We start from the raw sequence: 68092 nt of genomic DNA, 5'->3' as shown, positions 1-68092 counted from the left end.
ATATGAGGGCACTGTACCTTATACCAGTCCCATTGATATTTGCTTAACCCTGTCTTCTACCCTAAGCCATCCCAAACTAGCAAAGTGTGTTGAATTTAGGTGGGTCAAGGGGTTTAGGCCGAGTAGTCGTCGAATCAGTCTGCTTAGATAATCAAAATGGCATTGAATGAGGGTACTAGCTAGAGTCTTTAGTGCACTCTTGTTGACAAAAGAGGAGATCCTGCCCAAAAACATATTGTTCTTTGGTTGACTTTCTTGATCACTTTTGATGCCATTTTTTCACCTGTCAGCTTCAAGAACCACTGACCCACAGTACCCACATGGAGAATCGACCTGCATGGTACTGTAGATTCTCCCTACATTCTCTTTAAATTCACAAACTTCATTCAACAGCCTGCAATGTTATGTTCCCCCTCAGTTTGATCATGCATGTTGAGATCATGTTCATGTTTGTAGCAACATCCTACAACAGGTTTTGCTGTAGGCTCTGTAATAGGATAACTTAGTATATTGTTATACTGTTTCAACTCGGAACGGTTTTGAATTGGGGCAGTTAAGATGTTAAACCACCTGTGATGTCATTAACCAGGTTTCTTGATTGGGGGGTGGGATGGAGGTCATTAAATGCAGCAGAATTGCCCGCCCAGAAGATTCCCCTTTGGGTGAGCAATAGATGTTTGACTTCCCATGGGGAGAAGACCCAGGTTCAAATCCAGGTGGTTTACATTATGCTTAACCTGACTTCTCTTAAAAATTACATGAATGCTTCCTCCCACCATCCCAAAACAAACAAACACACACACACACACACACACACACACACACACACACACACACACACACACACACACACACACACACACACACACACACACACACACACACACACACACACACACACACACACACACACACACACTCACACATTCTTACCCCCTTCCGCCTGTGTTCTGTCTGTGTGACAGTCTGGAAAGATGCCTACATTGTGACCTGGCTTTCATGTTGTAATTGGACACATGGGATTAGAGCGTCCCTCTCCTCCAGAGACCATCTGTGTGTGTGTGTGTGTGTGTGTGTGTGTGTGTGTGTGTGTGTGTGTGTGTGTGTGTGTGTGTGTGTGTGTGTGTGTGTGTGTGTGTGTGTGTGTGTGTGTGTGTGTGTGTGTGTGTGTGTGTGTGTGTGTTTACCAGAGCAGGCAGATTGCCGTCTCTCTTCTCAGGCTCGGGTCCATTCCCAGGTGTGAGCAACCAGCTGCTCTTTGAAGAGGAGAGGGGAGCCACCTCTGGAGTTATGGGGCGAGTCGTGGGACAAAAGGCAGCGGCGACATTCAATATGATTCCAGCACACTGGCACACTGTCCATCTGTATGCTAATGAGGAGTCCAGTGCAGAGGGGGGAGGGAAACTGGAGATGGCTAGTAAACATCCCGCAGTGGCTTTGTGAGGGACTACTAAAGTGAGAGTGTGCGTTCCACTCTGTGCGTTTGCCCGCTGCCGCCATGGTTCACTCCATTTCACAAGTCTCGCACGCACGCACGCACGCACGCACGCACACACACACACACACACACACACACACACACACACACACACACACACACACACACACACACACACATACACACACACACACACACACACACAGATGGTCAACACAGAAAGTATGTGCATTACTATCATCACTGTATTCAGAGTATCTTTGCATGTTTGCAGCAGCACCCTGCTCATGTACTGTACCACCATGGTGTTCTGCTACTGGCCACAGAGGTTAGGCGTTTTGTTCGGGGGCACCTTGAAGTTGGTTTGCTGAGGGAGGAGAAAAAGCTCCTCATTTATTTTCCCTGCCCAAATGTTCCCAGCTGGGCAGGCTAACCAGTGATCTTCTGGTAAGGGAGCAATGGAATTCAGTGCTCCATCACATCATGACCCCCAATAGTCAATTCAAGTTCACATTCCTTTAATCACCACACAGATAGGCTGGTGGAATTAGTTTCCAGTACAGACGTAAAGGACCTTATTATAGATATTCATTGAGACAGGAATGACTGATTGCAGGCAAGTCGGAGGGCTAACGCTACCATTTAAGCAAACCTCCATTCTTTTTTCTTTTTTTTTCAAAGATACTTTTTGGCATTTTATGCTTTAGGGAGAGACATGCGAGACGTGAGAGTAGGATTTTAACTCCGTTCTTCACAACTCACAAGGAGCATCTGGTCTGTGTACTAGCTGGCTGAGCAACAAGACACCCCAAAAGCAGCTTTTACAAGCCGCAAATACATTTGTGAGTCAACAATGGAAAGGCACAGTTGGGCTTTTCTCGATCTAGTAGGAGTGTAGACATTATGCAAAGACGTGGATAAACCTTTCTTATATTCTCCAAGGATAACAAATGTTCACTTTAATGATGCTGATGTGCGACAGCCCTATTCCGCAATGACACTTAATGAAATAAACTTGTGGACCTGGATCTGGGTTTAATGGCGACAAACCGGGACTTACCCAGGACTATAGTGGAATGTGTCCAACGGGTCGAACCTGTGGTTAATATCTGGTGTTAATCCTAGGTTTTCTGTGTGAGCCTATGTGAGGTACAAGCCTACCCTTGGTCCATGGCAGAAGGAAATATTACAACCTTTCTCATGTTATCCTGTAATGCCCCGTTTAGTAGCCTATGATTTTGACATGCAGCAAAAGAGCCTTGTGTCGGATTCAAACTATAGGGCTGGCTGTGGGAAGTATTATAGCCTTATGGTATACCAGCCACTGGCGAAGTCTCACACCCACAACGCGTTAGTGGACTATGTAAGGAATTGTAGAGTGACTTTCAGCACAGGCAAAATCAAAATTCCTGGAAAGATTAGTCAATTAAATTGTATCTCTTCATCAGATAAGCTAATCCTTTCTTGCTTTACTCAGCCACTCATTCTACTAACCTGCGCTTGAAATTATACCTGAAGATTGACTTTTCTTTTCTGCCCCCACCTCCCGAGCGATGACATGTCATTGGGCCAAAGTCTAAGCAAAGTTCCACTGATTTGGTCGTACCCTAGTATCACCTGGGTCAACTCTCTTTAAGGCTTTAAGAAGAGCAGAAGGGTAAACTGATCCGATTGGTCTGAACTGATAAAGTGCGCATGGCCCCAGATAGAAACCAGATGAAACCTAAGACTTTGTTTTCCCTCATATAGCCCAATATCAAGCTAATCACTCCGCTTTCACTCCACTTGATTTAGCGTTGGTCAACACTGTGTGACCTTATGCTCAAGTGTCTACTGGGTCTTATCAGTTGACCTTTAAGTATATTTACGAGGCTCTGCGGAAAGGGATGGCTTGAGGGATAAATAAACTATCTCTCTCTCTACATTTTGCTTTTGTTCTGTCTACCACTCTGCTATCTGGTTTGTTACAACTGGCAGGAAATAAATGTGAACATACAGTAGATGCACCTCATTATAACATCATTGATCTGCGACCCACAGACTGTGCATGTTGAAAAGAATGTCAATCATGGATGGAGAGATGTTCATTTTGTTAGTACTGTTAGGATGTGCTTAGTTGTTTGTTTATTTGTTTTGTTTGTTTGATTGATGAATATTTATTTGTTTCAGACAAAAATGCATATATATGAACATAATATTGTACATACTTGTCAAAAGGATAAAATACTAAAAAGCTTCGGTGCTTATTTCCATTGCCCTTCGAGTGTACTATATGTGCGTAAACTGAGTAACACGTATAAAGTGAGTGCCATCTTTACTCTGTATGTATACTGTGTTTTATATGACCAACATTGTAAGAAGTTATCAACACATGCATATTAAGCCTGAGTCAGATTGTTGTTCAAATGTGTCTTCTGCCACCACAAACGTCATTGACTACATTGACCATGATGACAATGTTTTGTTAAAAAGCTTCACTTGAAAAATATATTTCAAGGTGTATGTAGCTTCTTCTAGTACCTCCCTGTCCCAGCAGTTATGTGTCATGTGGATCGGCATGAATGGAATCTGAAATGTTTGCAAAAGAAGAAACATTACCTGCAGCAGAGCGGAGCATGAGGGTATGAGACATCTGATGGCTCAGACTGGACTAGACAAACCCTCACGTCTCTCCTTGTCAGCAGCGGAACTACTCTTTCGGGCCACTCAATAGCTCAGTCAACCATGAAACAAATGGAAACAACCCGTTAAAGTATTTTTTTATGCCATTATTTCAAACATTTATAGATGATGAAATGTAAAATAAATGGGCTTTTAGCTGTTCAGTAAATACTCAGGAATTTAACAGTTAGGATTTTACTGTGTGTAACGGCAGAGAAAGCTTCAACTCTTAATAGTCTCCAAGCATTATAAGCAGAGGACAATGCGCATGTGATCCTAGATATACATGTATCACACAGCATTATTTATATATTCATTTTCACAATTTACAACTTTGGCATTGGATTTGGTCAGAGGCCTCAAATTTCATTTCAACAAAAACAAACAAACAAAAAGAATAGTGATGAGGTTTATGAGTCCTAATAAACTAATTGTATTTAACTGTAAATAGCTAAATTAACGCCCCATGTTTTACTGTGTTGGCAGGTAGTGTGCTCGAAGAATTTGATCCCTCTGCCAGCCTTTGCATTTTCCCATTCTTACCTCCAACGTTCAAACTACTGTATGGGTGGCGGCGGGGTGTTTTTATTGGTTTGTTCACACACTAAAAAGTGCAGCTACAGGGCATTTCTCCCGCATGCTGTTGAACAGTGAGGAGAGTGTGAGGCATGTACACCTGCTTCCTGTAGGGAGAACAGAACATACTCATGCTCTACGTTACCTGCAGTGACGGTACCTCAAAACTGTGTGTTGGACTGTGCAAATGAGCCCTATACTCTGATCTACACGCTCACAACAGGTTGCATCACGATGCGTTTACAAATGTTATTACAAATTTAGATTACATATCTTACAATACATAGAAGAATCCTACTCAAGAAACCTTTCTGTATGATCAATCATACAATTCAGCCTCTACCTGTCAGATCAGAGAAAATGACATATGATGTATTCATTGATGTTTAACAGAGCAACCTTTTCTGGACTGACTCTTAATCAAGTATTTAAGAGGAAGCACTTAGGTCACATTGGGTCAAAGTGAGATTAGGGTCACTGTTTCCCAATTCTCCTTCTGCATCCTACATTAGAGGTTGATCTGTCGGTTTCTATGGAAAATGGCCATTTAGCCAACATTTGATGTGATGTTCAGCTTAAAAAGGCTCATTTGTGTGTTTGGATTAAATTAATGCAATATAGGAATACACTGTCTGTCTTGGATGAGTTGTTTAATAACTTTAGGGATATTTTACTTTCAAATACAATAAACATAAAAAAAGATAGAGAGAAATAAATAAATAAATTAAAAACATAATGGAAAATGTACGCCCCCCTAATGCATTACAAGGACATTCTAATGTTTTTCCATTACTTTTTTCAGTTATTGTATTTATTTATTTTTTATGTTTATTTTATTTGAAAGTGAAATATCCCTTTAATCCCTTTGTAACAATGTAACATGTTAACGTCATTATGTTGAACCCCTGGAAACAATTTAATATCCTGTTTCTAGTGGGTCATCCATTCATGTGTACCTCTGAAGGTAGATAGCTAACTGATGATGATTAATAATTCTTGAACATGTCATCCAGTAAGCGCAGCATTAAACCCCTATTCAAAAATCTTGAATAATAGCCAATCTAAATATGTCAAAGATCTTTGTAAAATGTTAGCCTTTATCGACATGCCCAAAATAGGGACACCAGAGTGAACGTGGTTAACATCATGTATGTGCAGTGAAACTGATGTACTGTACATTTCGATGATCAAAAGTGATCATCCATTTAATACCAGGTGTTGCTAGAGACATGGTGAAAAACAACAGTAATGTCTCAGGCCCTGACACACACACACACGCACACACACACACACACACACACACACGCACACGCACACGTGCACACACACACACACACACACACACACACACACACACACACGCGCGCACACGCACACGCACACACACACACACACACACACACACACACACACACACACAGTCCCCAAAAGATCAGTAAAAGATAAAAGGGAATCTAGCGCGCGCCGCACACACACACACACACACACACGCACGCACACGCACACACACACACACACACACACACACACACACACACACACACACACACACACACACACACACACACACACACACACACACACACACACACACACAGAAGGAGATCTGAAAGGAGAAAAGCCATGAAAAATGGATGAGAAGAAGAAATGTTCTTCACCCCCTCCCTCCCGGAGGCTGCAAGCCCCCCACAGAGCCCCAGCTCTACACCCTCTCCTAATCCTCCCCTTCTCCTCCCTCCTCTCCTCACCCAACCTCCTGCACACACTCCAGTCTCTCTGTGTGCACACGCACACGCACATGCAGCTTATACTATATATATAGAAAGACAGAGAGACAGAGTATAGACTAACACACACACACACACACACACACACACACACACACACACACACACACACACACACACACACACACACACACACACACACACACACACACACACACACACACACACACACACACACCCACAATACTATATATACTGTAACGCACACAAGACACACGCACAGCCCCTTCAGCACCTCGGGCCCTTTAGTAGGTGTGATGGAACTTAAGGCACACACACAGCCACTTGTGACAGCGTGCGAAACGTTCCAGCCAGAGTGAGCGTGGCGGCTCGGGCTATCACACTCCTTTCAGGCCTATCTGATGACATGGCAGTCGGCTGATGAGACAGACACAGGGAGATAGGGGGGAGGGGGGAGGGGGGGCTTAGGGATGGGGGGGGACTGTCCAACACAGTGGTTCTTTAAGTGGGGTCCAGGGACCCCCAGGGGATCTTGGGGAGGTTTCAGGGGGTCCCCAGCTAAAGGAGTTAATATAGCATCAAAATCATTTTAACCACTTTAAACCTATATACACTGGCTATTTGGAAATAACCGATCTGCAATTTAAAAAATAATAATCTTGAAAACAAAATGACAATTTTTGCATATGTTTGAAACAGTTTAACAACACAAATCTTGCATGTGGGGCCTTTGGCACAAAATATTTTCAGATGGGGGTCCGCAGCCAAATAGGCAACATAATTTGGGGATCCTTGACATGAAAACGTTTGAAAACCACTGGTTCATAAAGACACTGGTCAACTTTTCTTCTCTTTGTGAGAGCACTAGGAGCAGCTTCATACAGGCAGGGGACAGCATGCTGATTGTGGCTGTCCTGCAACAATCTGGGCACATATCTTTTTATGCATGGCCCTACACTGGGATTATTTTATCATCTCTCTCCCAATGCTTAAAGGGTAAGACCACTTTGGTAGAGGTTTGGGTTGTGTAGTTACCTTGCCATGATGTAACTCCAAAGGTGGGCAAGAAATCAAAAATAATTGCTCCATTGATTAGAAATTGATAATTGAAAATATGCTCCTCATTGACTTACATTGTACGGTAAAACAGCTCTCAAAGTCACTCTTTTAGCACATAAATGAACCCAAACACAGCTGATTCAGACAATATAGAGCATCACCAAACCCAGTACTGTTTCTTTTTTTTAATAAAAATGTAAACTTCCTGTTGATTTTGCTATTTTTATTAAGAAGAAAACCCGGACTGGATTCGCGGATCCGGATCCGGATCTTCAAATAGTAAAATAAGTAGGAAGTTAACATTTTTATTACAAAAACAAACAGTACTGGGCTCGGTGATGCTCTATATTGTCTGAATCAGCTTTATTTGTGTTCATTTACGTGCTAAAAGAGTGACTTTGAGAGCTGTTTTACTGTACAATGTAAGTCAATGAAGAGCATATTTTGAATTATCAATTTCTAATCACTGGAGCAATTATTTTTGATTTCTTGTCCACCTTTGGAGTTACATCATGGCAAGGTAACTACACAACCCAAACCTCTACCAAAGTGGTCTTGCCCTTTAACCAATCAATAATACAACAGTTACAATTCTTATTTTTGTTTGAGGGGCTTAATGTTTTCAGTTAATCATTTTTACTTTTATTTGGATATTCTTAATTGTACTCACATATGCCTACAGTAGGTTACTGCTATGGAGGACACACCAAGATACGTCTTAGTTTCATTCAAGAGCGAATGTGGGTTGAGAAAGTGAACGGAAAGAAATACACAGTTATAGATGTGACTGAAATTATCACTTGTTTTTTTATGTTGGAAATAATATTATGCAGGACATTATAGGCTACGTTTCACCACTACTGTCTGGGACAGAGAATCAAATAAACATATTATTGCATTGTTGGTTGTGCGTCCACAGAAGAGGGCGCTATGAACTACTGCAATAGAGGCAATTGAATGGTGTGCGGCTGGCATCTGATTCCAGACCTGTATAGAGACTGCTCACAAAAAACTGTCCCAAGTCATGGGAATTACGTACAAGTCTTACCTTGAAATGAAATGTGTAAAATAGTATAAATTATTTAAAATATATATTATTAATAGGTGGGGAGAGGGAGACGAAAAACGGAGTAACGGATTGGTGTAGTAGGTAATGATGAGACTGTAGGCACAGACAGTCGATTTAATTGACTGCTGTAATTAAGTGAAGTAATTTGAACGTGGTAATGATGATCTGCAGTGATCGTCTAAATTAAATTAATTGAAATTCTATCGAGTTAATACCATGCTGTGCCTGTGTGATGCGGGCTTGTCAACATCAAGCCCCGCATTAATAATAATAATACATATAAAAAAAAACTATGCAATTCAAGGAATACCAAAACACTCGCCCCAAAACACATTCACCCCGGGGCAAATCCGGCGGTATTCACCTGGTATTCCTAAACGTAACCTTAGTAAACTATGCCTAAACGGTTAACCTAATCTTATTCCTAAACGTAGCCTCAGTAAAACGGTGCCAAACCCTAACCTTATTCCCAAACTTAACCTCAGTAAGACTATACCTAACCATAAATCTAACCTTATCCTCAGTAAAATAAATACAAGAACCACTGGTCCGCGAAGAAAATGGGGGTGAGCGTGTTTTGGGGCGAGTTTTCCGGTTACCAATTCAAGTTTTGGGAGCTATCGTCCGCCCCCCTATAATCCGGTTGGCTCAAAGACCGGCCGCAGGCGGATCTGTAAGTGGTTTGTAGAGCTGCCAATCAGCGCAGACATCCTCTCCTCAGGCGTGCTGTGGCTGTGAGACAGTTGCTGTGTGTGTGGAGAGATTTGACGGAGGGAGACTCAACAACGCTTGCAATCGGGCTGATCGCTCGGCTCGCACACAACACGCATGTAATGTTTCGGTGAAATCTGGACGTACATGTTGGGAGAAAATAACGCGTATGATTTTTTTTTGCATGTCAGGAGTGGAGGAACTAGTCGCCGGTAAACGGCCTTCTTCTGTCGTTTTTGATCGCTTGTTTTCCCCCTAATGTCACTCTAATTAATCGGAGGCATGTGGGATCGTACCAGGATTAGGAATTGCCTCCCAAGAGTATGCCTGCTGTTGACGTTATGGACGGAGGTAAGAAGAGCTGGGCGACTGTTTTGCACAATTATGTTGTCAAATAATTAGGGATGCACCTTAAAAACGGGCAATGTCAAAAGTTGGTGGGCGTGGACGTCCAATATTGCGTATATTCGCATCATATTAATCGATAATTGGCCGTCAGTTTACATGTGATCATGTTACCATGACAAGATTGAAGTCTTGCGGAATTAATGTAGGGCTACTCTCCATTTTGTCAAGCTGTGTGCCTTACATGTTTTAGAATTATAGGCCTACACACACACGCACAAGTTCTAAGTTGCATTGCATCAATTGCCTGCTGCAACGATTAATTTCCACCACCTCTATCTCAAGCGTTTTAATTGTCTTAAATTTGTTGACTAGGCTACCGCTATATGGGTTTAAAATAAATGCTCAAGATCTAACCCAATATTTTGGAATTAATGATCATATCCGTGTATATCTAATCTAATTTACTGGTGTAGAATGAATCATGCATCAACCTTATAGCCTACTTAACCGATTTTACACACCTAATATTATTTCTATGCTTGTGCAGTCTTAATTTTCTTCCACTTTTCTAAATGCATGGATTAAAGCAAAAATAAAATCTCACGACTGAACATTTTCAATCCTAATGTGCGATTTGTGAAACAGCATGAAAGGAATCCCCCCACACTATCCTATTTTCTAAACAATTAACACAATATGTACAATTATGTTTTAGTAATATTGTCCTGATGTTCTACATACTGCCAACCAGGTGAAGAAATCAAGAGATTCAGGCTTTAACCTGTTTTTTAATGGAATATCCGAGACCATTAGGTTATGGAAGATGCTTCTGAACATATTGCAAGTTTGACCACTTCAAATGCGATAATCTTAATATAATAACCGAAAATAGTAGATCTACAAGCTCTCATTGAGAGCTTGTAGAATAGGCTATTTTCGGTGCGCAACATGCTTCCATAGAAGACATGCTGGATTGAATACTAAAACGCTCGCCCCAAAACAGTTGCCCCAGGGCAAATCCGGCGACCTAGGAACGGTCGCCACCTGGTATTCCTAAACGTAACCTCAGTTAAACTATGCCTAAATTTAACCTTATTCCCAAACGTAACCTCAGTAAAAACAATGCCAAAACCTAACCGTATTCCTAAACTTGACCCTAGTAAAACTATGCCTAATCCTAAACTTATTTGTTTCTAACCTTATCCTCAGTTAAACAAATACAATACAAGAATACAAGAACCCCTGGGGAACCGCTGAGGCGAGCGTGTTTTGGGGCGAGTCTTGCGTTTACCAGATTATTTCTATGCTTGTGTGCACTGTGCAGTCTTAATTTTTCTCTCCACCTTTCTAAATGTTTTTTTACTAGATGTCCCACTCAACCGGCTATTTCGAGCTCCAGCTTATCACGGTAGAGAACGTGAACGGCGAGCTGGCCGACGGGGAATGCTGCGACGCGACCAGGAACTCCCAGCAGGACCTGCGCTGCGGCCGCGACGAATGCGACACTTACTTCAAGATCTGCCTAAAGGAATACCAGACGGAGGTCACCGCCACGGGACACTGCACGTACGGGGACGGATCTACGGACGTTCTCGGTGGAAATATGTTTTCTTTTAAGAACACCAACACAAAAAATCCCAATAAAATCGACGACGCCGGCAAGGTTTTGATTCCGTTCCAGTTCGCGTGGCCGGTGAGTGTGTGTGTTGCCCTGTTGTTCCAATTAAGCCATTAAGAAGAGTGATTGCATGTTCCATACGGATCCAGTTGCAAAGCCACACAGCGCTTCCGAATGTTATCTGGCTCCTATTTTAAAGTTGCCTTGATGCATGAGGTTGGCTTTGTTCCAGTCCACAAACCTGCACCTGCCAAGGCCACGATAGGCTAATTAGATTGGTGGTGTGTGGGTGAGGGGTGTTTGAGTGGGATACAGGATAGGTGGGCAGTCTGGGCACTAGGGACATCTGGGCACCTCGATGTAAAATTAGCTATTTTGTCCAAAATATTGAAAGATTAAATATTTGAAAAATGGTCTTAAGTATATGTAAAGTATACATGATGTCTACATGCACGGTACATCATTATCAGACTTAAGTTTATCCTTCAACTTATTGTTTATGCCCCAAAATGACTGTATACAGGTTTGTGGCAATTTCAGAAATATTAGACCTTAATTGTCGAATGTTAAAGCATGTTTTAATCATGTATACTTTACTTTACTTAAACATTTTCCAAATATTTTATTTTTTTACATTTTGGGGAAAAAATGCCAATTTAACACTGAGGTGCCCACTCTTCCTTGGTGCCCACCTTTCCTGTTTCCTATGGGTGGGGGTGTTTGAGTTGAAAGGGACGTCTCTGTTATGGATTGTGTTGTGTGTGTACAAGGAGTATTTTTGGCCTGTTATTTATCCTCTGTAACAACAATAAATGAGTCTCGTTTTCTTGTGAGCCTTCGAAGCAGTCTGAAAGACGCGGTGTTAATAAGACAGAATGATTGGTGCCTCCAGGCAGTGTGTTTTATCGTATAGTTGGTTGGCTCTTGGCTGGTTTTGACACCTCACTTCTTCTCACACAGCAGCACAGCCTCTGTCAGGGTGCCAGGTGGCCCCTACGGCACAATTAAGCATCTCACCGCGGATGAGTGATGGATGGCTGTTGTACTGTTAAGAAGTCTATGTGCAAGATGGATAGACCGCCATGTTGGCCTACGAGTTGACTATTTTTATGTTTTCAGATGTCCTATGACACTAGAACGTTAGAATTTTCTATGACGGGTGGTGGGGTAGGCTAAAGAAATTAGGTGAAGTGCATGCTGCAAGTCCTGCAGAACAGAAAGTAGGCTGGGCTACTGCTAGTCCCTTTTCTGAAAGCAAAAGTGAAATTTATTTTTGTCAGATAGTAGGCTATTTAATGTCCTAGGCTATTAAAAGTGCAAGATGGTGCTCTTAACCCAGTTTTTGCACTGAACATTTCTGTGATCTTGTAAGGCTGTCACTAATGGTGTCTATTTCTAAAACTGGATGTCAGTTAATGTATTATTATAATGATGATTATTTGGCAGTTACTAGAGTACTGAGGATGACCAGATCTGTCTGCTTTTTTTAATCGAATACAACTCGGAGCAATTTTTTAAAAGTAATTTCACTTATTCTTATTGATGCTTTGATGGCCGACAATAATGATAACACTTGAATGAAAAGCTTTATCATCTCCACTGCAGTGCAATTCATAATGAAAATTACACTTTTGGCTGTGCGTCACTATACGGATTGTGAACTTGAAACAAGCAGTCCAGTGTAGGTCTGTTGGTCTTAGCGGTACGCTCATACCTATGTGTCTGAAATCATACCCTAAAAGCAATCATAAACACCTTTTAGCTTTTATCGTGTTTTTTTTGTACTACACGGTAGGGGTTGTCTCTTGTGTTTGGTGCTCATCCACACAAGCCATATTTGTGTCACGTTTTATCACATCCAATGACCAACTTGTCATGATATGAACTCGGGATAAACTCCTTGTCCTTAATTTTATTTTGACATATTGACTATAGCACCTCCAGACAGAGGTGGAGAGACCTATTCTGGTCTGCTGTCATCCTGCTAAGTGGCTCGTGGCTGATAACAGTGCACTATGCTCCAGTGCCAGATGTCACAACAAGCCTACAGGGCTACTGGCTGTGGCATTGTTGCTCCTCACTGAAGAAACAAAGATGCAGTGTAGTTGACTGTCTTCTGCTGGCCAGCTGCCCGGTTCGAGCCCTGTGGAAGCCAGCATGGACTGGACTCTGCTGTCTGTCACGACTCTATATTGTAGTCATAGGAATGCTGTCTTTGCTCGTGCAGATTCTCTTTTCTGTCATTTTGCTATTTTCTCACTTGGCTAGGCCACTTCCATACCCAGAGGGAGCGGGGACATGGTAGCCCCCCTCTCATTCCGGTCATTGGCACACTGGCGCGATGCAATCGCAAATGGCTTATTGTATGTGTATGTATTGCTGCCAGGCATACGATACTCGTGCTGTGTGATGCTTATCTGTGCTTAAGAAACGCTTCCTTAATAATGCTCCTAGAGGCATTTCCAGCTCTGGCTTGTTTTGTCAGCCAGATGAACCACAGTTGGCTTGCTGTTGCCCTGTACACCCTGCAATTGGTTTTATGGTTTTGAATTTATGGGAGACACCCTCTAAAGTGCTTTTTATGTAGTATGTACCATAGAGGCCGTCATAAGATTATATCTATTGTATTAGTTGCTTTATGGGTGTTTGGCAGGTATAGAATTGTGTTTAGCCAAATTCTTTTTTGATTGTAATTGAAAATGAGTAAATTCAAGTCACTGACATACTGTGTGTGTATACCTCATGATAGCTAAGAATAAAATAATGGCTACATTTATATGAGGTGTGCTCTTCCATGATAATGAATCTGATCCTGTTTCATTGATTTAACATACCGTAGTAGAAATGGGGGCGGGGGTATCTTAGAAGCAAACCTAGACTTGACTGGAGAAGCTCGAGTTTGCTCTAGGCTAGAAGTAGAACCCTATTATTGAGTGTATTTCCTCTATAGTTATCTAGATGCAGGTACAAGGGACAGTGTAAAGCAATATCAGATTACATGAGCAGTAGCTCATGTTGTGTCCCTTTTCATTCTTAAGCCTAATGTATAGATATTTGTGCTCCAAAAATAGCAGATCTACAAGCTAACAACTCGTCGCATCATTCATAACGCGCTGTGAGCTTGTAGATCGGCGTTTATTGGTGTGCAATACCCAACCTGCAATTAAGTATAAATCAGACTTTATGGATGGCTTGATTGTGTTTCCATCTTGTTTGCCCATACCGTGTCTGCAGTTCCGGAGAGCGACAGTCTTCCTTCCTTTCGGTGGCTAATGAAATTGCTGGTGGAATCTCTCTGTCACTCTCACGCTCTCTTGCTCTCAGTCTCTCTCTGTCCCAGCTGGATCAACTGGACATCCAATTGAAGTGAGACGTGTATGTAAATCTATCTGCTTTGTATTGGGACAGAGTGGGCTGGCAAAGGGATGCTTGTATGCCAGACATGCTCACAGAGCGTATGGCGATGCGTAATAGTAGGCTGCATATTTGACCCAAAACAAATTTGGTACAGTAAATCTGAAAGTAATTTTTGATCTGTTTGTACTGTTTAGAGTAACTGATGATAGGTTCTTGGTTTACCTATGATCCTAGATTACTAGTTCTATGAATTTGGTGTATTACCTCGTGTTTTCCTTGTTTACTGTAATTGCTCTGGATTAAGAGCGTGCTACAGTAAATGCCTAAATTGCGATCTGTGCTTGTCAACTCCTTTATAACTGCAGCAGTTCTCTTCTGAACTCGACCATCATCTGTTGAAGTGAAGTCTCGAGTATTTTTGCACAGGATGCCAGCAGAACTGCTCTGGCAAAGTGGATGTTTTGAAGAAATGGCGGTATCGTTGAGATTCTCATTCATTTGAGAATGATGTGGCATTCTGTGCATACTCGCTGTAGTATGGAACATGGCCAAAATAATTTGAATATTGTTGGCTTGATCGCGGTAGCTGTGTGTACATGAATTGGCAGGCAGTGGTTACTATTTCTTCTCGCTGTGCATTGTGCCACTGCTTCACACTGCTGTGTATGAGCCTAACTCTGCTATCCTGTACTAGTGATTCTGTTATTTCTATCATTTTTAACTCCCTTTTTTTTCTTCTGTGGCAAGGGGTTAAAAAGCAATGTTTTACACACACACACACACACACACACACACACACACACACACACACACACACACACACACACACACACACACACACACACACACACACACACACACACACACACACACACTCACACAACCCAAGGCTAACCAGAACTGCCACGGTTAGACACACCTGATTGGGGAGCTTGCCGGGGCAGTTGCTAGGAGACAGTTTGATAGGCCTCTAGTAAACAATTATGTTCCGTTGTCGTGGTTCCTCCCCCCTCCTTCCTCCCTCACTTTGTGCCCTGGGGGTTTCTGTGCCGAGCCACTCGCGGGGCACAGAGTACGTTTATTTGCCTTTTTATTATTAGTTTATCATAGTCTACATAAGCTCTTGTTTAGTTACTATTCTTTTAAACATACAGATGGCTTTGAAATGCGCTTGTATGGCAAGTGTACAAATGTTTCCATGAACACAGTGGCATTCATCATTTGATTTCTTATTCGATTTTATTATCAGGTACAATTAAAATGTACATGTTTGGTGGAAATCTCCTGTACACCTGATAATGTATGAAGCAATGGTAGCAAGGGTTCTCAAAGTGGGGTCTGGGGACCCCATGGGGTCCTTAAGGGAGTGCTAGGGTGTCCCTAGAAAAGGGTAAACGGTTACATTTCACTATTATTTCACTGGCTAGATGAGAGAATGTATAAGACTGACAATTCAGATCATAGGTTACACTCTCTCCACTGTTATCTCCCACATACAAATCAAACCCAACGACAACAACAAGCTTCACTTGAGGTGGTTTTAGGGGTCCTTGACATGAATGTGTATGAGTGTGAGAAACACTCATATATAGTATACACATGACTGGGTTTTAGGCCTAGACCTGAAATCAGTAGCCTATGAATGTCACCCTTGCAATCATGTTTTCTGTGATCATCTTGTTCTGTCATGTGTCCTTAGACCTTCAGCTCCGTTGCAGAAAGCCAGTCCAGTGTGTCATCGTCTAGGTCAATTAAACCAAGATCACCATTCGGTGGCCGGTGTTTGGGGCAGCTGGTCATCACATGTTTCACAGTCTGTAGTGGATCCCCGCATTCACATTGGGCACTGTCTGTGAGATCCCTCTTTTGCATTGCTGCACCGAAACGTTCCGCTGCCTTCCACTGGTCCCTCCATCTTGCCTTCACCCAGGAAGCCATGGAGGTGTCAACTGGTGTTGTGCGGAGCAGTTCTTGGGCCTGTGTGACAAACGGGTGGAGGGACTTGAGGCGCGTGCGCTGTGGTGTTTCCGTGATGACCTTGTGGAGGAGATGGGGTTCACTCATCTGTGCCTTCTGAGCGAGGGCCAGTGTGTCTGCTTCTCGTCTGACCCCTGCTGGAGTGATTCCAGCGAGAAGCAGTTGGTTAGTTGGAGTGTCTCGTACACATCCAGAGACAGTCCGTAAGTGCAGTATTGAGGCAGTATCCAGCTTCTTGACATGTGGGCTATGGCTCCAGACTGTGGCACAGTACTTGGCGGGGGAACACCAGGGCCTCGTGGAGATGTGCAGTGTCTTTGTGGTGGCTCCCCATGTAGTACCGGACAGACAGTGTATCTTACTCTTTGCCTTGACACATTGTCCAGGTGTTGTTTAAAGGACCTGTTCTATCGAGCTTCACACGAGATATGTCAGGGAAGGCTGGGAGCCTGGGACTGTAGCCGGGCATTGTCAACCATTATGTTAATTTTGCTGGTTGCTTCCTTGTTGTAGAGGTGGAACGTTGTTGCTATGGTCTTCTCAACACTGAGCTTGATGCGCCAGTTCTTCAGGTATAAATATGTTCATGTCCTCAGAGAGGCCCTCTTCTACTGCTTCCCAGGATGACTTGCTGAGTAAAAGCCTGGTTGTCTGCGTAGTCTCCGCGGTGGTGGGCAGGTACTTTACCACCACTTAATATTTTGTGAATGAGGCCCATCAAAAGACGCCTGTAAGGAATATTTAAGGCAAAATGTACTCAAGCTTCACATACTACTCAGCTGTCCTCACTATTGATTTTGCAATTAGTTGATCTAGGCAAATCAACAGCCAGAACTCCCCAAGGTAATGAGTCATAACAAGCTTGCACTTTCTAATGTGCTGCGTCTCTGGCTGTGTGTTAATTGGTGCTTGATGTTTGAGCTCTCAGGTGGAGGTGGGATGTTAACATGTCTTAAGCCTAGTTCATACAAAGATTTGCAAGCAGAAACCATTTAAGCCCAATTATACTTTGTCACAGGACAGTGTTGCACATTGAAATGAATGTTCTCTACAGTGACTGGTAATTGTGCTTTATAGTATTGTCATGCAGTTACAGGGTGGCCTGCAGTTGGCTGTAGCTATAAGATAAAGCTCCTTCCACACGATGAGGAAATGGTTGAGGTTTTCATCCTCAGCTTGCTGTGGTTATTTCCGAACCAAAGTGCAATGCTAACTAGGTTTCCATCGACTGTCTCAGAATGATCAGGCATGTATACGAGTTGCATCTACTTAAAGTGCCATGATAGAAGCAAGTCTCACGTCACATGAAAAAAAGAATGAATCTTGATTGTCATGTCGCATAAAAAAAAGAATGAATCTTGATTGTCACGTCGCATAAAAAAATGAATTAATCTTGATTGTCACGTCGCATAAAAAAAAGAATGAATCTTGATTGCCCTATATTGCCACATAACTGTTTAAATTATAGAACAAAGGGTTAACTCTGTGACAGTATATCCACTATTTGTTTTTAGGTCTCTAAAAGCCTTCCCTGCAGGTGGACAATCCTGAAGGAATTATTAAGACATTGGCTTTAGAGCAATATAAAATATCAGTTTATAAATAGTAAGGACCCTATTTAGATGATCTATGGCACAAGGTGACGCGTGGTCTGAAACAAGGGGCAAATGAGTATCCATCCACCTCCAATTTTGTTAGTTAAACTGCATGTTTTCTCAGCGCAAATCTCGACACGAGGTGCAAAGAGGTTGTATTTAGTCTGAATTAAGTCATGGGTGTGTTTTGGGCATAACATAAATTAGACCAATCATTGTCTTCTCCCATTCCCTTGTGCAGGTGTGCATCAGCCATGGCTCAAATATATGTAAATGATAAATTCGGTTGGAGGAGACATGTATTGTAGACAGACACGCATGGAATTAATAATTACATGCTAATTCTCAGTAATGTTCTTTATTTACACACCACCTAAAGCATGACAGATGCCTCTTCCCATGCATCTGTGCATTGGAGCTCCAAAATTGATATTGATGACTGTTAAAGCTGTCCGTTGAACAGAGAGGGTTAAAGCAAGCCAATAATGGGTTCACAACATTCTTGCATGCCGAGAGGTATATTAAACATATTTTAGAGGTGTGGAAATGTTTTCACAGCAGACAACCTGGGCAGTTTTCTGAGTCAAATCATATCTTATGTTAACGCCGAAGTCCAACCAATCTACACGCATACAAGATGCCGCAATGAGAGCTTTTAGCTGAAGGTCTGCTATGGAAAGCCAAAAGTGTCATATTTCACCTCATGTCCCATACCCGAGGAAGCTCATGGGTGCATTTGGTTACATTTGTAGACTCTCTGAGTAAAATTGACACTGAGGTTTTTACTGTGTACTCAGTACTTGCACAGCTATGTGAAAATCTCATTTTTGTATATTATAGGCAGCACAGTTGTAATGTGCTGTAATGCAGTTAGGGGTTAAGTGTCTCAATGCTCAGGGACACTTTGACACAGACTGGTGCCAGGAGGCAAACTGGGGACCACCTGATTACCATACTAAGCTACAGCCGCCTTGGCAATCTATCAATCCTCACGGCTTGTCTCCGTGCAAAGACAGCAGTTAGTTTGTTTTCTTCTTATTCATGGGAATAATGAAAATCAAGTTCTTAAAAAATGGTTTATCTGGTGGTTATCGTTTCATTCTGAGCACACAAACAATTTACATTTTCAGCTCTGCAAATTGTCTGGTGTCAATGGGCACTCGCCCAATGCATGTAGATAATCTGGCACAGATGCACATGTTGTGAACCTGCCTACAGGTACAGTACGTAGGCGACTACTAGGCGTGCAGCACTCTCTAAATGGGAAGGAAATAACTGTGTCACTGTGCTGGACTTTAGAACAGCTCAGGGCAGACATGAAATAGCTTTTGGAGGTACGCTCTATAGAGGCCCCTCATGCGATTCCAATTTGGAAGCGATTTGATGTTTTGTTCATGATATATAGTTGTGTGTGTGTGGAATATGTTCCATTCGGTTCAAGGGGGAAAGTTATTTCACCAATGGGATCTTGTTTTTTTTTTAATGATGTGTTTGTTAAACCCGCATGTGTTTTGTGGCCCATGGCATTCTGTTAATTAATTAATTAATTGTGCGCACTGTGCAGGTGCTGTTACATGACCAGTCAAATTGTCACTAGTACTCTTGAATTTGTTTGTAATACTAATGTAATAATGGGACTTTACTGGAAGTCCAATTATTCATATAGTGATAAATATTCTGTGACCACTTGAAAAGGTAAGAAAATAGCAAAATCTCTGGCAGTGGGTGAGTTTTTTAATGTAAACACTCTGGCAGTTAAAGAGTTAACAGCCAGGTTACCTGCTGCTTTACATCAGGAGTAAGGCTAATCCATTCATGTTGAAGGACAATTGCTGCACTAGCTAAACCACTTCCCCACTTGCATGTAAAGCCAGTGATCTACTGGTATTTCTAATTTAGTCAACAAAATTCTTCATAAAAATGTTAGTTTAAGAGATTTGCTGGAAAAACATTTTACTGGTGAGAGATTGTGTGACAGCTAGGTTGTGTGTGTGCATACGGAGTCGGAGCCTAAAGCATAATTTATCTGCTCCATCATGCAGAGGTGTTACTTGCCAAAAAGAACAGAAAGTAGAAAGTGCTAGTCAGGACGGAAGGTGACAAGCTATCGATAGAGCTACAAGCTTACACCGCATTGTGTGGTGTAATATTACAGAGAATAAATAAACCAACCAAACCATGCATCTCGTTCAACTAAACGAGATGCATGAACAGTTGATTATGTACTTACGTAGGCTAGCAGCCTACATAATCACCTTGCGGAGCCATGCCCTAAAAGTAACATGTCTAAAGCACATAAGACTAGGCGTTTGGGGATGATAAAATAAGTATTCAGGGTGAAAATAAACGATTAATGGCTTGCAGAGCAGGTAAGTTAATTCTCTGCTCAGGTCACAGCTCTCTCTCTGTTGCCCACCCCCTATGCACGCAATGTACTGAGGAGTTACACTACTTGTATAACTCTGATCGTAGTTGGATGCAAAAATAATAATATTGCTCTTATTTTTTGTTCTTTTTTTTTTTTTAAACCTGCAGTTCCATTTGAATATTCTCAGATTATGATGGACACGTGATCCAAATATTTTAACTTGTTTTATGTTGTTATATTTAATCCTTAAGAAATATCTAGTATAAATGCTCTATTTGAATCCATATTAATATTTTTTACTGTGGTCTGCTCCCATTATTATCATTGTAGTTGTTTGGTAGGTTTAAGGTTAGCATATACATATGACTCACTATCTCCTGTCTTCTATTAAAAGACTCCTGTTGGTTCATGATTTGGTTGTGATGGGCATAATGAGTCACTTGCAATGGCATTTATGTCGTTTGTTTGTTTGTGCGTGTGCATGGTAAGGTGTTTGTTTTGCATATCAGATTGCAAACTCGGCTCATGCTGGTTAATTGGCTCCTGGAGGGGAGGAGTTTGTTGTATTGCAAATGCATGCTTAATGACCCTGTTGGCATAGCAGCAGCATGCTCAATGGGCCATGTGTGTGTACACACAGTTGGAGTGCATACCAGCCAAGTGCCTTGCGTTCAGCGCGACATCTCTTTGGCACAGGGCCCCCAGTAAGCTACTGTGTCCAGAGCCACACCTCCACAACACAGCACAGTCAAGTTATTGCACTGTCCTCTTGTCTCCAACTGCTCTCAGAACCCATTTCCTCTCACCATGCCAGGAGGTGAATTAATTTTCTCTTGTAATGTTTTATGGGCCCTAAGTGTATGCGAAGATGCTTTCCACCAGGTGGAAATGTGTCTGTCTTGTGTCTTATTGTCTCACTGCAGCACAGCATTAAACCAGCTACTGTATAGTGGCTGTTGAAAATCGAGCCCCAACAAGAGCAGCTTGTTAACAAGAGGGGTCACTAGCATGGTGGTTGGAGGTGGGGATAAGTCTCAGGAGAGTGTCCGATAACGGCACACCGCTGTCCGGTGACATCTGACACAGGCCATGGCGGTTCTATTGCTGGAGTAATTCCTTGTGTGTGTGTGTGTGTGTGTGGAGGTTGGACCTAACTCAAGGTAGAAGAGTGGCCATGTGATATCTAGACACGGTATCTTGTTGTCAAGTAATACCATTCTGACAAATGACAGAATGACTTATTGTTATTATTTTGTTGGGATTATATTAAGTACACATGTATTTACACTAGCTATGTATTACGGCTGTTCAGGTAACTGTTAAGAAATAGTAACCGCTAATACTAACAGTTACACGGTTAATGCAATTTATATTTATTTCGTTTTTTTGGTGCAATGGTCCCCCCCCCCAACAGTGATTCGTAGTAGAGGCAACCGCCACGTAAGCTGCAAATTCTTCATGATTGCTGTCCATGGTGCTGCTTTAAGGGCCATTCACGCTGAGTACTGTAACTATCACTATAAAAATACAGTTTTAAAAATTGTTCTAATTCAAGTGGATGGCAGAGTTCACACCAACTATAAAAAAAAAAATACAATGGTGAATGATATAGTTATAGTTATAGTGCTCAGTGTGAATGCCCCTTTATACAAGTTAAACACAGGGAAATAAAGTACCTTGCAAACTTCCAGTTGAGAAGCTAAAACAGCCCTGACAACTGTGGGGTTTTCATGTAAAAAACAAATATTTTCATTGAATAACATCGTATTTTCCAATAGAATTATGATCTGGATCAATATTATAACCTTGCTTTGCGTCGATCAAGAATTGTGCAGTTTGATGACTGAGGCAAATCAGCATAGCTCATATAGTAGCAGTATGCACAATGACACACAGCACGGCAGATCTACAGTAGTAGTTTAGGAAATACATTTTTCCTATCGGCCAGAGTGTGGATGGTCTCCATACTTTACTCACTAAAGATTACATTTACCTGCATTTGATTGTACTGGGTTCCTTTTGCAGTTTCACGGCTGCAAATGCAGTCAAAGTGGCTATGGATGTGACCGAGTAGGGTTTTTACGGTTTACGCTGCATATTTCGCACTTCACTGTTCTTTTATCTAGCTTGTTAAAATTATCCCACATCACATACTCACATGATGCCAGCAGCAGCAACTTGAGGAAAACGAAACTCCTGTAAGTGCGCATACGACCAGAAGGCGTGCACTCACACAGAAGTACAGAACTCTCATGTTTGGAAAACGGGAGCCACTGTATTTTATTTATTTATTTTTGAACATTTGAATTGGCTATTTTGGAAAACAGTAAAGAGCTTTGATTAGGCTATTAAAAGTATAATAGTATTCTATTTTTGGGGCGGTGTAGCCGTATAAGTGAGTTTTGGACACCGACCAAAAGATTTGTATACCCCCTAGCCCTTCCATTGTTAAAGCAAATCGATACTTTTGCAAAGTCAGCCAATCACATTACAGCTAGTGTCATCACCACTAACTGTAATGTGATTGGCTGACTTTCAAATTCAGGACTGTGATTGGCTAGCGAAACACATGACACATGTGCAGCCCTATGAATAGCAGTATGGACTTTAAAAAAAGTAATTTATCCTTTTTTTAAAGTGAGTCATGTTGTGATGACCACACACCGCCCACTTCACACTGGGTATGATTTTTAAATTCAATTAGAGCACTAAGCAAAAATGTAATTGAAAATCTATTTACTGTCACATGATCTCTACTAGCGGCTGTTAATTTGGGACCCTGATTGAGTCACAGACATTCATCCATTCTAAATAGTCAAAAAGAGTACAGTGTAAACTAAAATGCACCTCGCAGGTCCATGCATCACCTCTCTACTGCTGTAGTGACTCTTTTTGGCTATGGATGTTGTTTAAATCACTGTATCCAACCTTGAAACTCTGGGGACAGTTTGATCCAAATTAGATATACATATTTGCAGGAATATTTCAGTCAAGGTGACCAACAACTGTTGAAGTTTAAAAGTGCTGCAGAAAATCCTGGTTAAATAGAGGAGCTCAGACTGCACTGATTTAAGGGAGCCCTGACCTGCAGTCTGCTGCTGCTGCTGCAGTGTGGGGTGGTAGACATCCGTATCTAACATCAAAAGACGTTTGTTCACCAAGTGAAGAGGAGACCTTCTCTTGGGTCTACTATTTCGTTCACCATGTGAAGAGAGCCCTCTGCAATATAATACCAATGGCACTCAATTGATGGTTAACTCACTGGTTCTCAAAGTGGGGTCCAGGGGTTCTAGAGGGAGTTCAAGGGGGTCCCCGGCAAAATGTGAAATAGTTGAAAGTTTTTTTTTTTGTGTATAAGAAAATGTTCACAAAACCTCTCTTATGGGGGTCCCTGGCACAAAATCTTTTCAAATGTGACCATGGTCAAATGCATATCAATTTGGGGGTCCTTGATATGGAAATGCTTGATGTAACCACTGGCCTAACTGATGCAGCAGACCACTGGGTCATTCTTCCTAAAGAGTGCACAGGGTGAAGCCATTCTCCCATTAGCCATTAGACAGAAGACCATAGATCTATCCCTGAGGGGGCCTAGCTTCAGATGAGATGAGTGGGGCGTTCTGCTCTAATGTGGTGCAGCAACCTTTGAATCAGACAATCTGTCATTGTTACTTAGCATGCTAGGTGACAAATGCCACAGCAAGGGGCTAACATTGTTTTCCAACCTAATGTTTGTAGTGTATGGTTCTGCAAAGCTTGATGAACCAAGCATTGCATGCGCTTGCTTCTCTTGATTTACATTACTCAGTAACTCTATGCTTCAGTAGTACTTCATGACACAGACCCCCACATTGACTCTATTGGACCACGATCAGGTTGGTTTATATTTATTCAAAATACTCACTCAATGTCTAGCTATGGGAGAGTGCCCCCTGGCGTGATCACGGGCGCTCTCCCATAGCGAGACATTGAGTGAGTATTTTTCAAATAACCAGGGTTACGTTCGTAACCTACCTATAGTTATCGTGGGCCAGCAATGTTAGGAATTATAGAGGAGATCTGTAGAAGTTGAGGGATTAATGTTGATTAAGTTATTGCACAGACACAATATGTTGATTGGTGGGATGTGCATGCAAAGTTTCACGGCAATCAGACATGATTCTAGGCATTTTGTGCAAAACGAGCCACTCCTGCAAACTTTAGATGCCAATCTTAGCCAAAAAGGCCGATTTGGGTGATGTTTAAACAAAATCTGTAGGAGTAATATCAAAAATGTGTTTTGCAAAAATCACCTTCGGCCTGGCGTAGACAAAAAATAATAATACAATTTTGTAAATGTCATAATGGTATGCAGTGTGAGATTGTAGATCTGCTATTTTTGAAAAGGTTTGACAGATTTGAAGGCACTTTGTACTTTTACTGTATATTTTGATGCAAATACCTTGTACTCCAGTAAAGGTTTTGAAAACGGGCCTTTCACTTTAGTATTTCTATTTTGTCTTATTGCTAAGTAAAAGTAAAAAAGAGTAGGCTACTTCTTCCATCTATCTTAAGTGGTAAAAAGAAGAAAGAAATATTGCTGCCAATTTGATTGGTAAACGCAGCTGAAGCTAATAACAATTTTGAGTGTTTCATGTGTTGCAGCATGGACAGCTCGAGCCCATAATTACAGTTGCATTATTATCTTCAGCTGTGTTCACCTGTGACAATGTATGCTGTGCAAACAACAGCTTGCTAGTGAGCTAACATTAGCTATGAAACAAGGTTAAAGACTGATATTTGCTTTCAGCGAGCCCACACAGTTTCTCCAAGAACTGCTTTTTTACAGTTCACAAAAAGGGTCCATTCGGTTACATTTAGTAACGGCAAAATAGCTGATCTACAAGCTCACAGTGCATCACATGTGAGCAAATTTTGGCAGCTTGGCAATTGTTTTTATCATTCATTTGGCTGGTTGGTTAATAACACAGTATACTGTGGTGGGACGAACTGTGTATGGGGGCTTTCAGCTAGGAATTGCTTGGTATATGGAAGATGGGAGGTTGGTATGGGGGCATGTGTGTGTGTGGGGGCCGGGCGAGATGTACCAGACGTCAGGCGATAGCCCTTGTACTATGTAAGTGAGACTTTATCACTAGTCACAGTAGGGCCTGGAGACTGGGTCATGATGGAGATTTCGGCAGTTCTGTTGGCTCTGTATCGTTGATGATGTTTAGCTCTACTCCTCGGGAAGGGTGCAAGTTGGGAATGCATTCCCCCACCCAATTATGCAATACCCGTTGTACCCATTGTCATAGTACCCGTCTGTCTGTATCCCTTTTATCCCATATATGGAGATTTCTGTATCCGTCTGTCTCTTGTATGCCCCTACTGTATGTAGATCTCTGTATCTGTCTGTCCTCGTCCCTTATGCCAGGATGTCATCAGTATGCCCATATGGATGGATTTGCACACTGTGCTTCTCCTACTCTAAATGCTATGATATCTCTGCGTATGTGTGTACAATGCATGATATCTCTGCGTATGTGAGTGTATGCGAGTGCATCTATCTGTCCTTTACTTATCTCAGTAGGGAACTGTCTGACCGATCAACTTCAAACTTTGTGCACATATCGCAGAGAACTCGAGTCAAGTCTGTCGGATACTCTGTTGTCCAGAACTGCCGATCCGACCGATATGCCCATATATGAGCATACATGGAGATGAAAATCTCTGCAAGCGTCAATGCTACATTTTCTACATTAAAGAAAGATATCCAATGCAGCATGACGTGACGCTGATTACATGTGCTGGTGGCACTGTGCAGTGACCGTGTGTGTAATGGGAGATGTAGTAGTTTCTAAGCTTGAGAATTGTAGTTGATTTGTAGGCAGCCTTTTATTTTCTTACTTTGGATACATTTGTACTTGATAAGTTGATTCTTCATAAGCACATGAGTAAAATGACCAGACTAATTTTTCCCCCATTTTTTCCCTCAACACAGTTGTTATATTACATGATTATAAAAAGAAAAGTCATGGGATGTTGAATGGGAAAAGAATCTTCATCAACCTGGAGGCGTGTTTTTTGACGTCAGATTTCGGTACTCTATAGATCTAACCCCAGTAAAACCAAAAGCTGGGATTGACATCCCAGATTAATGAAGATTACATGCAGCGATTACTGGCCATGGGATGAATCGAGACGACCTTATGTCCTGCAGAGGGCAATAAATCAGGAGCTGTCACTGGAACTCCCCATGGAGCTGAGTGTGGTAAGGGGTGGAGGATAGAGGACATTCAGTGCGTTTCCCATTGACAAGGGGGAAAGAGTTGGCTAGTGGTATCATTGTGTGAAAGACATCTTAACCACATATATGCCCTATATACTGTTGTACGATGAACAGAGAAAAGAGCCAAACTACAGTACATGCTCACAATGTGTGATGTGGCGTGTTGTGAGCTTGTAGATCTGCTATTTTCACAGTGAAAGTTTTTGAAAGTCAATGTTTTTGCCTAATACAACATTCCCAATGTAGGGATGCCAAGTTGAAAGTGATTCAAGGAACATGCTGGTGTTTTAGCCCAATGACTGCAAATAACACATAAGCGTACCACCGCTATTGATTATTATTTTTGTTTTCACAGATGGCAACTGTCATAGACATACAAGGGGGGGGGTTCCTTGAGTTCCATAGTTCATCAACACCATCATAAAAAAAAGAACACAGCCAGTCACCTAAGACACAAGTCACCACACTCCATATAGCTCATAATCACACAGATGCGTTGGCACCAAAAAGCAACCACATGAAAAGTCCCAAAGAATTTAAATGAGCAAAAATGTATTAAGAATGGATATAGAGAATGGAAAGATCTAAGCCAAGCCTGTTTGACCATCAAAATACTCACACACAGAGACTGTTTCCATACAGTACAGACGGCCATACATCTGAGGGTAGAGGGACAATTGAATCAATTAACAGAGAACAAGTTGAATAATGCATCATTTGTTGAAAGGACAATTCGTATTGAAGGTCCAATTAGAATACCATGGCGTTAAGATCTCAAATCAATCATTTAAGGTGAAGAAACATGAGATTATTATTTATCTTAATGAATGTTGTTAGTGTCCCTCAAACTATGTAGCCTACGTCTATTGTTGAACTAGTGCCCACCCTGTATTGTCAAGGCCCACCCTAATACATTTCTGGCCTCGTTATTGCTTTACAACACCCCAAGTGGTAAACCTAGAGGAAACACTGTAAATCTTTATTATATATCACACCCCCCCACAGCGCCCCCTGGACATCTTATCGTGTATCACCCATCTGCCTAGTACAGACCATAGAAAATATCCCTCCTTTGGGAAGCTGCCCTTTTGCCTAAATTGCAATGTAGGAAGTAAACTATCCACACGTAACCTAAAACTCATACATTTTGAGCTGCATAAAACTCAGTGTCGTTGAGTTGCATGCACAGCCAGATTAACAAAGTCCACGAGAAGGAACTCTGGGTCACCACAAGATGACAGAGTGGCTCATAGCTTGAAGGAACGAAATGTATTCAGCCTAGTAATAGAATACGAATAGTTGTTTTATTTTTTGTCTGCAACCTGGCAGGACATTGCTTGGTGACTCAGTTGGTGTCTCCTCTGTGCTCCGCCTTTTTTGTCTCTAGTTTTCTGAGGGCTTCTTCAGCCCCTCAGGGGCTGTCAAAACCAAATGGAAAGGTGTGCCTGGCAGACAAGTTGCTACTCTGGATAACCGACTCGCCTCCATCTTCCGGAAGGTTGTTGGGGGTTCAATGTCCTGAGCTCGGTCCACCTCGTGTTGGGTGACTGGTGTGCCCGGAGGTGCTGTTGCCCAGGACAACATTTATAAATGGGTGTATCATGTACATAATTTGCTTTCAGTTGTTCAGTAATTCAGTAGTAATTCCCCATGTCCTTTAACTGGCACATGGCCAAAACAAAAAGATTTATTGTGATGTTTCCAAGCGTAATGACTGAGGAAGTCTTGTACAGTCATTTTCTATGTTTCTGTGACTCCGAATATAAGTATTGAAATTGTATTAAATATCACCATAATGAATGGCAACAAAATAATGGTGTATTGTAGTCTCCTAATAAGCTGGATTGATGGGGCTTATCAATGACTTATGAGGCATTTTAAAAGTCAAGTATGACAGCTTTATGCTGACTCACTTAAATGTAGGCTTGGAACGCATATCTGCCTTATTTCTTAGAAAGTAAATGCACACACACACACGCACACACAAGCACATTCGAAACCTCTGAAAAGAAGTGTAGATTAGTAGCCCTACTGACCCCAGGCCACCCCAGCTTCCACTTCCCATTGCAACCTCACTCAGTTCCCAGTCCTTTAATTTAAATGGCTACCTTCCAATCCCCCTCTCTACAACCAGTAGCCCCCACCCCTCTCCCCACCACCGCCCCTTCATCTGGCGTGGGAACCTGCACCTGTGGCTCTCCCCAGACGCCCAGCCCACTGTCCACTCCCCACCATCCCACCAGCCTCCTTCACCAGTACAGTCCTGAGTGACAAATCTCTGTTCCAATCAAACCAGTCTTTTCTTTTCTTTTTACCCAAGACAACATTCTTGTCCTTGTGTTCTGGGCTGGTGTAAATTCTGATGGCCACATGGTGCATGATTGCATCATAAAACAGACACACATACGCAATTACACAAAGTCACATGTGATATGTAAACATAGGCTATAGCCAGTCCCCTCGTCGCAGCTTGACAGGGATTTCTTTGAGTAAATCCTGTAATCCATTAGGGGAAGGGCTTGCCAGAGTTTGGGAGATTTGACTCTGACAGCGTACATCCCCAAGGACCCTGGGTCACAGTTTTGATTGGTGCATTCCATCAAGGGATGCGTGGGTGTTGGATTGATTTGCTTGTATTTAACTTTCATTACAATATCTTTAACTGCAGTCTGCTGAATGTCTGAATTATAAATTAATCAGTATAGCATATAGACATGAACTGGCTTTTTAGCTGGTCTAGCCTGCAACGGTGATTGTGCGCATGTATGCCTGCTTGCTCAAACTAACTCAACCCTGCACTGCTTATTGAATGAAGGGGGGGGGGGGTGTATGTTATGGTGTGGGAGACAAGGGTCTTTGTTTGGTAGCCTCTTCTCTTCCCTCCCCCCATTTATCCATCTATCTAGCTCCAGTCATTTGGGCAGCTGTCACTTAATCCAGCTAATCACAGACTGTGCTGGTCGGTGGGAAACCAGACTGGCCTGTGGCCTCAGTCAAACCCATCAGACACTAGAGCCTGATCGATGCCATATTTTTGGGTCCGATTTTAGAGTCCTAGACCACCGAATACCGTTGTTTTTACTGATATTTTGTACAATTAAAACATTTAATTCCTATTTGTTTTGAAAAAGTTTGCCTTTAATGACATGCCCAAAATTGGGGCATCAGTTTGAAAGTGGTTAAAAAATCGGGACACACCAGCTGCATAATTGCCGATGACGTCAAACAATGGCTAATATTGGCCAAACCCATATATCGGTCGGGCTCTATCAGACACACACAGATTTAGGTGCAGAAGATTCTGCATTGCACTCATACATAACATGCTGTCACAGGAATTAAAAAGCTGGCTGACAACAGGATGGCAAATAATAGTTTCATGGCAAGACACCCACCGCCTGTGCGCGCACGCACACCACTGGCTTCTCTTTCACGTGTGACCACACAGAAACATACACACCCACCCACTCACACGATCAGACGGGGGTGCCCGCCCTACAACAGGAGGGGAGGGAGGGTAAGGGGGGGGGGGGTGGAAAGGTCAGAAGCCGCAATGCATGTCGTTGGATGATCCGCGTTCATGTCAAATAATCCATCTTTGGTGATGCTGCATCTGTTGTGCGTCTGATGGGACGGGTGGGCGGAATGCAGTTTTCACACTGTCAGCAGCAAGAAATGGCCACACAACCTTGTGTCGTGAAGCCAAAAGGCTGTTTGTCTGTTGTTTCCTATGCACATCTAGCCCTGTCCCTCTGTTTCCTTCCTCACTTCTTCTCCTCTTTTCTTCCCAGTCTTAACCATCACTTCTCTCCAGCGCGGGCAATGGCCAGTCTCTTCTTGGCTTCCCTGAAATGGTTCGTCTAACACGGTGCCTACCGTTCTCTCCTGTTCTCTTCTCTAACCTGGTCTTCCACAACAACACCCCATCCCGCCTGCCCGCCCTCCCTCCCTCCCTCCCACCACCACCCACTGCCAGACAAGCCCACTTAATCCCACAGCCCAGCAGTGGCCGGCCACCCAACCAACCAACTAGCTCGCCCAGATCAACAACACACCGATGTATTACAGTCCCCCGTGCTGCAATCAGAGATTCTCCCTCCCTTTCTGTCAAAGCTATCCATATCCCAAACACTCGTCTTAAGCTTTTTCTACAACCGGTCCTGTGTCAATGTCATATCAATGACACTACATTAGAGGTCATATGCAGTCACAGCGTGGCTGCCACTGAAACACTGGTGACGTAATGAGTGCTATTTAGGTCAGCTGGTTGCCCAGCAGCAGGCCAGCTAGATTACCCCTGCGCCTCTGGTTAGCTTGGTCGTCAAGCCTCAGCTGTGTGTGGTCAAACTGGTGTCAGATGTGCGCTGCACACTACTTACTAAATTTTGTTGCATCATCGCAAACATGGACAAAAGAAGGGGATCCCCACCTGAAAGGCTTTGAATTCTCTTTTGATTACTGATCCTTCAATGAATCGGCACAAGTGGTGATGTGAGACAACAAATGCTGAATTACTGGACAAAAATCACGTTTTGCCATTCAATTCTCATAATAATTTTTAATAGGATTAAAAAATCGGCGAAGTTGCTCTTTAACAATATGGGATTAGAATACTTACCTCATGGTTGTGATTTCCTCCCAGAATAGATGGTTGGTTTTAAAAAATGGGTGTCGCAAACCCAAACCACCAGTGTACGTGACGACCATAAAACTTTGACCCTGTACATCTAAAGTATGCATGCAGCTATAGGTTTGGTTCCACAATAACTACAATTTATCAATACCTGGAAATAAAACCAAGGATTAGGGCTGCAACTAACGTCGTAATTGATTGAATCTGTTCATTTTTTCCCATCATTCGATTCATCTATGCGATTACTTGTCTTAGACCATAAATTGTCAGTACTGTAAATAATAAAATAAATGATACATTTTTTTTTAGCAGTCGATCAATAAGGAGAATATTCAATTAGGCTAATCGTTTCATCCTATACACTTTTATTATTATTAAGGTGTTGAATTAACTAATCCAGATAACTATATTTTATTTATAACTTATAAAGCTGTTTTTCAATGGCCACCAGTGACTCGAGAGCAGAGACATAACACAGTTGCTTGAGGAAACGATCAAAGGCCAACTTTGTCTCCTCTAAACCTTCTGTCCTTCCTTCCTTTGACCATCTCTCACTTCCTTCCTCTTCATCCTTTCCTGTCCATTTCTTATTTGTGTTCCACAAATATCCCAAGGAGTGTAAGCAGAAGTTGAAGGGCTGAATGGCGGTCAGACCAACATGAATGAATCCTCCAGTGAAGTGTAAAAGCGAGGTGATCCCTCTCTTCCATCTGACGTACCTCAGTGATTGCTGATATTAGTTGTGTGAGGTGGCTGTGTGCTTAGGGGTGAAGCGACCATCTTTAAAGGGCATTATGTCATAGCACCTGAGGTGCCTTTTTCCTAAAGGAAATTGGGGAAGTCCACTGCTTGCCGTTTGACTTAAGAGTGACGGTAGCTACTGTAGGTAAGAGGGGAAAAAAATGTCCTGTTAGGATTTCATCCTAGAAAAGAAAGATGCAGGGTGAACAACCCTGTTCTTGCAAGGTGCTTGCCATAGCAGAAAGTGAAATCCTGGAGCACAGGAGTACAGATTTTCACATTTTGTTTTTTCTAAGCCATTTCACTATAAAAACAGCCAGAGGCGATGGCTATTTGGGAAAACAATAAAGTCTGCAACACTGATATATTTCCATTATTGCATTATTATTATATTGTTTTCTGTTGAATCGCTGTTTGTCCAGCGCCTGGGTGAGATTAGATGTGCATTGCACTATTGCGATTGTTTATTTGGGGGTCTTTGCCATGGAATAGTATGGGAACCCCTGGCCTAGGTACATGCAGTGGTGACCATAGGATAAATTCTGCATTCGTTTTGTGTCTTTGTTAGTAAATGTATTATCGTGCGTGTGTGCGCTGTGTACACCTGACTTATTCTTCCCTTTTCTTTTTCTCTCTCTCTAGAGGGCATACACACTGATCGTAGAGGCCTGGGATTGGGACAACACCACACGCAACAGTGAGTACAAGCACACTTTAGTTCAGCTACCATCAGTGCTATTAAAAGTTTCACATACTGTAGACACAACATTATTTTTGTGTCAATATTGGTCGTAATAGTGTGTCAAGTAAATGAGGCATTAGTCACTGTATCCATTTTGTAAAACTCAGATGGTTGTGTTATTGTTTATCATTACTGTTAGTTTATTTTTTCAAAACAATCTTTCAGAGATTGGGATTACGCCACGTCGCCACCACACCCATAGAATGTTCGGGAAAACATTGCAAATTTGAAATGCAAATTAAACCGTTGCACGAGCGGGATTCCAAGGCATGATTTGGTAGATGTTATAACCCACTGACTGGACCAAGACTCCTTATATGATGATAGACTTAATTCTGAGCCGGTGTCGTCTCCGACCGTCAACGCTCCCCAGCTGTATCCTGTTTTCCTTTAGCTATGTCCCTTGGGCGGACTCCTGTAGAACCCTTTCTTCCCGTTAGAGCAATCACCTAGTCTGTGAGGAAGAGAGGCCTGGTGTGGAATGTAGGATAATGGTGTCTCAATGTGTGCATTTTACTTTGATCTGTGGATATTGGGGCACGGTTGATGTGTGTGTGTGTGTGTGTGTGTGTGTGTGTGTGTCTGTGTCTGTGTCTGTGTGTGTGCAAACTCAACTCATGTCAAGTGTCCTTCATAATGCAAACTCACTGCTTGTTTGAGCTCATCATGTCCTGTTTTGTCCATAACATCAAAAGCACTTCCACTAATATGGACAATGGAAGTGAGCTAGACATGACATCACAGGGGTTTTTGAATGAACTCTGTAGCCCAAATCTACCCAAGTCTGCATTGAACCGTTCCATCAATTGTCTTTTGGAATTATTGATATTGTTTGCCAGCTTAGCTTTGGTTGTAATTCCCTTCTTGACGTGAGTATTCAGCAGGTACCTTTTCACCATAGCAGCTGGATAACATTTTTGGTTATGAGTGAGAATAGGGAAAAGTTAAATATATGTTTTACCAGATTGCACAAGAAAGTTGGAAATACTTTGAAGCTCAGGCAGGTTACTTTCAGTATTGCACCTCGTTCAAAGACTAGAGAAGACTAGCATTATGTCACAACCATCAGCTGACTTCAGCCTTGATGTCATGGGTTCAAGGGACATAATCTTGTGAAACAAAGACTCCTTTCAACTCCTGTGGAGGATGACAAGGGAACATGTTTGACTTTGTGAGTGTCCTGTCAGGTCGTAGTTTAAGCTGACGACCCTACGACTGACAAGTGGGGAATTCATGGCACTCTGGGGTAGAATCCCATACGTCCTCAGAGCCATCAAGTGTGTTGCAAGTTTCATACCTTGACTTTGGGCGCAAGGTTTTTACACCGTGGCTCTGCAGGATGCTTGCCGTCTATAAGAGGGTCGGTCTCTGTGTCTCTGTGTTTATTTTCAAGATAATCTCACAAACTGAATGAGGTTCGAAGTCATGGAGTAAGTCATACAGTAGGTGCGTCAAAGACAATTAAAGTCACAGGCTAGCCACTGGAAGTCTGAGAGCCACAATGGAGCCACACCATTCCCACGTCTATCTGAAGATCCACATGATTCGATTTTTATTTTAAGATCTGAGAAATACTTTATTCTTCTTTATGCAAATTATTCTCACTAAAACAGACGGTCTCCAAGTGTTTCTCTCAGGTTCCGTCTTGTCTTCTTTATGGAGATTTGGAGGCATGCTATGTTTATCTTGCATAAATGTTTTATTTACCACACCGTAGCATCCCTGCTCTGAGCATGTTGTAATAGGCCAGAGAATTCAGTGATTATGAGTTTGTAGTAAAGGAAGGGACCAAGTAATGAATGGTTTAAATGGTTTGAAACGCCAAGGAAGGCCGACGTGCCAAAACCTGTCCGTTTCTCTAGGTAGACTGCTGCTGCTGTGCAAATCTCCAATAAAAAGAACATAAACTAAAGGGAGAGAGAGAGAGCGTGCGGATAATCCTTTCACTGTGTATCGTCAAGAATTTGCACCCAGTTAAATTGTAAGAGACTACACCTCAAGACTCCCCTTGAGTTGCGCGCCTTCTCCTGATGAACTTGATCCCGTGGGAGAGTTGCCTTGGGTTTAAATGGTTAACACAAAAGGTCATAGTGGTCATAGGTCAGAAGAACTGGCATCAAAGTCATAACGTGTTTGTGTGAGATGTTGGCTATCAACAGTTTTGTTTAATGAACATACCAAGTGATAAGTCAATGAATGGAGTAATACATATTTTTGATGTGGAAATAGACCTACAGACAACCTCTTGCTAGAAGCATGGCTGAGATCATTTCCACACAAGAAGAGCTCTTCAGTCGATGTTTACATCTGGTGTGATCCACATAATCGGACAAATTCAGCTGAAAGAATAATTATGAATCAGACTAATCTATGCTTCAGGAAACGCATGAACGCTTTAGTATCAAATCTATAATCCGTTTATGTTCTGTCATTGTCTTAAAAGACATGGTGATATGTTATTTGTCATTTCTCATCAATAAAAAAATGTATCAAATCTGATCATACGCATGTCTTGTGAATTAGGCACTATATTTTTTATATTCCAGTGTGGCTCATGGCAAAATACTGGCCAATCCTTGATCTGCTTATACTTGTACATTATATAATGTCTGAGTTGTAATGTACGTCTGTCCTGTCATCTACAACAGTGTAGTGTCATGGAACAAAATGTGTAGTAATGTGGTACACAAAATACTACAATTTCCCTCACTTCAAATACTTGACTTTATTTCTGAATGCGGTACAAGAAAGTACAAAGAAATCAAAATGGTATTTAATATAGTGACTTATTTTGACTAATGCCCCCAAAATGTAAAATTCCATGACATCGCCTTTATCCAAAGCGTGCATTCATTTCACCCATTCACACACATTCACGCACCAAAGGCAGAGGAAACCATGCCAAGGCACCAACCTGCTCAGGAGCAGTTAGGGTGTTTTGCTCAAGGACACTTTCACACTAACGCAGGGTTAGCCGGGGATTGAACCAGGAACCTTCTGATCCCCAAGCTGCCTCTCTACCTCCTGAGCCACTGTCACCCCAGTTAAAACGTGTTAATTTACCGCTTGCTTGCTTTTGGGTGGCAACATGGAAGAATAAAATGATCTTCCCATGAGCACTTCCTTTTACAGTATGTGCCATATCATAATATTATGTTATCAATGTTAATTGTGGTATTTTACTACTATTATTACTACTACTACTACTACTACTAATACATACATTTGCTGTGTAGTGCACTGTGTACATTTTTGTTTATAGAAAAGTGCTATGCAAATCTATGCAAATAAATGTGTTGTCCCTGTCTCAACACGTTACCAGTAGGACGTCTGTCATTAATTTGCAAATCTGCTCAAAGAGCTACATCATTAAGTGACAACAACTGTGACTATTATGTTAACATGGGATGGACCAGCTATTCAAACAATTCAAGTCTGAAACAGTTGTCAGTGTTGTTGGCAGACAGTGAAACAAGGCTTGACACAGGGCTGGAGGTTAACCCCCTCGCTCATCACTACACAGTAAAATCCTGTTTAGTGAGTGTTCATTTAACTCAGAGTGTACAAACAGTCCATTTGTACACTCTCAGAGTTAAATTAACACCCTGGATTTTACTGTTTAGAGCCATGTGCTCTGTGGGCTCTACGCAGTATTTAGGACATGACTTAAAAGGTTTTATCTCCAAGGCAGGCCTGTATTTAATTGTTACCTCCAAGGTTTGGATAAACAAGTGAAATTGGCAGAGTTTTAATGAACTGGGTTACTTTTTTAGTTGGCCAAACCGACTATATCGGTTTGGCCAATGTGTCCGGATTCAGAAATAGCAGATCTACATGCTCACAACACATTGCATCGCAACACCCAGTGAGCTTGTAGATCTGCTATTTTTGAAAAAATATTTTATTTTATTATCTCCGTCATTTCAAATCCAATCGTTCACCGCCATTGACGTAGATCTCCGTCTATCCAAAAACACCTGACACTGTCTTCACTTTCTCAATACAGAATTTATGTAATGGCAACGTGTCAAGGACCTTATTCTGCAGGCATGTCTGAAGAAGGTCCTTGACTGAAACATGGTGTCAATTAACTAAAGAAGCTATTTGGCTTGTTCCACAGCTGATGCACCATACAGAAGAACAAAAAGTCATAAGTCCAACTGTCACCTGTGTCTCAGCATTCACAAGCAGTTATTAGTGTTTCAGTGCAATTCCCTCCCTTCCAGCGTCATGTCCTCCAGTATGGCCCCCCCATGTCCTCAGGAAAACCAGCCGGCTGTTTGCCTTGTGTTTATCGAGCAGGAAGTGGGGAGGACTGTACGGCCGGGCTCCGTGTTTAGACACCACGGCAGCAGGGCCCGCCTCGGGCCCGGAGCCCATTGTTCTCTATCTGGAAACTGCCGGGAGTTATTTCTGTTATTGTTGCTTAATTCTGTCTGACATTGTGTCGGTGCTCTGCAGAGGAAGGTGCGTGTGTGCTTGTGTGTGTTGGCGCGCGCACGGCACATTGCAGCCCAAAAGCGGCAGGGTAAAGGAAATCGCGGGCCCCCCATTTCCACAGAGATTGTTTGACGGCTCTGATCCCACTGTGATAAAGATTGCTTTCTTTGTGGAGGCTGGCGTTGACCATTGGCCTCACCGAGGAAAACCTGAATGTCTAATGTGAGTGTTGGTGCACGAGAGGCTAGACGGTAGTTACCTGCGTCCTCCTGCCCCATAGAAACCAAGCAGCGCTGCTGACACAGAGAGGCTTAACCACATGAACCCTATGCGTGCCTATTCCGGGCATGTCATAATTGACAAACATTTGGCAAAAATATCTACAAGCTCAAAGCATTGCAACACGGCATATTGTTGTAGATTGCCTATTTGGGCGAAGAGGTTTGGTGTAGAGAGAAAAAAGTGTGTTTGGAAATGTTTAGAACATTTGCATATGCAGGTGTGTACATGTTCTTTTAGAAACATTAGCATCATATTAAAAAAAAGGTACAATGTTCTTAAGGTGCGGTTGAATAGACCAGTTTGTGCAACAGGAAAGGTAAAAAACGCAGATCTCACATGGTTAAAAACCTCAGGTGAAACCACGCCGAGTAGAATCTTCATGAAAAAGTAATCTACATGAGGGAAGGTAATCCAGCATAGGGAGACTAGACAAACATGAGGGAAGTATTACAGCCTGGCGGCAGGTGGCGTTCATGCCTTGTTCAACAGTGTGATGTTAGCTGCGTAGAATCGGTTAAAAAATCTGGTTTTCAGACACTTGCCCAGCTGTTGTCGAAGTAGTGGCGTGAACAGATTGTGGTGTGGCGGGGTGGTGACCGTGGCTGGAGTGGTAACCATCAACATGAAGGGCCTCGTTTTGCAAATGCTGAATTCTAAATGCATAGTTCACATTACGAGATATCGTTTATCCCAGTCCTCCCAGTACCCATGTGCAGCCTATGCCCTGTGACATGCAGATGCACCATGTTTAACCCAGTCCTTCCAGTACCCACCCATGATATCAGATGCACCTGCTCTCAAAGGCAGAACACCCTGCTATTATTCCCATGGCAGCAATTTACATGTACTGATTTCCTGTGTCAAAATACTGAGATGGAGCTAGATTCCATTTTACCGTCAGATGGCAATGTTTGGATCTAAATTAATTTGTATATATATTTGTAAAATGTTTATTAATCGAAAGAAATGTATGGGTACAGGGTTACCTTACCTTGGACTCCTTATTGTCCAAAATGCTTGGTTATGGGGCCTACTTCTAGCCTCAAAGTATCAGATATCGATAGTTGCACAAGCCTTCAATTATGTGCTTGATGACAGCATGATCAGTGTCTGCCAGGGCTGATAAGAAAACAGCCGCTGTTTAGTGCCCAGTTCCTCTTTCCCAAACTTCTTTAAATTAAAAATAATAATATTGTATTGTAAGATTATGCAACTAAAATATACAGAAATAATTGTCATATACCACATCCCGGTGATGGAAATGAAACCGGAAGCTGCAAGGGAGGATTTTGGTGTGTGTTTTTATTACTCGTTTCATTGTACCTTTTTTAAAGTTGAAGGGCGATTGGGTATTTGGCTTGCAGATGCAGTGCAGCATCCTTTTGTTTGTTAAGTCAGGAGGAGTTGCAAGGAACCAAGGTAAACACATGCTTTATACTATGGGACCTTGGCCTGATCATCCCCCTCGGTTTGTATTCATGGTGGTCTTTTTGTTGGACACCGTCCTCAGTCTTGGGCTGTTTTTAGAGGTTGGTGGGTATTGTTATTCAGTGGTCAGAGATTAAAATGTGGCAAGGGAGGTTTTTAGGCAGACATTTCTGTTAAGATGCAACCCAGCACCAGCTTTTTCCTGAACAGCGTTGAACTAGTTGGGTTCTGTGAATGTTACAAATGACTAAGTACATTGGCAGAAATTACAGTAATAATCTTTTTACTTTTCCCGCCCTTTTTTTCAGCTGATGGGGAGCTGTTGATTGAACGCAGCATCCACACGGGTATGATAAATCCTGGAGACCATTGGCAGACCATCCCACATGATGGGCCGGTCGCGCGGCTCATCTACCGCATTCGCGTGCGATGCAATGAGAACTACTACGGCAACAAGTGCAACAAGCTGTGCGTGCCGCGAGACGACTACTTTGGGCACTATCGCTGCGAGCAGTCGGGCAACCGGGTGTGTCTGGAAGGATGGATGGGCCAAGACTGCACAACAGGTAAGCTAATGGACGATGTTGGGGTTTGTAGCTACGTATAGTGATTGACTATCGCTCAAAATGTTGAGTGTCATTGACTTGCTAAAACATACGTTTAAATTATCTTGTACATATTTGTTAGTCATTTTCTAGAAATTACATTTCTACCTCACTCTACACAGAGTAGGATGCTTATGCGCTCTAAATGACTTCAATTAATAATATTGAATACCTACCATTACATTTTGCCCCCGAGTTCATTATTATTATTTAAGTTATTAACATTTAGCCCTTGAGTTTACTTGATATTACATTACCCAATTTCAAATACCTCCTTGAACACAATGAGTTAAATTGGGGATTTAAAATGGCTTAAATAAAGTGTGTGTTGTGTGTGAGAATGTCTCGGGGACAGCTAGTGAGTGACAATGTCTTGGGGACAGCTAGTGAGTGCATGACTGTGAGTGGGATGGGGGATGGAGGGAGGCCTTTCATAAATCATCCTGGCTGACCTTAGAGGACTGGGGGTGAACAGAGGAGCAGAGTGCAGAGAGGCTGGGTTGTTTTTAGGAGGGGGGGTCATGTAGTACACGCTGGCCATAAAGTTGTCCCACCCCCAGCCCCCCTGTCACAGGGGGGGCCATCAATTCTCACGTCTTGTTACACTTGTTAGAGTTATAGCAAACAAACAAGCTTCTCCTCCTCTTGCACCCCCTACAACCACCACCACCTCGTAACCTCTCCCCTCTCCTGCATTTATCCTCTCCTCTCTCTCTTATGAGGGAAATTTAATCTCTCTCTTTCTTTCTCTCTCTCTCAGCGATATGCAAGCAAGGCTGTAACCTGTTGCACGGAGGATGCTCCGTCCCCGGGGAATGCAAGTAAGATCCCTTTAAAGTAGCAGATTAATCTTCAGCAAGCTTTTGAGATGTTCCAAGAAATACTTTTATATTTGCATTTGTATTCTTTATCACTTTCCCCACTTAATTGTACTAGGTTTTCATGACAATGAGAGCTGGAGCCTTTTAAATACATAGTACTTACAGTAATACTAGTTTGAAATATATGCAAAATGTAATAGGGAGATAGAACCAAGGAAGGAAGTGAGTGAAGTGCTGAATGATTGCGAGTTAACAAGGGACACTGGGTGCTAATGGAGGCACCCTCCGTTGTCAAAGCAAAACGCGTTGTTGTGTCTGCCTTCCGCTTCCTGCGAGGACATCTCCGTGACACTTCAGGAGAAAAAGGCAATGCCTGCTCGTATTTTTACCCACCGAAAAATCCTCCGGAATACCAAGCATCTCATCCCACTTGCTGCGTCTGGGTCAGAGGAAAGGGAGGTGTCGGTGTGTAAATTTCACCACCAAAAACGTGCCGGGAATCGTCACGTCCCTTCCCCATCCCCCCCTCTCACATCTTCCGCATTGCAGTCCCCCCACCTCCCTTTGAATGGCAGCGCATTGGAAAGGAAATGAATATCCCAGTGTGATGTACATTTGCCCTAAAAAGGAAATGACAACAGATGGTTAAAGCGATTGTTGAATGGCCACATATGGGATATGATGCACCTCTTCATCACCGGCAAACACCCCCCCCCCCCTCCCCCAATCAAGGCATGCCTAAGTAATGCCTTAAGTTACACACACAACACATTGTGCTCCTGGGACAGTGGGAAGCAGCTTTAGTCCTTAGGAGTTGTCAGCGTCATCCTCGGAAGCAAAATGGAAAATAAAATGCAAGAGTGAACATTAATTGATTAGAGAGAGCACTAACGAGCACATAACGAGTTTGACACTTTTATGGCCCAATCAATCAACTCAGTGCACAACCTTTTGAAGTTCAAAGAGATTAATTAAGAGCTCCGGCTGATTTAGGACTGACTGTCCTCACAGTTATTTTGCAGGTGATTAGATCTGATTTGTATATTCAGACATCGCCAAAATTTGCCAAAAAAAATGTGGGCAGCATATGTGAAGTGCGAACCAAGTTCTACATTTAGGTTTCCAAACAACCCTCTAGCCAAGCCAGTAATAAATGCAGTGATGATGGCTAAAGTTCCATTAGCGCTTTCGCTAACATCACCATCAAGCTGTTCCAAGCTAATCATATAGCCTATGGTGGGAAGGGTATGTCAACTATGTCCCAAACCCCCCCCCCATCCCCAATGCACCCCTCACTCCTGCAACCAACAGAATTTACACGGATCGTTTTGAAGGCCTCGTCTCATGGAGAACGAAGTAGTGCTGTCGGGCCACCCGTCATGCCTGACGGTGCCGTCTCCGAGAGAGCACAGGCTCAAAATAGCCAATTGACAAGACAGCTGGTCCAACGACACCACAGCCTTTGAATAGCAAGAGTGCTGTCAGATACATGGACACATGTACACACACACACACACACACACACATAATGCCACAGTGGTCCTGGCCGTACACTGTCGGAACCGGCATGCCACCCTCCTACCCCTTCACACAGGAGCCACTGGAAGTATTCTTAACCCCTCATGCCCTGGAATGTCACTCTTGACTAAGATTAGTATGCACAAGGCCTTGGGAAGGATGGATGGATATACATGGATAGACAAGCAGACAGATGAGTGATGTAAGGGTAGATGTGTGGAGTTTTGTTTCATTTTGTAAGTTGTTTTGTTATTTTATTATACTGACCCATGATTATTATTATTATTACCATTTAATGCAGTGGGACAGTGGAGCATAGCATTAAAGGGCCATCCACACCGATCACTTTAACTCTAACTGTATTGTTCATACAGTATAGTTGTTATAGTTGTGGCGTGCACTCTGCCATCCACTTGAGTTAGTTTTTCTTTTAAAGCAATATCACTATAATTCAATTAATGTGCTTGGTGTGGCCAGCCCATTAGATACTATGTATCTTTTATGTACAGTATTCTATTGCTATGCACAATTAGGCAACAAGCATTTGGCAGGTTATAGCCCCCGTGACAGTGCAGCAGTACAGTACATTAGAGCAGCAGAACATGATATAGTTGGATTGCAGACAAAGCAAGTGTGCAAACACCAACAGGTACTATTGTGTACAGCAACGGAGGGTAACTGTAACCCTTGTTACTAGGGTTGCACTTATTTCTGTAGATGTAAAAGTACTCGATAGACAGAGCAGGTGATTGAGGGGACAGTCAGTGGGCTCTACCTTAAGTTTATTTTATTTACCTGTGGCACTGGTCAGGTTCTGTAGAAATGGTTCCATGCTCAAAAGGACCTGCTGATTTGTAGTGGCTTCTACCAGCTATGGCACTCTCACCTATCTTCGGCCACGGGATAAAATCCTGCTGTGACCATTATCATTCATGTTTTACTTTGTCCCTTTCTTTCTTCCTGGCATCTTAACAAAAAAAGCTCTTACAAAATATACAAAACAGTCAATTCTTAAATGCCTCTTCACAGTTCTTTCTGATGGGAGATGATGGTAACCGTGGTAACGTGTTGTTTTGGACAGGTGTAACTATGGCTGGCAGGGTCAGTTCTGTGATGACTGCGTGCCGTACCCAGGCTGTGTCCACGGGACCTGTGTCGTGCCCTGGCAGTGCAGCTGTGAGAGGAACTGGGGGGGTCTGCTCTGTGATAAAGGTATGGGAAATCTCACTTTCACATGCACATAGCTTTAGGTTTCATTTTGTTTATCAAATTTCAATTACAAGACAGAACATTCAGTTAGCAAATATTATTGTGGCTTTTTCCAGAAACATTTCAGAAAATTCTGTTCAATTTAGAATAGAAAAGCAATTTAATTTGTTAAAATCTGGTTTTGAATCACTTCCCTGATTGACTGTCCTCTGTGTCTGTGGTGGGGATTGGTGACTGGATACTGCCTTTTCTGCCTGTGTGATCTGAGCGGCAGGAGGGACACTCGATCTGCCCGTGTCCCTTCGTCACGGAGGGCTTTTTGGGGGATGAGAATGGGTCCTCAGATCCCTGGTGGAGACAGATCCCTGCTCATTTATTTACCAGCCTTTAGGGCTAACTCACCTAGCCTTAAGCAGTCTGCGGATGTTGCTCAAGGATCAAGTAGGGCACAATTTAGTTAATTGTGCACCTTAAAAATCCTTCCAAAAATTGTCTTGTCTCTTTTAAATCTTGGCTCATTCAATATTGATATTACATTAAAGGATAACGCTGGGCGACATGGTTTATCAGATTGTCAGCTTTCATTATATATGTTTAATCATTGGATAAAACGTAATGTCGCTAAAATCACTGTATTTCTCTCTTTTGGGCTAATCGATGGCCATCTAGGAGGAGGTTAGGAAATATAAGAATTCAAAATTTGCAGTCATTCTATTATGGTACCTTGGAGCCAGTTGTTCATAGCAACAGATGAGACAATTGTTAATGGCAACAGAGCAATTTTGCCTCAGCAAAGTGGTAATGTTTTCGCCCTTGTCCATCTGTCTGTCTGCTTGAAGGATATTTGTAATTCATGTTTTGGTACTGGTAACATGTTGTTCTAAAATTGATGGAGTTTGGTGTCATTTTTCTTTGTTAACAAAAAAAAACAATTATGTTGTGTTGCCTTAGCTACTTGCATTAAGTTACCCTAACCTTGCTGCCAGTTGATTAACCTCAAAGGTTATGTGAGTACCTGCTAAGGCTTATGTGAGTAACTGATAACTGATAAAAAATGTTGCACATGTCCGTCTGCTCCAGATCTCAACTACTGCGGTCGCCACCAGCCCTGCGTCAATGGAGGCACCTGCATGAACACAGAGCCAGATGAGTACCAGTGCGCCTGTCCACAGGGATACTCTGGCAAGACCTGCCAGATAGGTGAGAGCAAAACTACATAACACCACTCTGCAGTGCATGTTTCACCATGGCTTGTATTGTACCCAGGTGACCTTCTGAAATGTTATTCTTGGATGGAATTTAAATCTAACATCTGCTCTAAAACGGTAGCCCTAAACAGTTTCCTGCAGTATGTATAACATGTTTCAGGGTTGAATTGTCCTGAAATCTTTCTTATTTTACAGTAAGATGAAAAATGTATCTTTTTGTATTTTTCTTTGAAATTGTTTCCTTTCTGTTCCCTTGCTAGCGGAGCACGCCTGTGTGTCCAACCCCTGTGCCAACGGTGGCACGTGCCATGAGGTTACCTCAGGCTTTGAGTGCCAGTGTCCCCCTGGCTGGGAGGGCCCGACCTGTGCCAGCGGTGAGAGCCTCCCCCTTGCCCCTGCTCACCTCTCTTCCCTGCATTGCTCGCAGTATGGACTTGTGTTGCATGTTGACCTTTGACATAGCATCCCTTCCTCTCCAGTTGTAGCTTTCCATGTTTCCTCCTAATTTTAGTGTTTGTTTTTCTTTCCTTCCTTGTTGAGTGTGCTCTCTCCTGATTAATGTATAACACTGAGTTCAGTTCTATTCACTAATTCTATTTACTGTTGCTAATAAACCATAGAAGAGTGGTAATGGATGCTCTTCTTAATCATTCTCCCACACACACACACACACACACACACACACACACACTCACACTCACACTCACACTCACACTCACACTCACACTCACACACACACACTCACACTCACACTCACACTCACACACACATTAACTTCCATCTCTTTTCTTAGTCTTATTCATTGCCTTATGTGCACGTGTGTGATTGCAGGGGGCCCGGTCCCATAGGGCCCCACTGGGATTAGTTACCCCAGTAAGAAAGAGAGACTCGCTTAGATTGGATTTACATAATCTTGGCCTCACTTGCATTTGTGTCACCATGAATCAAGGACATAGAGGAGAAACACATACTCAACACCAAAACAAACGACCCAGCAAAACCTCAGTGTTTAACTTTGAGAATGTAAAAAAGGACAAGTCAGGGTTAACTTCTACACTGTCAAATTAGCTACATCTGTAATGCCACGGCAAACTATATGGCGCAGTAAGAATTCAATCTCTGCTTCTTTCCCTGTTCGTCTCGGGGGCATCACGTTTACACAGACGACTCAGGATTTCTGACTTCATGCCTTTGCCTTCTCAGACATGGACGAATGCGCCTCCAGTCCTTGTGCTCAGGGTGGGACGTGTATCGACTTGGAAAATGGCTTTGAATGTCTATGCCCTCCGCAGTGGGAAGGCAAAACCTGTCAAATAGGTGAGTTCGACCCGCAGTCGCACGCATGCATGCATTGAAGAAGGCTTCCTATGCATGCAATACTTGATTTTATTACTCGTTTGTAGCATTCATACCAGCAATTTGAATTTGATTGAGCAATGATGCCAGCAGTATTCCTTGGGGTATCATATGTGGTTGGGTTTTCTATCATCAATCATATTTAGGGTTGGCATTTCTTTTTCACCCTCACTTGATTGAACATTTACTAGCTCTGTGTTTGTTTGTTTTTTTGTGAGATTTGACACTTTGATTTAAAAGTGTGTGTGTGTTTTATTCTGCTCTATTCCCGCACTTTGTGTTCTGCATCACGTAAGTCCATGTGTAGTTGAAATCCAAACAAACCTTTGGCTTTAGAAGTTGAAACATGTACATGGCTTCTAATAAGACTGAACACACAAAATATTGTTTAAATATTGTGTTCTCAGCTCTTTGGATAGCTTTATTTCTGGATAAACCTGGCTACTACGCGTGGAACCTGAGCCTTCCTTGGCTAGAATACAAGCAGTCAATAATTCTGGACAACCTGGCAGCAGCCCACAGCGCTCTGCATTCCGCTTTTCTCAATGAGCCTTTCCTATGGGTGACGAGCGTTACCAATATGCTATATCGGACTGTTTTGGTCGGTGGCAACGGCGGTGTCTGTTTTCACTGTTTACGTATCTCTCCCGTCCCGGTAGGGAGGACGCAGCGGGAGGCGTGCTGCCAGGAAATGGATTACGACCAGTAAACAAAGTTGGGGTGCGTGGGTGGGGGCTCGGTGGAGGAAAAGGGAACCCAAGAATTCAGTGTCATCTTACCAGTACAGCTCTCCGCTTTCAGCCACCAATTGCTGACCTAGCTTACCTGCAGAGCGCCGTGGGTGTGCACTGTGCGTGCGTACGTGCACACGTTTGTGAGTGCGCTCGCGGGAGTTTCAGGTTTCGGAGAGAAGACAGGTGTGTGAGGGGAGCATGGCTCCCTGGGGACGCCCCCCTGTTGAATATTTGATGATTGGCAGTGCTTTCTTTTCCTCTTGCTTTTTTGGGGCGGGGTGTTGTGAGGATAGAGGATGGGGATGTATTTTGGAGACATGAAAGGGGCCGTGTGTCACCTGTTGTTTCTTGAACGGATTGACCGATAACACAGTGGATGTAGTGGCTGCATAATTGGCAACATTATTAGAATAAATAAAAGTGTTTGAAAGTAAACTCTTAATTAGTCATGGCTTACAATAAAAAATTAAAACATTTCAACAAATATCAAAGTGCAAACATTGAGACAGAGAGAGAGAGAGAGTGTGTGTGTGTGTGTGTGTGTGTGTGTGTGTGTGTGTGTGTGTGTGTGTGTGTGTGTGTGTGTGTGTGTGTGTGTGTGTGTGTGTGTGTGTGTGTGTGTGTGTGTGTGTGTGTGTGTGTGTGTGTGTGTGTGTGTGTGTGTGCGCGCGTGTGTGGATCACTTGAATGAGCACAGTGACAAGTGATGAACATCATGCAGGGTCGTTTCTGGGTACACTGCATATCCCACACAGAAACTGAGGATCAGCCATTTGATTTGTGACACTGACGACACAATTCTCGTCAGCTCACATTGGATTGTCTTGTCAAGCTAAGATTGCTACAATATGTTGAATGTCGATGTTTCTGAGATTTCTGGAAATGGAACTGGTGATTTCCACCCTATCAGTGCGCGGGAGGCCATCGGCTGCTCAGCAAAGCACTTTCTCACCTGGTAGCTCGCTTGGGCACGCCTCACAAGTTGATAAGCATGCGTCCTGCTAAACCACGCCCATCCGGGTGAAACACCTAGTTTTTTGTGAGTCCTAGGTGTGTTTCCTCACTATTTAGAGTTGCGCAAGCAATCTTAATTGAAACACAAAATAAGAGATCACAGACAGAATCGGGAAGTTGGGTCCATAACATTACTGGCAATGAGATGATGTGCTTCGGGACAAACGTGGCTAACGATGTCTGTTTTACAGTGGCATTTTGGTGGTCGGTCGTCAAAAGATGTGAGCCTTAAATTCCCTGCTCTGTCTTTCCACTATTCCTCATTTGATGGACTGGGTGTACTTTTTTGCCTCCTGCCTTCACAGATGCGAATGAGTGCGCTGGGAAGCCCTGTGTGAATGCGTACTCATGCAAAAATCTGATTGGCGGATATCACTGCGACTGTTTTCGAGGATGGGCCGGACAAAACTGTGACATCAGTCAGTATTTCCTCCTACTCGATGTCACTTACGACTTTCCAACTTTTCACCCCCCCGCCCCCCACCCCAAACCTCTCTCTCTGTTGGTTCCCTGGCTTCTAGCCGTCACACTCTCCTCCCTGACACCAGGCCTCGTAACGGTTTCCAGTCTGACCTCTGCACTCTGCCATGCGGGCTAACATGCATGCAAGGCTCTCCTCTCTCTGGAGTTTAGCTGAGCCTTCCTAGGCTTAAAAATATTAACCCCATCCTTAACTTGACCTGCATGTCACACAGCATATACTGGTCAGCATACGGAGTCATTGGGAAATGGCTTAAAGCTGCTCCGTCACCGTGCTTGGTATGGTCATTCTTTATTTGACCGCTCCTCTTTCATTTCAGATATCAACAGTTGCCGCGGCCAGTGTCAGAATGGAGGCACATGTAAGGTATGATCACATAATTATGTGTATATTATATGCATAATATGAATATGGTGATTCCATACTTTCTGATTTGACAGGAGAAGTTGAGTGGTGTTTGGGTTCCCTCTCTCACTCCCTTTCCCCTCTCTCTCACTCTCCCTACCCCTATATCTCGCTCTGTTTTTCTCCCACCAGGAGGGGCCAAGGGGCCACCATTGCCACTGTCCTGCCGGCTTCATAGGCACCCGCTGCGAGATCCAGCGGAACAAGTGTGACACCGGGCCGTGCCAGAACGGCGGCCGCTGCCACGCCGTGCTGGGCGGTTTTGTGTGTGAATGCGGGCCGGAGTTCTCTGGGGAACTGTGTGAGGTCAGTGTAACGTTCAATTATCCAATAATTGGATAATCATGGTCCAATCATGTGACGGGGATGGTTGTCTAATTCAGTGGTTCTCAAATTGTGGTCCTTTTGGGGGGGTTCCAAATGGACCCTTACAGGCCTGTAACTCTGAGAGTTATGGAAGTCCTTTTTAAAGGTTTGAGAACTACTGGTCTAATTTAAAGCATCAGAGCAAAAACTGCTGACCTAAAGAAACCCAGACAGAAATGTCCCTATCTGATACTCCTTGCAGTTATTGTAAATTGTAGGAAATCTGTAAGCACACAAAAAGCAAAAAAATCTTTAAGTTGTAGATAGAGGTTTTGAAAAGGTTCATGGTTAAGAGGACACAAACACATTTTTATCTTGTCAAGAGATGATTGAGAATTGACCGCACTGGCTTCAATTCTTTCTTTTTTTTTTCATTCCTTTTTGAAGTAGACATTTGACGCTAATGTGGGTTAGCAGTCAGGAAACTGACACTTCAGCACTTCTCTGGGGCCCTGAATGGAGGACATTGCTGGTAGGCGGCCAATCCTGATTTAGCATCTCAACTATAAATATGAGCTGCCTTGAATGAGACGATGTTGGAAGGCTGCCTGCATAGTACACTACAGGCCACTGATGCCTACTATGGCATGGTGCACATTCCTCCATCGTAGTGACAAAACCACTACGCTTTGACAATTTTTGTTTATCTCTGCGCTACTCTTTTTCTTTTTTCCCTTTTTTTTTCTTTTTCTTTTTTTTAGGAATTTCTTCTAGATTTCCCTCTAGGTTAAAATGAGGTCTTTGCTACTTAAAGCAAAATGGCACTTTGGTAGAGGTTTGGGTTGTGTAGTTTCCTTGCCATGATGTAACTCCAAATATTGGTGAGATATCTTCAATAGTTTCTCTGTTGATTAGAAATCAATTTTGCTATTTTAAAATAGTCTCCTTATTGACTTTAATTGCACGGTTAAACAGTCTCAAAGTCAATCTTTTAGAACATAAATGAATACAAACAAAGTGAATTCTGCCGAATGGATTCAACCCAAACCTCTACCAAAGTGTTATTTTCGTATAGATGTTCTGGAAGAAAGGTCACTAGAGGACCTGTTGTTTAGCAAAGCTATTGTGATTAACCTGACTCATGTCTGTTCAGCACTTAATGTTTGATATCGTACCACTGAAGGTTTTATGTAGTGAAGCATGTTGAAAGACCTGCAAGTTCAAACATAAGACCAGCCTACAAGGCAAGATGTCTCCTGCTCTGGTAATGGTGTTGTTGATCTGATGGAACCAAGATTTATAGAAGTTGAGACACATGAGTTTCCATCACATATGCATGCGCGCGCGCGCGCACACACACACACACACACACACACACACACACACACACACACCCTCTCTACACCTCACCAGAGCCCAGTCGAGCTGCTAAACAGGCTAGAATAAATAGATCTGGCACTTAGAGTAAAATAAACTTTGTGTGTGAGTGACTGAAGTGGCTTCACCCATCTTGTTGCCCACCATCACTCTCGTGTCTAGTACCTTAAATGGCAGCGGGTGGAACCCACAGTTTATGCACAGTAGACTTCTGTTTACACAAATTGCAGCCTTTTTCTGCACCAACCTCTAATGCATATGAAAATGGTGAAAGATGTCAGAGCTTGGCATCCTCTGACTTCTCTTTGTCACTCACGGTGGCGCATTGTATTTGGTTAAAGTGTATTTGCTATTGGTTTGGATGACATGGTGGTATATTGTGGAATTGTCAATAAGGAAAGTTGGAGAAAATGTGATGATCCAACATTTCCACTTTTGGTCAATAGATATTGTCATTTTAACCACTTTCAACCTGGGCATGTCGTTATGGGCCAAAATTCATCTAAAATGTTCAAAAATAGCTCTACAAGCTCACTTTGCAATGCGTTGTGAGCTTGTAGATAAGACTATTTATGCGGGTAACACCATCATATGGCGAAGTATAAATAAAAAAAATCCTGCAGTGAAAACACTAGAAATCAAAGTACTGGGACGTACCCGAACAATTACCATAATTTAATGCCAGACATGGCTCCGTGTGCCCGCTCAAATCATAATAGGATGAGGGAGAGGGAGAGAGAGTGTCACATAATGTACCCACAGGCGAGAGAGAAAAAGGAAAATCTGGACACTTTCACTTTCATTAGAAAGTGCATGACAAGCATCAACTTAATAGCCTCAACTAGATTACTGGAGCTGCGAGTGGAACTTCAGAATAAAACTCCCCATGATGACTAGTCAATGGTAGATTTTATTTTGGAGTTCATATATTTCCTCTTCTTACTGGCAGAGGCGCAGAACAAAAAACACACACACAAACATTCCACCCTCCGTTGTCCGTTCCGTTCTCGCAATATCGCTAGGGCGATTTAACAAAAAGAACAAGCGACTAAGTTGACAATTCAAGATAATTTTATGTAGTCTTGGACATGAGATTTTAGGCTAGAAACAGATCTGCCAACTCCACCGGTTAACGATACGTCCCCGTGATAATGAGTGATTACGAGAGAGAGAGATTTTTTTTTTTGAAAACCGTTCGCTTATCCTCTCGTGCATTGAAGTTAGTCTTGCGTGCTTACAGTCACCTCTCGCGCGAGTATAAAGTTCTATGCAGTTAGAAAATAAACAAATGAACGGCCGCTTATCAGGCAATGCTAGAACTTTTGCTGCCAAGGACGGCATGTGAAAACGGTCTATCCCAATGCCATTCCAGCAAGTTATGCAAATTATTTTGCTGGAAAAATTCTGTCAATGTAGTAAAAACACAGCTGTTTCAACATGAACTGAACACCAAATCGCTGTCTCCTCCCTTTCACAGGTCCCAGCTTGGTCTCCTTCAGATGCATGTGATCCAAACCCATGCGAGAACGAGGCCAAATGCCACAGCATGGCTCAGGACTTCTACTGTGCCTGTCCTGAAGGCTATGAAGGGAAGAACTGTGGCCAGCTCAAAGACCATTGTCGCACCCCTCCCTGCCAAGGTAGGGCTGGGCAATATATCCATATTGTATTGATATTGTGATGCAAGACTAGATATCATCTGGGGGTTTGTTTATCGCGATATGGCATAAGTGTTGTCTTTTCCTGTTTCTAATCGCTTAAGCCTTCATTTATGCAGTACTTTCAGAAATAGCGGAAAATAGCTGAGGTCACAACGTGTCGCCTGTCGGCGATGCTTTGTGAGCTTGTAGATCTGATATAAAAAATAAAACATCGATATCCTCACAATACATAGTAGTCCCAATACTGATATCAAGGTACTGTATTTGCGCAAGAATATTGTGATATTTTGTCCATCGGAGCCCTAGCCCAAAGAAGCAACCGTATAGAACTCCATTTGGACCTTAATAACCTGTGCGCTACTTGTGCATGAGCCCAAGTGCCCCGCCTTGAGATGGCAAAATGGTACAGGTAAAAGAAACCTTTCCTGTTTCAATTCCTCCACACAGTGATTGACAGCTGCACCATCGCCATTGCAACTAATGCCTCGGGCGAAGTACGTCACATCTCTTCCAACGTGTGTGGTCCACGAGGTCGCTGCATAAGCCAACCAGCGGGCAACTTCACCTGTGTGTGCGATCCAGGGTTCAGCGGCACCTATTGTCATGAGAGTAAGTCCATACACTGATCTCTCACGTCTGCTCCTTTCTGGTCCTCAGAACTTAAAGTATGTTGTGTGAAAAAGGTTTTCTGCCACTCATTTCTACATACAGTACAGTACCCACTATGAAATTACGTCTACTCAAGTAGGAGGTGTGAGTTTAATAAAGTAAAATATAATGGTACTTCGTGAACAGATGTATAGAAGGACAGATGTAGTATATACCTTCTAGAAATCTTCAAAGTTCTAAAATAGAATAATCGTCAATTGCAAACTGTCCGGTCTGTCCTAGAGGTCAATATTTTTACAGTCAGAAACAGTGGAATCAATGCTCTTTATCTAACCTTCACCAAATATTTTTATAGACATCAACGATTGTGTCGGTAAGCCATGTAGGAACGGTGGAACCTGCATCGACGGAGTCAACTCCTTTCAGTGTTTCTGTCCCGATGGCTGGGAGGGCAGACTCTGCGACCTCAGTAAGCTCCTTTCCTTTTTATTTCCTTCCTCTCCACCCTCTGTCCTTTTCCCTCACGCCCCAAATAACGGAAGGGAAATTTTCCGCTATGCTCACAAACGTGAGAATACATTCCCATTCATTATTTTAGCCAAACCTTTCCATGGCATGGAAAGCTTTGGGAACCCCTACAGTAGCAAATGCTCACCTGGTGCTAGCTAGTTGGTGATAAATGAATGTAGATTCTACAGCAAAATTCTGATTTGAGTTAAAAATGTTGTTTCAAAAAATATATATATATTCAAAGATATGCACAAATGTTCCAGATGTTTAAGAAATAGCAGATCTACAAGCTCATAGTGCAGCACTCGGTGCCGCGCTATGAGCTTGTACATCTGCTATTTTTGAATAGCCCAGGTAATTAAATAATGGCTCAATGGCTAAATAATGGCTCAAATCTGAAATGACACAGATGCGTTCCTGGATTGAATGGGTTAACATACTCCAACATAATGTTTTATTCACACAAAGATTTTATGGACTGCAGCTTTAACTATTTCTATACTTTGTTGTACGACGAATAGTGAAAATAGTTTCAATCCCTGCCCGAGTAATACCAATGGTACCCAATGCCTCCCTTAATGGCACTCAGCATTGAGGGTTGGATTAGGGGTAAATCCCTGTGACATACTAACATCATATCCAGGGGGTGTACTTGTACATCAAGCTGCCTCAAGCTACGGAAACAGGAGCCTTGGGGCCACGTTGCTCAGGACCCATTTGTTCCCAAGGATACTTGCTTACATAATTGTTGGCATTTGAGAGTTTGACTCATGGAATATGGAATGCCTACCAAAGAAATGGAAAGCACTAACCTTCCCCTCCCTCCCTCCTCAGATGTGAACGAGTGCAGGAGGAACCCGTGTAAGAATGGTGGTCGCTGTGTGGACCTGGTCAACGACTTCTACTGCGAGTGTGCCGACAACTGGAAGGGCAAGACCTGCCACTCCCGTGAGTTCTGTCAAGCTGTGTGTGTGTGTGTGTGTGTGTGTCTGTGTGTCAACATGCTGCTGTATGTAACCGTATGTCATTCTATACTGTAGATTAGGTAAATAATACAAATACTGCATTTACATGATAGCTAGCATTGCAAGAACGGGACGTGAATGCACCTGACTACCAGGAGCAACTGGGGGGGCCTAGTAAGAGAGAAACCCAGCTGTGTTCATAGTTGTAAGTGTGTTATGTACTGTAACATGTCTAGGTGAGAGCCAGTGTGACAGCACCACGTGCAGTAACGGAGGTACCTGCTATGACCACGGTGATGCTTTCCGCTGCGCCTGCCCACCAGGGTGGGGAGGCTCCACCTGCAACACAGGTGAGGCTGGCTCTGGTGAATTAATGTAGTTTGGATGTGTTGTGTAAATAAATAAATGCACAACTTGCTGTTTGAAGAGCATATTAGAACATATAAAAAAATGTATTTTTGTTCCCGCCTTAATATCTCTCAATATCTGACTCATTTCCTTCACCACACTCTCTGCAGCCAAGAATAGCACATGCTCCTCCAGCCCTTGTTCAAACGGTGGCACGTGTGTGGGCGGAGGAGACACCTTCACCTGCATCTGCAAAGAAGGCTGGGAGGGCCCCACCTGCAGCCAAAGTATGTTTCCCCTGGATTCAACTCACTCTGTCCTATTTTGCAGTTTGCAACAGATACACTCATAGAGAATGCATAGCAAGAGCAGATTTGCTATTCAGCAGTTGAGAACGGTGTTCCTTAAAATATTGCCTGAATTTTGTTAATGATGTGAAAATTCCCGGGTACAATGGGCACTCTGACAATGGGTACAACGGGTATTGCATAACCGGAGGGGGGCGTATGTTCCCAGCGGACACCGTTCCCAACGGGCTTCAGCCTAGTTAAAGGATAATGAGTGCTGCTGGTGACTACGTAGTTAGCAGACCAGTTCATAACATTAGAGTAGCACAACAGTCTAAATGAACATTCACTTAAACTATCGCCTTTCCTGTCCTACTGTAATAATAGGACTGCTTTGACAGTTAATGACATCATAGGATTGATATTGTACAGGTAAAATGGAATTCATATTGTAATGGGATCATAGCAATTATATTGTAAGGATACAATAGGATTGTAATGGTGCCATAAGATATCTGTTGTAATATTGTGTGAAGCCAACGCATCATTTACATTTCCCTCCATTTTTCCAACAGATATCAACGACTGCAACCCTCACCCATGGTATGTATGTTTAGCATTCACATAAACGCACAAAATAAAAATCACTCCAGCATTTCTATTAATTTTTCCCCATTGCATCACTCTCTCTCGCACGCACACACGCATGCACTCACGCTCCGAACCCACCCAAAAAGTGTCCGCACATGCGCTTTATTGCGCGCACAGGTTCATGCGCAACTGTTCTCGCCAAACCCAGCCATAGTGGCACATCTGGTCATTCTATATACAAATTATTTCTATGAGAATGCGTGCGGACAAGCTTTTTTTCCGCCCAGAGTTGGGGGGGAGGGGGGGGGGATATTTGCGTCACAAGTCGATCTGCTATTTTCAGTGAAAGCTTTCCCCACAATACCGATGCTGGGGTTTAAGTGGTTAAATCAAGCCTCAAAGGGACATCTCTTGGGAAGAGAGGTGTGTGTTGGGGGGGGGGGGGACGGTGAATGGGGCAGGAGGGTGGGAGTTGTTAGGGAGGGAGACGGACGACAATGAGATCCCCCTGGACACAAGAGTCCCTCTTGCCCCCATGGAGGGAGTGGGGGGGGGGACTCGTCCTTTCTTTCCCTTGCGACCTGGGGGGGGTAGCCAGCTCCTTTTGAGGAGGGACGGGATGGAGGGATGATGAGGGGAGGGGAGGGGACCGGACACGCCTATTAGCATCTGAAAGGTGTGGGGGGGCTGTATTGATGAATTGAATTGAGCCTTGTGACCCAAACCCCCCGTCCCCCCCCACCCCACAGCACATACATACCGTGCTTTGTTGCAGCTGGAAAGGATACGGCCCTATATCTAATCGTTTCTCTCTCTTTCTGCGTTTCCCCTTCCTTCCTGTTTCTTTTTTTCCTCCCAGCTACAACGGAGGCATCTGCGTGGACGGGATCAACTGGTTCCGCTGCGAGTGTGCGCCGGGATTCGCCGGACCTGACTGCCGCATCAGTGAGTGATGATGACATAACATAGCTGATATTGTTAAATTGCAATTTATTTGCATCTGGGACTCTCAAAACAACAGCAAATGAAGATTCTCCAATCTGGACGTTGGAATAACCGTGGCAAAGTCCAGGGGGATGGATGGAGGGAGGGAAGAATGGAGGACGGAAGGAAGAGGGGAGTGGCACACCTCGACACCTAAATGTCAGGCCAGGACGGCCCTCCCCGCCCCCTTTCCAGTCCTTTAACCCCCAAGGGTCAGAGGTCGTCCCTCCTCCTCCATACTCGCACACAGTGCACACACAAGAAGACAAATTACCCACTGACCCTGAAATTCTTCCCTCTCCTACTCTTTGTTTTGTCCGGGGCCAGTGTTCACCTTTGTCAGGCTTTGAATATCTTTTATTTTTTTTCTCACACACGGCACTACTGTGTTTGCGTCTCGTTTGAAATCCAGGCGACAAAGGCTAGGAGACCACATCTATATGCACGCGCTTGACGGACGGCATAATGATACCTTTCCCTCAAGGAGCCATGAGCTCAAAACGACAAACGGCCCTGCCAAGACGCTTGTGAAAGATATTAACGTGCTGGCACGTGTGCACTGTGGACTTAACGCCATACGTAGAACTGCAAAGAATTGACCTAACAATCTGTCATCTATGTTTTTCCCCCTTTTTTTTGCTCTAATTTTAGAGTTCAGGGCACTGATCTTGTTATTTATCATGACAGTCCTCCTCATGTGACCTGTGTTAATCTGATAATGATAGCGGCACTGTATAATGAGTGACACACCCTCTTTTCTGTTTAGACATCAACGAGTGTCAGTCTTCGCCATGCGCCTACGGCGCCACCTGTGTGGACGAGATCAACGGCTTCCACTGCGTGTGTCCACTCGGAAGAACAGGGCTCCGATGCCAAGAGTGTAAATATCCCGTCTTCTGTGACCACCGCCTCATTAATTCGATTGATTCATTCATGCATGTGTTCGGCCATTCATTCATTCATTCATTCATTACATGCATACGTTAAGAGTTGGTGGGTGGTAAACGTGTGTGTCTTTCCTTGTTGTGCAGTCATAGGCATCGGGAAGCCCTGCTACCACACTGGGCTGCAGTTCCCCCACGGGAGCCACTGGGAGGAGGAATGCAACAGCTGTCACTGTGGCAACGGCAAAGTAAACTGTACAAAGGTATCACGCTGCTCCCAATCAAACTCCCATCTACATATCGTCGGTGTCATGCGGAAACCTTGTTTGTCCAAAACAGTAAATTTTCAGAAAATGGGATAAAGAACCTGACTGATTGACTGGTTGATTGATTGTGCTCCAATGGATCCAATGTTATTATTTAGTCACAATTTTCACTGGTTCAGTGTTTTTAAAACCTAAAGACCGACTTAAACAAAAAACAATCAGAAGTTGCAGATCTACAAGCTCACAATGCGTCGGGAGCCTGTAGATCAGCTCTTTTTGCCACTTTCTTGTGACACTGTAGTATGACAAAGTATGGCATTAATTTACGAAGAAACATACAAAGTTGAAATATAGAGATACAGGGTTTCCACCCGAAAGCAACAATATCTACTGTAGAAGATGACACTCACAGATGACACTCTTTGCTCTGTCACCCAATGATCATGGTCCCCTACATTCAGTCAGTGCATGGAACCAATGACTGGATTTCCCACAGTTTCCCGTCTCTGAACGATAAATGCCAAGCAGAAATCTTTGTGTAATTATGGATTATAATGGCCACAAAAAGTTATTATCATCTTTGAGGATTTACCGTATGTCCAAACAAGACCACATCTATCCATGCTTTTATCTCCAGCATGCTGTAATGGTGGTCTCAGGTTTCCCCAAACAAACGGTTCAGACAGCAGATACTGGAGTTCTAACTAGAGCTAAGAAATATTAACACATTACACCAATTATCATATCTCTGCAGTCTGCAGTGCATTGGCTTCCAGTGAGTTATGGAACTGATTTAAAAATGTTGGTGATTGTCTTTCAAGGTTTAGGGTCAAATTGCATCTCTGACTCTCTTTTTTACATTATGACACACACAAGAAGTCTCAGGTCATCAGGGGCGAGTCTACTAACAGGTCTCGGTGAGAAAAACCAAATATGGTAGCCTTTTGTTATTATGACACACAGTGTCATAATAAAATAGTGTTGGAACAAACTTGCGCCAACTCTTGACTACTTACAACCCCTTAAACCCTATTACTTCAATAACCGGAGTCCCTCAGGGGTCTTAACTAGGCCCCCTCGTTTTTCCCTCTATATCAAACTCTCTAATGCCTCTGTTCCCTTTACCATGTCAGGTGGTGTGTGGACGCCGTCCCTGTCTGCTCCAGAGTTCAGGCCAGGAGCGTAGACAGCTGTGCCCGGCTGGTCGGGAGTGTGTGGAGCACAGCTACCTCACCTGCTTTTCCCCACCATGCCACCAATGGGGCGTGTGCTCCGTCCTGGGACCCCCGCCTCCACAAGTGCCCACCAAATGCCAGCCGAACAGTGGGCACCTGGACAACAGCTGTGCCCGCATAACGCTCATTTTTAACAAGGATAAAGTACCAGCAGTGAGTACTGGTGGATGTTGACTAATTATTTGTAATTATTATAATATTATAATTCAAAAGAAAAAAAAATAAAATAAAGTCTTTAAAAAATATATATATATATTATATATATATATTATATATATTATAATTCAAAACTTGGAACACGTTTGCCCCCTCATTAGGCATTTCAATTTACTGAAAATATATTGAAACCGATATTCAATGTTACTCATGTAAGTTAACCAAATAATCAATATTTTTTGTTTTATCTTCCTACCTATCAATACATTGACAAACATTACAAGAGATCTTTTATAATCGACTAAATCGTAGTCTGATGTACCACATAAGCCCTGTATTATACTTTGTTGTACAATGGTGGCCTGTGGAAATAGCCTTGTGGATCTGCTATTTTTTCACAAAATGTTTGAAATAATCGTGATATCGATTTGAAGTCATATCGCCCAGCTGCTCGTGGTTCTGTTGGGTCAGTCAGTATGTGGCGTGTGTGTCTTCTCAGGGAACAACAGTGGAGAGTATCTGCTCAGAGCTGAAGTATCTACCCGACACACGGACCGTGGCTAAGGACCGCGCCCTGCTGCTGCTCTGTGACCTCTCTCATTCTAACCGGGACGCGGTAGAGGTGGCCATAGTAAGTCACTGTCCAATCAGCACTCACCTGATCTTCAACATTGTTTCCTGCCTCGACCCTTTGGCATTTCCAAACGGTCCAAAATAACTTTCCTAAAAGTGTGCATTAAACAAGCAAAAAAAATTACATGAACTAGTGCTCTAAGTTTGGTTAAAAAGTTTAAAAACGTACTGTACATCCTTAAACTGACAGCTTAATTTTGATTTAAAAACAAATAAATGAAAATGATTCACTGGTACACTCATTATTTTGCTATTTATAACCTTTAGAATTGTAGACAAACACCTAAACTTTACATCTCATGCCTCACACCCTTCAGCTGCATGCAGTTTATAAAGGTGTAGGCTATCACACTTTTGTGGAAAACGGCACCTCAATAGACAATGTGCTGTCATCACCACACTTTGTGGTGCGTTTCTCTTACATCTTCAGAATGGTTACTTGGACTCTCCAGACATGACTACAACACACACATTCACGCACCCTAAAACACGCCTCGTAGCTGAAAAAAACTAAACTTGCAACTAAAATTGCAAAGCCACAAAGATTTCAACGGCACACACATAAAATTTACCTTTCTACGTCCTGTTTTTTCCCCTGTTTTTCCTTTCCTTGGCGGTTCTTAGTCCTTCCAGCCAGAGGACCAACCAGATCACAGTCTGATCCAGGAAGCAGCCAGCACCATCATAGGCACCTTGTCGAAGCGCCACAATAGCACCATAATGCTAGCCATCATCGAGGTCAAAGTGGAAACGCAGGTCATGCCCCCCTCAGTGGGTGAGTAATCATTTAAAAAGGTGTCCCACAGGGATTGTATTTCGGCCCCATCCAACTCCTGATGAGAAGCATTCAGCTCATTAGACTTAAGGCAGTGTGTGAACTGCTGGAACCAATTACATTCATTAAGGGAAAACGGATCATTAAAGAAACGTCAAGACAATAGTGCAAAACGTACTGATGTGGCACACTGCCTGCAAAGTTTGGTTTTACCTCACAGGTCAAATACTGTTTTTACATTGGAGTTAGTTACATGAGATGGACCTGTTTTTATTTATGGCTTACTCCTTTACCATTTAATTTAATCAATGTGTTAAAATTATGTTTTGGTTCAGTGAATAATCTCAACCCCCGTCTTCCCTTTCTTTTTCTATCAATGTCCATTTCTCTTCCTTTTCCATCTTCCGTCTTCCTGTGTGGCGTTGGTGGTGACAGACTACCTGGTACCTGTACTGTGTGTGGTCTTCTGCTTGCTGTGTCTGTTCTGCATCATCGTGTGCGTTTGGTGGACACGTAAGAGGCGAAAAGAGCGTGAGAGGCTGACACGAGCGGCGGCAGATGACACCGTCAACAACCAGTGGGAGCCGCTGCGGCTGGTGGCCGGCCGGCCACAGCCACAGTCGCTCAAAGAAAGCAACAGGGAGGCGCAGCAGGAGCGCAAAAAGCTAATGGGCTCCTCCTATCGGACGTGTGATGGAGAGGAGGACGAGGAGGAGGAGGAGGAGGAGGAGGAGGAGGAAGAGGTGGAGACGGAAGGAGAGCTGGAACTGGAGGAAGGCGGGGCGGAGGCGGGCAAGCGTTCGGTTTGTAAGTACTCTAAGACTGCGGGGCAGTCCAACAGAGGAGGCGTGATCTGCACCTCGCAGAGTTCCAGTTCACCCCCCAAAGCCCCCCATCGGACCCCCATCTTCAGCCCCAAATACAACCACTGGAATAATGTCAACGCAAGCTTGGCCGGTCCAGACCTCAGAGATCACTGTGTATAAAAAAAAGGACTCGCAAGATAGAGCGAGCAAGGAGCCACAAGTCAGTGACTGCTCATCGTGTTTTTGACTACAAGAGAGTGCGAGAGAAAAAAAGGCTGCGTTTGAATAAGCCATTTTCAGTTTTTCATATTTTAAGTTCCTTCGTTTTGTCACTGTCATCTGTGGGAACACATTTGTTTTGCGTCCGAGTGCGAGGACGAGGTGAACATCCTGTTTTTTGGGGCTATCGTTCACGTCTATATATTTTTTATTTTTATTTTTTTCATTATGTACAGATGAGGCAGAAATGTTTCTGCAGAGGTGAAAGAAGGCCTCAGTAATTTTTTTCGTTCCTGGAATCGTTACCATTCAAGCAATGATGACTGGTCTAAATGAGAAGCAAACTGAACCTGTATAAAGGAAGTTTTTGTTTACAATGATTGTGATTTTTGTTTGTCATCGGGCTCCTGTTCATGGGAAGGGGGGGCACAGATTCGAAAAGGATGCTAATATCCTTTCAACGGACAGTGGAAGGGGTTCAAGGGGATTGTCGTAACCGTGGTGACCCTCCCTTTTTTGCTCTGTAACTTCCTGGTATTGCCTGCCAATCCGCCTGCAGCCATCCTGCGTCAGCCTTACCAAAAACACATGGCCTGGAGAGGAGAAAAGGGGAGAGACGCCCCAGTGCCTAAAGCTTCATTCATACTCCATCGCACCACAGTGTGGCTTGCCGACAAGAACTTATTTTCAAGCCAACAATGGGTCGCATTGCAGCGCGGCGTTAGCTTGAAACTAAAAGTTATTATTGGCAGCTGGCACTGCTGTACTGTGTAGTATTAATTAGGCTTAAGACGTGGCCTTCCATTTACTTTTTTTTTTCTCCCTTCCTCACGTCTCTCAGTTCATCTCGGCTGAAAGCTCTCGTTTTAAAGATGTTTTGCAGTATTTCAGTTGGTAGCAAGTGCCTTTTCCACGAGCCTCAACTCTTGAGGCTTGCAAGTCTCGCTGCCCAATTTGACTTTTTCCCGTTCTCGAAAGTCTCCGACAAAGAGACCGATCGTACACCTGGAGAGTTCAGTTTCACAGCAACGCCGTTTAAGGTATTTGATCAAAGAAGAAAAAGAAAAAAAAAAGATGTGTACATATGTTGTAAATACTAAAGGAGTCGCTGTGTATATTTGAGTTTAGTAACTTAAAAAGGAGTCACACATTTTTATTATTGTTATTATAATTATTATTGTTATTATGATTTTTATTTTGTTTTTGTTTGTTTTTTTGTTTTTTACAATGCCATTCCTTTTATTTATGCCAGTCGAAATAGGCAGGTTTTATAACAGAATCATATCCAGCCTCCCACAGTCAAGAAGCTTTACAATGAGGTACCACCTATAAAGGACTTTCTGAAGGGTTTATAAATGGTCAATGAACCTCAAGCCAGATTCATACTTTGCCGCACAATGGTGTCGCACGTCAAAAATAGTAGACCTACAAGCTCACAACGTGTTCTTGATGTGACACGTTGTGAGCTTGTAGAGCTGCTATTTTCGGCGTGCGACACCATCGTGCTACGGAGCATACATTAGGCTTCAGGCTTGCCCCTGATAGATAGAAGAATACAGTTTGGGTGATAAATGCATTCAGCAAACTCTGTGACTATTGGCTCTCGTAACTTTTGGTTATGCACAGTAAACGGGTATTTTTGGCCAATGCTCACCACATTGTATCTGTGGGGACCTGTTTATTATGGCAAGTTCCATTGATGTAATGTGAATGTTGAGCAACTCTTCAATTTGTTCTATAGATTTGAATGAATGCATTATTTTAGTATTACATGCTGACCCAAAACCAGTTATTCCTTTATCTTAATGCCCTCCTCACATTATATATATATATATAATATATATTTTACCAGCTTGCACAAACTATTAAAAATGATTTAACAATGTCCATGCTAGCAAGACGTAAGCAGAATTGTCTACCAAGATTTCGGACACAAATAAGGCCATTGTTTCTTTAATATTATTGCACTTACTTGTATGCATTGGTTAGACATAATGTGCATTTGAAAACTGTCTGCTGTGCTTGACCTGTGAGTGATTTAGAAAAGAGTGTTGTTATTATTTGGTCAGTGTCGGTATGATACTAAAACAGTACTCTTCCAGTTTCATCACCATCAATATTTAACTGTTCATTCACTGTTAACTTGACGCAAATGTTATGGCTGTCCATGAAAGTTGTCAGTGATTTTGTTTTGAGTGTTGAATTAATGGCAAATGGAACAGGATTTTTGACAGGAACTATTGCAAAGCTCACGACATTATGGCCTTAAGATTCTTTTTATTTTTTAACTCTGACTAGTTGAGCCATTTGTAAACCCATCACAAACCCTTTACTTTCAGGTGCCTTAATGTAACGTGTATGCATTATTTGTGTAATGAATAGTCATCTTTTTATGTTGTTAGTTTGTTTTCACTATTAAGGAAAGTAACTCTTTAAAAACATTGTGTGGTGTATTGTGGCGTGTTTTATTCGCCTCAGTAAAGTGCTCTCCCTGTTTCACATTGCTTTCATTGGAGATTTGATTCCTAGGAAATCCACAATGGCTCTTTTGGTGTTATGTATGTGGATGCCATTACGTCAAATGTGGGTTAAATGATACATTGTCACGTTCACCTTTTTAGCCTGATGTTTTGGTTGAAGGCTTTAAATGAAGCGAATTGTTTTTTCGCGATCATGCAGTTTTGTATTTTCGAGGTACCAGCTCGATCCAAAATGAGTGACTTGTCTCAGAAGTTGTCAGATGCACCCTCCCCCACTATTCTTAACAGTGTAATTGCCTCCAATACCAATCATGTTTTCTCAAAGTGGGACATCGCAAAATAAAAACATTTAAAAGCATCCCTTAACAAGTGGTGGTCAAAGATAAAACGGTGAACATGCATATGATGTATATTATTCAGAAAGGGGTTAGACTGGTTTCATTTTTTTTTATTTGTTATTTTTTATTTTTTATTTCTATGCTAAATTGCTTAAGTATCTTCCTGTTCAACAAAGTTCTGATTTACACTTAGGTAAATAAATCAAAAATATTTATTGAAGCAGCCTGCCGTGTTAATAATATGGCACAATACAAAAGGTTGACTTAAGTAAAATGACCAAAGTTGCAGTCGAAATCGGAGGGCCCAAAACAGGCATTTCAAATGAATCATGTAAAATTTTGGTAAAATGATGTATACATGAGACCCGCAAATGATTTAGGACAATGTCACTCTTGAGTTAAGTGGCTTTGCATATAAGCAGTACATGCCTACTTTTCCTTACTTTCAACCCAGTTTCAAAGATTTCCCCAGAGTTCTATATTAATGACTGTATGGTAGAAAAGGTAATGTCACACCAGATCAGCTTTAAACCCATGTAAACATTTGAAACATTGTACAAATTGTTGTGGAATTCTGGATCAATCAGTAATTGATAAGGCAATGGGAGTCGAGACAATATTCTAGGTGGTGATGTTTATGCTTTATCATGGGGAGAAGTAAAACACTCAGGTAGGTGGTACGGTAGTTCTGCGAAGGAGCACAGGGATAAGACCATAGTTATACTTTAGCTGAACCACAAGATGGGCTGTACCAAAACAATAGCTATCAGGCCTAGTGGAGACAGCTACCAAATATCATAGTGTATTATATAAGTACTATAAGTGATAGTGAAATATAAAGGTTAGATATACAGTAAGCAACCATAACAAAATAGTATAATGAATAATTGTTATGCAAAATCCAACATCTAAATTCATTTCCGTAGCAAAATGTACTGTTAAGTGAACACTCTGGCAACTGTGGTGGTATGGGTTGGTTGGGGTCTTTGGTTTCCCGGTAGAGATCAAATACAGTACCTACTGCTTTAGTTTAGGTAACAAATATGTCAGTGTTTGACACTTGTACACTTTGTGATGAACTGGCTGTATGGTTCAGACTTCAGAGACATGTCCAGTGGTGGAAATTGGCCATAACACCAGATCAAACTTGCGAGCTCCGGCTCCTCCCTTCCACAGACCCAGAATTAATGAGAGCAATGAAAACCCTGCAACACTTGCCCTTGCTTGTGTGGGCTGAGGACACGCCGGGTCCATCGATCTGAACAGCCTCCCCCGCCCCGCCTTCGATCACCTCCCCTCGTTTCCCTGCGCCGCGCCAATGGAACCCAGTCTCCAGTTCTGGGCCGATCAGCCCTCAGCCAATGGGAGGCTGGCGTGCCCAATCTTGGCTTCATAGCGATGTGAATGTTTCATGAGTAATGTTATGATGTCGGTGGGTGGGTGGGGGGGGGGCACTTTTCTTTCCCGTCTCCCGTGGGTGCTCCTGGCTGGCGCTAATGGGACCTTCCTCTGGTCGGAAAGGCCGGATCGACTTACACATCTTGGAGGAAGTAGTGGAGTCATGGTGCTCTGCGAGGAGCTGATAGAGAGAGGGAGCTGATAACAAGAAGAGAGATGATGTGCAGTGTTGGGAAATATTGTTGAATATTTATGTGTGTGACCACTTTTGATGACAAATCTGGGAGATAATCATAGGAAATAGTCATTTACTTGATGGGATGAGTGCTTGTGTGCCAGTGATCATAAACGGATCTGGTCTGTGTTTGTTCAGGAGGGAAGGAGAAAGACCATAAACTGTTGGCCACAGCCCAAGCATCATTTGAGGCTAAAACGGTGTGAAGAAGTGCACTTTTTCAATATTGCACAATGGAGCGAAACTGGTCCTTTTTTTTTACTTTTCATTGCGAAGGACTAACAATTGGACGGTGTGAGCAGTAGAACGTGCACATTTTAGTGGTAAAGCACTTTGATCTCTAGTCGTGTAACATAATACACCAATCACATCAGCATACAGGAGGATAGGCTCTTACAAAGCTTACTGCAAAACCCAGATAGTGCACATAGATAAGGGCAAGACAACCTGACACGCAACAGATTTAAATGGCATACTGGATAATTTCCAAATTCCCATGCAGTATTCCTGAGCATTTGGGTCTATATTTGTGCCCCTGTTCAACCCTCCAACAGACAGAAACCTGAAACTTGCTGTAAGTACCTACTGTACTAGCTTGAGTAATGCCAGTTAACTTTTATTGCATCTCTTGGAAAACAATGAAAGTCCTTGTTTATGGGTGTCACTGTTTTCCAGCTGCCCGGATCTATACTACTGAGAAATTTGGCAGGATTTGTTGCTCTGTTTTCCTGGCAATTTTAAACCAGAAAATTGAATTACAAACCGCTAGGACATAATTAGCGGCCGGGCGGATCTGCTGCCGGTTCCTCTTGTATTTGCCATTCTTCTTCTTCTGCTTCTTCTTCTACTTCTGCTTCGTCTGCTTCTGCTTCTTCTGCTACTGCTTCTGCCAGGAACTGTGCTTTCCTATGCATGAAAGAACAAACAACGTTGCACATAAGTCCAGTCTTATGCCAAACTTCCTCAACTGGCACTATGGGCTTATAGTCCTGATGGTGGCCCTACAACAACCATCAAAAGTTTAAAACAATTCATAATAAACCAGTCGTACGTGCAACTTTAAGCAAAATGTCGGCCCACGTGAGCAGAAATATTCAGATACTTTGAGCTGTGAGGAATTATGTCCATTAAGTCCATCACTCTGTTTTTCTCCAAATCTGTAAAACTAATTAAATCTATCTCCTCCCACATTCTTTGCTCAATTGACACCAAACTCGCTACACTGCATAATCAGACTGTCCTCTACAAATGATCCAGCCAGAGTTTGCAATGGTCAAAAACAGTAGTCCATAGGGCATCAATATGTTTCACTGGAAACGGTAATCACTTCTCAATTCACAATTCTCGCAAACGCCCTATTGTTCATATATCTATAAATGCAAGGAATCTGTGTGTGTGTGTGTGTGTGTGTGTGTGTGTGTGTGTGTGTGTGTGTGTGTGTGTGTGTGTGTGTGTGTGTGTGTGTGTGTGTGTGTGTGTGTGTGTGTGTGTGTGTGTGTGTGTGTGTGTGTGTGTGTGTGTGTGTGTGTGTGTGTGTGTGTGTGTGTGTGTGTGTGTGTGTGAGAGAGAGAGAGAGAGAGAGACTCTCTCATATACAATATGTCGAGCACTGTCCGACTGATCAACTTCAAACTTGGCTTTTATATCACAGAGGACCGGGGGTGTGATGTGCCAATAGACCATATTCACACGGCGGCCATGTTGCTATTAAGTCAATGAAGTGTGGCACTTTCAATGCTAAATTCCAAAATGGACGCCGTGTGAATATGGTCTATTGGGAATTTGTTTGGACCAGCGATTGTCCAGAACCTGTTTGTCTGTGTCCTTTTATGCCCATGTATGGAGATCCCTGATGTCATCAATATGATGTCATAGTACTACTGACATGATAAACTGGCCTCCAAGTACTATGCTGAGAGGTTCTGCACTAAGTACAAAGACAACAGGTACAACGTGTACTCTGACAACCGTTACAACGGGTACTCTGACAACAAGTATTGCTTATTGGCATGCGTTACCAGTGGACACCGTCGGCCTAGTGAAACAAATACTAAATGTTTTATGTCTGATGTATTGTGGCCAATTTCAGAATTGTGTCATACATTTTGTTTTATTATTATATATTCATATAACCTATCACAGTCAACATCAGTTTGATCACTTCTGGAGCAAACAAAAAAAGAACATTACAGAAATCTCTCTAGGCAAGATTACGTACACATTATTCTTAGAATTTAGTCTTAACTGAATGTCATAGTGTAAAGCCTCTTACTAAGTAGCTCAAGAAGTTCATGACTTTCCCATGGTATCATGGTTGTGCGTTTGAGTCCTGTTTCATGCAGGATAAACATGCTAATGTCTACTCAAGCATTGTGCTGTGTGGATTAGAGACACATGACTTCAAAGTTTAAAGGGTAGTTCACCCAAAAAAAATACTTTTTTCTATTGATTATTAGTCACCCCATGGAGATTTGAATTCATGGATATTTAATTAATTTGATGACCAGCAGACCGGTAGGCAGTGGTGGAACCGCTGCCGGTCATCAATTTTTTGGCTTAGGAATGCGACAAAAAAAAAAAAAATCCATTAATTCAAGTCTCCATGGGGTGACTAAT

The 68092-nt window shown here is 42.8% G+C and overlaps 1 protein-coding gene across 2 annotated transcripts; it reads left to right on the top strand.

Moving 5' to 3' along the window:
- The first annotated feature begins 9322 nt into the window (after window positions 1-9322).
- On the top strand, window positions 9323-63961 carry jag2b (jagged canonical Notch ligand 2b). Of its 2 annotated transcripts, XM_084081914.1 has the most exons (26): window positions 9323-9613; window positions 10977-11303; window positions 32813-32867; window positions 39371-39628; window positions 40428-40488; window positions 43088-43218; window positions 44296-44415; window positions 44684-44797; window positions 45627-45740; window positions 47833-47946; window positions 48328-48374; window positions 48546-48719; window positions 51574-51736; window positions 52205-52366; window positions 52722-52835; window positions 53711-53824; window positions 54078-54191; window positions 54360-54476; window positions 55052-55079; window positions 55927-56012; window positions 56818-56931; window positions 57083-57198; window positions 58335-58589; window positions 59092-59223; window positions 59850-60000; window positions 60436-63961. In XM_084081914.1, exons 1-26 carry the CDS (start codon window positions 9545-9547, stop codon window positions 60984-60986), a joined length of 3801 nt encoding a protein of 1266 aa, XP_083938040.1. In that variant the 5' UTR covers window positions 9323-9544; the 3' UTR covers window positions 60987-63961. The 2 variants fall into 2 exon arrangements, with proteins under 2 accessions (XP_083938040.1, XP_083938041.1); XM_084081915.1 differs by lacking the exon at window positions 47833-47946.
- Window positions 63962-68092: the final 4131 nt, after the last annotated feature.

The sequence above is a fragment of the Gymnoscopelus microlampas genome (genome assembly GCF_963454915.1).
Source record: "Gymnoscopelus microlampas genome assembly, chromosome: 16".
Taxonomy (NCBI): domain Eukaryota; kingdom Metazoa; phylum Chordata; class Actinopteri; order Myctophiformes; family Myctophidae; genus Gymnoscopelus; species Gymnoscopelus microlampas.
Note: the sequence above shows the minus strand (reverse complement) of the source record. Positions and strands in the feature narration are given on the sequence as shown.

Excerpts from the sequence above, each read along its gene's own strand:
- jag2b (XM_084081914.1), top strand. The coding sequence starts at position 9,545 with ATGTGGGATCGTACCAGGATTAGGAATTGCCTCCCAAGAGTATGCCTG. Across the intron at positions 11,304-32,812 it reads CGTTCCAGTTCGCGTGGCCG|AGGGCATACACACTGATCGT; the intron begins GTGAGTGTGTGT and ends CTCTCTCTCTAG. Across the intron at positions 48,720-51,573 it reads TCTCTGGGGAACTGTGTGAG|GTCCCAGCTTGGTCTCCTTC; the intron begins GTCAGTGTAACG and ends TCCCTTTCACAG.